Source organism: Triplophysa dalaica, chromosome 4, assembly GCF_015846415.1.
Source record: "Triplophysa dalaica isolate WHDGS20190420 chromosome 4, ASM1584641v1, whole genome shotgun sequence".
Lineage (NCBI taxonomy): Eukaryota > Metazoa > Chordata > Actinopteri > Cypriniformes > Nemacheilidae > Triplophysa > Triplophysa dalaica.
Genome location: NC_079545.1, coordinates 23,405,007 through 23,465,954, shown reverse-complemented (window position 1 = coordinate 23,465,954; position 60,948 = coordinate 23,405,007). Strand labels below are relative to the sequence as shown.

The following is a 60,948-nucleotide window of genomic DNA, read 5'->3' as shown; positions in this document are numbered from 1 at the left end:
AGTTTGAAAGGATTTCCAAAACAAAATGAATTGTTTTAAAAAAAATTATTTTTCTTCTCAGCATTAAAAAAGTACTTTATAAAGTATTAATTAATCACTTAGTAAAATGTCTTAAGTACTTAATATTACATTTGCTAGTGATGCTAAGTAGCCATCTAGCAAATATGAAACATTTGTATTGATTTGAATTGATCATTTCCATGTCATTAGATTTACATAGTAAAATGAAGATCCTTTAATTAAATAACTGAGAGATTGAAGAATGCAAATTACAGGACGTCCTTTATCAGCCTCTAACTTTTCAGCCTGTAAATTTAACAGTGATTTGATCTTTAATCACAGGATCACATTAACAAGAAACAACACTGTAGGTCCAAGAATTCGAAATTCCAATAACTCAAGAATCCTTTCAGTTTACATGCAGTTTGTCAAGTGATGTGTCTATTATTTGACACCACAGACAGATCACCACAGGAATAGTGCAAAACCGGCAGGTCTCGTGCAATCTTCCGTAATCCTGATTTGTGTCAGCATTGGTCTAATAAGCAGAGTAAAAGACATCTAGAGAGGGGCGGAGAGAGAGTTACAATAGAATTCTATACAGGGAAGACATGGATTAGAGGATGCAGAATAAAGAGGGCCATAGAGAGGTCAAAAGATACAGAGTGATGATTTTATAAAGAGATAAGGTAAACTAAGAATAAGGTTGGTTAAACCTCACGTTATTTGGCAGTTACTGTGGTCTGGCTAATGAAGGTAGAGCTCTTTTATTGTAATCTGCATGCTGAGCAATGAAGAGAGAGAGAGAGAGAGAGGAATGGGCAGACAGCCTTATAAGAGTCGTGTAATTGTTCACCCTCGCTCCACCTTTAAACCTGACAGACAGATGGCACATGAGTCAGGTGAGGAACTAACTGGTCACCTGATTAGAACAAAAGCCTGATTTGGTTAGATTAGATCTTTAGGATCACGATGAGAGGACAGTATCATAAGAGGGTTGAAGAACATTGCTTCTCAATGTCACTCTGGTCACCACAAGACTCTTAATAGCAAACATGATTTGAAGTTTGATCTACTGTTAATGGTGCTAAGGAATAATATAACCTTCGGTTTCAAAGTTTGAGCCACAATTTCACTCTCACAATTGTAATAGAGAAACATGAACATACTCAAGTTTACAATTCACATCATACAATTTCATATGGATTAGCCACATTGTAAAACATTATAAGGTCCCATAATATCAGGTTGGTATGTTTTAATTATGAAAAAACTAACTTGTCTTTTTCTGTTTTCATCCCTCATTTTACCCCCTTGCCTCTGTGCCACCAATACGGTCTCTCAAGCAGACACTGATGGCCTGGTATTGTGTAGTAGTTTTGGGCTAGGGCCCCTAAGTGGGTAGAACCTAAAACGAGAGCCGGGTGTTTTTGGTCCACTGAGTCATCAGCTGTCATCATCAGCAAAATAAACGTTCCCCATCATTTCAGTTAAAGTAAAGTAATAAACAAACAACAAAATGGCCGACCACAGAAACTCTAGTTTTCTTCGCCAGTCCCACCACCCACGATGGCAGCCACAATCCTCCAAAAACAGACGACAAAAACAAACTTCAAAGCACAAAGTTAAAAACACTGGTAGCTCAGTGAGTCATGTGTCTTTTACCCCAGTCCTAGGCACTTTCCACTGGTGGGGTAACTGGTTTCTCCTTCCACTAGTCATCATTTCATATCTGCCATGTGAGGCCTGGGGCACCACCTTCAAAATCGCCATTGTGGGACCATGGGTGTGTGACCCCATGTTCTCCAAAGCCCTGCCAGACCTGGCAGCCCGACTAGCCACAAGCCGCATCAACAAAGACCCTGAGCTTAATAAAGGTTACTGGTATGACTACACACTTATCAATGAGGACTGCACAGGCTCCAGAGGACTGGCTCGCTTTGCCGAGCTGGAGGGTTACGGTTCGGCTTTTCTTGGTCCAGCAAACCCTGGGTACTGCACTTCTGCTGCGCTTCTAACGAAAAATTGGAACAAGGGAATCCTGTCCTGGGCTTGCCTGAAGGCTGACATGAATGATGGAATGTATCCCACGTTTCTCCGGCCGCTTCCGCTCTCCTCCCGCGTGCTCTTTTCCGTGTTGCGCTTTTTCCGCTGGGCGCATGTTGGGATTATAACTGCAGAGAGCGACATGTGGGAAGCGACAGGTCATGAACTTGCAGCATCCTTGCGTGCTCTTGGCCTGCCAGTTGGTGCTGTTGTCACCATGGCATTGAACAAGGAGGGGCCACGGCGAGCCTTGAAAGTAATACGGGAAACAGATCGCGTGAGAGGTGAGTTCAATTAATTATGTTTATGTTTTATTTTCACCATATTTTCTTACTATAAATAGAATTAAAATCACTGAATGCCACTAAACATTTGTTTCACAATGTACAACTCTGATATGATGGGATATAAAAAAATCTCTGACTGCTGGTATGCAATGTTATCCATAATCACCTACATTGGTGATGTATGATTATCCATATAATCATTTATAATCTATAATTGAGAAATGCTTATTAGAGGTTGTTGATGAAACATGCTATGATTTAAAAATATGAAAGTTAATATTAAAAAAGTTTGCTCATTTTGGACAGATCATTGACTCAAATTTAATCTTTATTCAAAAATCTTTTTCCTTTCTTTTCTGCAGTTGTCATCATGTGCATGCACTCCGTTCTGATTGGTGGAGAGGAACAATACCGGTTGCTAACCACAGCAATGGACATGAGAATGATTGACCGAGGCTATGTCTTCATTCCTTATGACACACTTCTGTATTCACTGCCCCATAAAGATGTAAACTATCCAATTCTGGCCAATGACACCAAACTGCGACGGGCGTATGATGGGGTCTTAACAGTAACTATGGACCAAGGGGAACAGAACTTTTATGAAGCCTTTAATAAAGCACGGGAATCCTATGACATCCGAACCAACACGCCGGCTGAAGAGGTAATAAGTCTGAACTCGTATTTTTGTTATGTTAAGATTTCTACTAGAGACCATTATAGTTTGCATTAAAACCAATACAATTCCCTTTATAACCATTGAAACATTTTCTCAAGTTGTAAGCAGGGCTCTATTGTTTTCAGCAGGAAAAATAAAGAGGTTTAATTTTGTGTTTATTTTCAGATTTAGGAAATTGTTAATTAAAGATTTTTTTTATATTAAGAAGCTTCTGTAGACTGTAGACTGTTATGCCTGACATGTATTTAGTGATCTAGTTTTTTACAGCCACTTCATTTATGTACACATGAAGTACTTACACATAAAGATCTCACAAAAAAATATTTGGAGTCAACAAATGACACAGCGTTCTTTATCATATAGCCTAATTCATGTAGTTAAAAATATAATATTTATATATATATATATATATATATATAATTATAATAATAATTTTGAATAATGATAGTTTTAATGTTGTTTTTTCTGCAGGTTTCTCCATTTTTTGGGACCATCTATAACATGCTCTATTATATAGCCATGGCTGCAGAGCAGAGTCGAGCTGCGAGTGGAGGGCGCTGGGTGTCAGGCGAAGTTCTAGCTCAGAATGAGGGTGGATTCGAATTTAATGGCTTTAACCAGTGGATATCATCAGGTACCAACGGAGAAGGGATGCAGGCACGCTACGTCGTCCTGGACACAGATGGCTCTGGGTCAAGCCTGCACCGTACACATGCCCTGGAAGCGCCTCACACTTTCGGAAAATACGGAGCGCTGAAGTACCTGGGGAAATCAATTCATTTTGCGGGAGCTTCTCCAAGCAGGGACTCAAACTGTTGGTTCAGCCCTTATATTGCCTGTAGTGGAGGTGAGCGAGCACATTTTGACTGAAGTTGAAGAATTTCAATAAATTAGATTTTGAAAATTTGTTAAATTGCACGATGATGACATTATTATCATCACTGATCAACGTAATAACTGTTGCAGGTATAGATGGTGTAACCCTCTTCTTAGTCTTCCTCTTCTGTGTATTGGTTTGTGGAGCGGGTGCCTGTATTCTGCACGTCAGGTATGAGTTTATTCTCACTTAGGATATCAGATAACCATTGTGGATTAAACAAGATTAACATGTTACTGATAAACAAATGAGCATGTTGCTGTGTGTGCAGAAAATACGGGCAGTTGGGAATATCAGGAGTGTTTGGTGGAGGAGAAATTGGAAATGCTACTAAAATAATTCTGACACTGGATGACTTGGTCTTTATTAACACCACACTCAGCAGGAGGGTCAGTCACTATCTCGCTGACTCTCTCTCACTCTCTCGCTTTGTTGTTCAAAGACATTGACACTCTACTTTTTTGTTGTCTCCCCCCGTAGAAGCTGAACGAGGAAAGTATGTTAAAAAGTCAACCTGATGTTAAAACCCCACGTCACTCAGTTTCAGCTCGCAGTTACATTACATCAACTCCCGAAACCTCAAACGTTGCTGTATTTGAGGTGTGGGAGATGTGTATGTGTGTGTGCTATAGACATTTTACAAATTGTCAGAATTGTATTTCATCTATATTGATTATAAGTTCTTAGTCTTGTTTGTAAATCAAGTCTGATTATGATTTGACTATTATGATTAACTTAACGTTGTGTCAATATTTTTCTGTTTTGTCAGGGTGACTGGGTTTGGCTGAAGAAATGCCCCTGTGAAGCAAATGTGTCAGACATCAGTGACAGCACACAGGCTATTTTTATCAAGGTAATAGAAATATAAGTAAGGATGAGTAATACGAACAGAATTTATATTCTGAAAGGGGTCATAATGCGCGAATACGTGTTTTTGTGTGTCTTTTGTGTTTTATAAGTTGCCCATGCATGTATTAGACCAGCCCATTCGCACCAATTGCGTATAAATAACACGCGCTGTGCATTATCGTATAATACAGACGGCAAATTACGATTTTGCGTCCATAAATACGCCTTTTTTTGCGTGCATATGATACGCCAATTAGCGTGTTTGCATATTAAACAGCAATTTGTCTCATTACCCTGTCCCCTAACCCAAACCCTAAACCTAATGTTAGCGTCCGTGCATATTATAACCTCTACCCTAACCCAAACCCTAAACCTAACATTATTATTTTAATTGTTTCAGTGTTTCCTCTTCATGTACGTTTTAAAATGGCTGCTCTCCACCCAGGTACAAGCAAACATTGGCGTATCATATGCACGCAAAATCGCAATTTGGCGTACATATTAGACCATAATGCATAATGCAACGGGGTGTTATTTATACGCAATTGGAGCGACCAGGTTGATTGGACACATACAAATGCAGAAACTAAAGTGTCGGAACAAAAGATGCATTCGATCTAAAAGCGAATGGTCACCCAGACCTGCCTGAAACGCCTCTTGTAACCACACCCCACAAATCTACATTAGTTTGTGGTATAATTGGACTGAGACCGCCCAAATGTATAAGCAAGTAAGGTTGGCGTACCTGTCAGTACAATTGCTTTGGAACATGATGGTCCAAATATGGTATGGCGTTACATTTACATCACACGCTTGCAGTATTTGACCAATCACTACGCACTGGTTAACTGGCCAATCATAGCACACTTCACTTTTCAGAGCGATGAGCTTTTTAAACAATCCACTAATTTCAGAGAGGCGGGGCAAAGAGGAGATACAAACATACATGGTATGTGAAAAATAAAGTGTTTTTGAACCTCAAATCGAGTATACACATTGCATTACATCTAAAACAAACGATATCCGTGTCATATGACCCATATGAACATTCCTCTATGTCAACTTCTGTAATATCTCAGCTTCAATGTGTTTCCCTCTCTTACTCTACAGCTCAGAGATATGCGCCATGAGAATCTGAACCTGTTTCTGGGCCTGTTCTTGGATTCTGGCATATTTGGCATTGTCACAGAGCACTGTACCAGAGGCAGCCTGGAAGACCTGCTCAACAATGAGGAAATGAGACTGGACTGGATGTTTAAATCTTCTCTCCTCCTTGACCTGATCAGGGTGAGACATTAAGGAGACGAAATTGTCAGATAAGAGATGCTGAAAGGTTGCCAGTTAAAACATGGTGGACAGTGTCAAAAATGTCTCCTGGTCTTGATTTGTCAGTTGTCTGTTTTCTGTAATAGTCTTCTCAGTGTCCTCTCTATCTTTTACTTTGTCAGGGCATGAAGTACTTGCATAATCGTGGAATTATTCATGGGCGTTTGAAGTCAAAGAACTGTGTGGTTGATGGACGGTTTGTTCTGAAGGTTACAGATTATGGCTTTAATGAAATCATCAACTCTCAAAACATCTTCATGGTGGACACCAAACCTGAGGGTATGCATTACGAGTATGCATTATAAGGTTAAAATCATGAGAACCATGAGCCAGCTATTCTTTTTAGTTGTCTGTAAAGGATATTGGTCTGTAGCCACAAGACTTTACTAGGTGTCCACTTTTATAATACGATTCTCAGGCTCCAAGCACAATAACATTTCAAAGATCTTCAATCAATAACCATATTTTGCTGATCCTCAAGATGTTCAGCTGTACAATCTGGACCATGTTTCATCATGCTGCAGTGGAGATTAGATTTTTCCTTTTTTTAGATTTTACTCTTATTTCTACAGATTTGTTATGGACAGCTCCAGAGATCTTACGAGATCCTCAGCTACAGAAGAAGGGAACATATGCAGCAGATGTATACAGCTTTTCCATTATCATGCAGGAGGTGATCTCACGCTGCGCACCTTTCTGCATGCTAGACATGCCCCCTGAAGGTTAGACATCCACACCCTCAAACACATTTTTAGAGCAGAATATTTTTCCATGATTGATTTTTTACATGTGTCTACATCCTTTAAAACTGGGAAGATCTATATTTGAGTTCAACCTGGTTTAGATCTGAATGCAGATGTGTGTGTCTGTGTGCAGAGATTATAGATAAGGTGCGCTCTCCTCCTCCATTGTGTCGACCTACTGTGTCTATGGATGAAGCTCCACTAGAGGTGATTCAGGTTATGAAGCAGGCCTGGAGTGAAGAGCCTGACAAGAGACCTACGTTTGAAGAGATTTTCAGACAGGTATTTTCTCTCTATCTCTCTCTCTCTCTCTCTCTATATATATATACATATCATGCTTAGACACACATGCTCATAAATGTTTAGCAGACATATGTCAAAACACAGAAATGTATCTGTATTCCTAAATCTATAAGAGGTAGATGAGTAGTTTATTCTTCCTTACCTTATTATTTTTCATCTGCAGTTTAAGAATGTAAACAAGGGAAAAAAGACAAATATAATTGACTCAATGTTGCGGATGCTGGAGCAGTACTCCTCAAACCTGGAGGATCTGATTAGAGAAAGGACAGAAGAACTAGAGGTAGAGCGTCAAAAAACAGATGCTCTCTTAGCTCAAATGCTGCCCAAGTGAGTCTCACCCAGAAATCTTCATATCTGTTCATCTTTCAATATTAGTTTTTTCTATAATGCCATTCTCTCATTTCCAGGTCTGTGGCCCTGGCATTAAAGACAGGAAAGCCAGTCAAACCAGAGCACTTTTCAGAAGCAACACTGTATTTTAGTGATATTGTGGGTTTTACCACCATCTCTGCTCTGAGTGAACCTATCGAGGTGGTCGATCTCCTCAACGACCTTTATATTCTCTTCGATGGAATCATTGCTATCCATGATGTCTACAAGGTTTGCATGATCTTTATGTTTTATGTTTTACTGGTGCACTCATGAAACTTTTAGTTAAAGAAAGAAATAAAGGAGTTCAGATACTTATAGTTTTATATCTCTTAATATAAGAAATTGAGTTGCATTTTTTGCAGATCAGTTACCAAATAATTTCACCTAAACACAGAAAACAACCTTAATGTGTGCTGTATGCAAATGCATCACAGTTTGTTTCACCAGAAACATTATATGTGCCATTTGTCAATAGGTAGAAACTATTGGTGATGCATACATGGTGGCATCAGGGGTTCCCAACCGGAACGGTAACCGGCACGCAGCAGAGATGTCTAACATGTCTCTGGACATTCTGCATTGCATCGGGACCTTTAAAATGAGGCATATGCCTGATGTCAAAGTCAAAATCCGCATTGGACTCCACACTGGTGAGACTGATACAAACAACGTTTAAAAAGCTCATAATAAAAGACATACTGTAACAAATTAGAAATTCACTGCATGGCTTTTCCGTTGTTCATCTTCTGATATACATTAAATGTACTGAATAATAACCTGATTACGTGATTTTTTGTTTAAAATTGGTACCTATCTTTTATCTGTGGTTTGGCTGTCCAGCAGATTTATCTCCCTTGTGGTCATTGTAGCAGCTCTTTAATCCACGGCTAAAAAGAAGTGCCAGAAAATTCAGACTGGGTTAAGGGTGGAGTTAACACAGTTACTCCAATCACTTCACTCCTATATATTAAATGCATTGTCTAATGAGGTTATTTATCAAAAACAGTCCATATTTGATCTCATTTTCATTAAGATGATGGTCTAGTAGTCTTATATCACCAAACTGAACATAGTGCTAAACGTAAAAACGTATTTACTCTTCTGATCTGATGCATGTGTATTTCAAGAACAAGTGAAATGTAAATCTCGCCGTCATCCAATTAACAGATTCATCCAATTTAAGTACCACAGCGTCGGCTCTCTCCTCTGCCTCACAACTCAACTTGTTATAGAGATCACGTTGTGCCCATACTCTCCATTCCTGAAATTCTGTGGTTGTGACAGATAACTCAACCCGACCAAATGGCATTTATTCACTTTAGATATATTTGTGTGTGTCTCAGGTCCAGTAGTTGCAGGTGTTGTTGGGTTAAAGATGCCTCGATACTGTCTGTTTGGGGACACAGTAAACACAGCCTCCCGAATGGAATCCACAGGGTTGCGTGAGTACATCAAACTATGTATATGTGTGTGATAATAACAATGTAAGCATTTTGAAGCTGATTCTTGGAATCCGTTATGTGTGTGTAAGGATCAGTTTGAGGTCTTGGTAGTTTGTACGGTGTACTGATCAGCAAGTGCATGTCAGTGAGTAGCTCAGAGAGCTTAAGGTACAGAGTGCTCTGTAATCTCTTAAGAGTTTAAGCCAAATTAGAAAGAAAATTCTGCTTTAAAGCTAATGTCCTCTTAGAACTCAGCCTCTGCTATCACCCTGAACTGTCTCACCTTTAATCAGACCTTCTGCCACATTAATCCCAAAGCGCTTGCCTCACCTGAAAAACATTTTGTGCTATTGAGCATGGGAAATGTGTGAAACGTGATTAAAGATTTACTAGTGTATTCAGAGTATGTCCCAGATTATTTATTGACCTTTGTGTGTTACATTATCATAGTACAACAATGATAATGTTTGTCTACAGTTTATTTGTAGATTTCACATCTACTAGTATGGGTCTGGATGTTCTCACTCTTGCAAAAAAACTTTGAAATCGTATTAGGTTTGGTTAGATCAGGGTTTTTCAAACTCCGATGCCAGGGTCCCCCAAATATGGAAAACCCTTTTGTGAGGACTCATTTCCTTAAATAGCCTATATCCATCCATACTGTAAAAATGATTTGTTGTTTTAACTTAAAAAAATTAAGTTACCCATCTGCCTAGTTAATTCCATTTCGCATAAAATTCACATAATAAGTAATATTTTACGTTTTATTAACTCAAAATGTTAAGGCAGTCAGGTTACTTACTTTTTTAAGTTGAAACAACAAATCATATTTTACAGTGTATATTTTTTGCATAAGGAAATGCTTAAACTATCAATTGTAGGTGTGATATTATAAAGACAATATATGAAACAATTGGCTATACGTAATGTTGGATGTATAAACAAATCCTAAGAAATATTAGGGATAGTTCACCCAAAAATGAAAAATGTGTCATTATTTACTTGTGTTGTTCCAAACCTGTATACATTTCTTTGTTCTGCTTAACACAAAGGAAGATATTTGGAAAAATGTCAGAAACCAAACAGATCTCATCCCTCATTGGCTCCCATTATTTTCCCTACCATGGCCGTAAATGGGGGATAATATGTTTGGTTACTGACATTCTTCCAAAGATCTTTCTAAGTGTTCAGCAAAACAATGAAATTTATCAGGTTTGGAACAACACGAGTAAATAATGACTAATGACTCATTTTTGGTTGAACTATCCCTTTAAGGTCCCTTTGGAAGTTCGTTGAGGCCCCCTAGTGGGTATACTGTGATTTATACAGCAACCTATCAAAGCATTTTAAAGGGTTAGGGACATACTTCTATCTAGTGGTTGAGTATCAGACTCAAATCTATTGACATTCCTGAGTACAGTATGTACATTAAAACAACAAGCATAAGCACTTTTTGCCTGTGGCTATTCTGAACAAATATTTAACATTGTTATCTTGGATGGATAAACTGTCTACAGCTGAGACATCATCTGTATTGATGTTATATACTGAATGTGTGTTGTTTGAATACAACAAGAATCTTAAAACAAGTTCTTATACTTCAATAGAGTATAAAGTATAACGGTATAGCCTACATTTTAGGTAAGAGTGATTTTGTTTTCATGTCACCATTTTATTTATTTATTTATTCAATCAAATTTTTATTTACATGCCTCGTTTCCGCAGCTTACAGAATTCATGTCAACCAGAGTACTGTTGAAGTCCTGAATTCCCTCAAACTTGGCTACAAAATAAATACTAGGGGCAGGACAGAGTTGAAGGTACACACATTCACAATCATGTGTTCACTCACAGGAACATGCAATATGTACCAAATGTCCAAACTTCATAAATGCTTTGAAGCTTGGAGGACATTTATTACAATCACATGGGCATATCTGTTTTTCTATCACTGTCTAATAGGGTAAAGGTGTAGAGGAAACGTTTTGGTTGGTTGGGAGGGAAGGTTTCGACAAGGCGCTGCCTGTACCGCCGGACCTCACTCCAGGGTAAGAACGTAATCTCTAACATCTTTGCTGCATTACATGAAAATGTTGTGGAGTTCATTGAACAGTATGGCAAAGCACTTTAAACCAAATTATGGTGTTATTTTCTTTGTTGTCACAAAGGGCAAGCAACCATGGTATTAGCTTAGATGAGATTCCGGTAGACAGGCGACAGAAATTCCTGGATCGGCAGAAGAACATGGGAAATTGAGGTAAGAAACCCACATTTCGAATGTATACCAAACAGCTCTGTTTGAATTGAGGACAGCGCTTAAATTCTGCTTCTTTGACCTTTGATAGGATGTGATGCTTCTGCACCAGACTGAAGTCAAGAAATCTCAGCGAGTGGGAGGGGTGCCAAGGGTAAATTGAGGTGTTACTGTTTTTCCACATGGGTCATTTCACATTGAGAGAAAGAGACACCTGGACATCAGATATACTCCGCCTGCTGAAAACATTCACTGAACCAACTGCTATGGATTGTCACTGAGGACGGTTTAAAAACCAGAAGGATTGTACTGAAGTTCATTTAATACTAAATAATAATGCTAAAGACAATGTTGAGATAACAGCTCATCAAGACAAATGAGAACAACAGCACATCCATCATCCATCTCTGCAGTTATGTTTTCTTCAATTAATCCACAAGAGATTTTATTCTTTGTTTGTTTGTTTGTTTCTTAATTGCTAAAAACAAAAAAAATGGTGCTTGTTTATAATGCACTAGCACCTGGCAATTTAGTTATAACAGTGGAATAACACCTGTTATATATCCATGTATTGAAATTATTTAAACTAGGACATTTTTTACTAGAATGCCACGTGTTAAAATTGGACATTCTGCACATTCTTTTTTTGTGAAAATGCTTTTTATTCATTTTCAGCAATGCGGTACAATTTCAATGAGCAAATGTCCTACAAATACTTTAAACCCAGGATTTTATGGCAGACGATCACATGGACTCATTTGAGTGGCTTAAATGCAGTTCAAAGCAACAGATATAATAAAAAGGAAACTCAAATGAGCATATTAAACTCAAATTGTCAGATTTCGAACATGACACATTATTCAAGTCATTCTGTGTGTAATATCCTGATGTCAAACCCTGTGGAGCCATGATGTGCAGTTCATTATCAACGACGAAGAAAATGTAACCAAGTTATCCAAAGATTTTCTCTGCACTATTTTGCCTGAGTATAGAGTCCTCTACATATACTACATACAGTATATGTTACAAAAGTCACATTGTGTAAAGTCATTGCAAGAAGGGGATTTCAATTTTGGCTTAGGCTAAAGTGTGAACCTCTGTCTACTGATACCTCAACCACGATTTGTATGTTATAAAATGAAGCAAACAGGGAGCTACAGTCAAAGTAGAATGTATAGAAGCTGAATCTCAATTGTAAATCACCATTTTATCTTGTCAGTGATTGTGTAAATAAAAGCTGGTTTAGTGGTTGTGCAATATCGTCATTTGAAAAGTAAATCTTACATATGATGTTTAGCTCAATATTAATGAAGAACCACATTTCCAGAATATTTTTAAGTACTTAATATATTATTTCATATTTAATGTATCCTCATATTTTAAGGCCTTATAAGGGTAGTTGACAGACTTATGTTGACAGGCTTATGTAATTGACCTGTGGTGTCAAAAATATTGACGAATAAAACTATTAAGATAAATCTCTCTTATGCTATTTTATATTATAAATATGAATCTCATTAATATAAAACAATGTAATATTATTAGTTTGTTTTAAACATTTTGCTATGTCACACCATAGGACACGTTTAAACCCACACCCATTAACTTCTTTTATATGGAAGCATATGTGGTGCAAAATTCAATTTGCAATGTAATATGCAAAATGGCAATGCAGTATGTAAATTGACAATACAATTGTGTATCTAAATATACAAATAGCGAATGTGAAACATAAATAAATTCAATTATATAAATTACATTTGTCAGTTCCTACACTAGTTTTAATAAGTTATTTAAATGGATATTTTTAACGCTCTTTAAGTTGCAAAATTAAAATGCCTTTACGCAATGACGCTGTACCGGGGTGGGGGCGTGGTCATCTCGAAATGCATTTTCAAGTCCACATTGAATTTTGCACCACTCAATGCACTGTGTGTAAATGAAAATGCCATCTCAAATGTTCAACCTGTTAATGTTAACGCATTAAGGGAAAATGACATTAGAATTTTCTTTTTGCTACAGTTTTGCTTAAACATATATAATCAATCCGGGGAATGCATTTTCATTTTGCAACTTAAATAGAGTTAAAAATATCAATTTAAATAACATTAAAACTAGTGTAGGAACTTACAAATGTAATTGATATAACTGAATTTTTATTTTATTTTGCACCTAATGTTGCACATACGTGATTTGAAATGTATATTTAGATACACAATTGCATTGTCAATTTACACACTGCATTGCCATTTTGCATAACACATTGCAAATTCAATTTTGCACCACATATGCTTCCATACTTTTAACCACTCTGGTAAGTCAACAGGTAATCTCTGTAATCATTTGTTTTCTCGTTTTCATGTAAACACTTAGGCTATTTCTTAACGTTCGCCATGGTGTAGTAAACGTCGTTTAGCTTTGTTAATGAGCGATGGTTTCATGTATATAGCCTACTGAAGAAAATGTGGGCAAAAGAAACAAGAGCTTTATCCACATATATTAATTCTACATTTTTATGCATGCTATAAACATTACCGCATGTTGTGTATTCGTGTCATCATCAAAGAAGGAAATCTTTGTTTTGTGCTCATATGTCAGAGCTGATACGACTGATTGATAAAGACGCTCGAAGGATTGGGTGTCAACTCGCGCTCGGGTGACTCGAGTAAACGGAGTCTGAGCTGAATTATAATTCGCCGAGATCTAGGGCAAGTTGTCTCCGCCCTCTTATCGAAACACGATGTACCGATTGGTCACAGATACACGACTGAGGCGGAGTCCATGGGTGTGTCGAGAATCTCGACCAAACTGTGACTGGCTTTCGCCTCCATCTATCAGAATCTGAATAGCGGCACCTAGAGCCAAAGCACATTTACCACATTAGGTAACTGTCTCTGGTAAAGTGTTGCTGATTTAAAGACAGGATACATTATAGTGTGGCCATTGTTTTTACATCTCATGTAAAGGAACTAAACGAAATGATGTCCTCGTGTTTTATTTTGTCCAGTGCGTCAGAGGGCAGACTAAAGTGTAGATAATAAAGTCCTTCTCGTTTCAATAACGACGAACACAATGCTGATCAAATCGACGGAGAACTCACTTGACATGCATTACACGGACATCCACGGACTACTACAGCAATAAGGTAACACTCTAAAAACATGAAATGTGTAAATAATATCTCATGCGTTCAAATATTTATTCGAACCGGATATTTGCTCGTTGTTCAATTGTTTGCACTTTAAGCATGTTTTAAAACAGCGTTCCACTCATAATAGTTGCCTTATATCTATTGAGCTATGGCAGGTGTACTATTTAGAGGGAAATTATTTTAATCAGCATAATTCAATTTTCAGTTTACTGACTATTCTGCGTTAGCTCGTTGTGCCTGCACGCGCAGGTTCTCGTTCTCTTCGTTCTGTCACGCGCATGTGAATACAGCGTTTGTCTACAAGTAGCAGGCGCGCTCTCGATCTTCGCTTCAAAAGTGTGCGAAAGAACCGCCTCTCCTTCCCAACCCCCGTTTCACTGCTTAGGCAGCGAGGGAGGGGCCAGCCTAAATAAGCGTGGGGAGGGAAAAACGAAGACAACAAACCTTAAAAATGTAGGCCACGGCGCGTGACCCAGTTCCCTTCTGCAAAACACAGCGAGTGTGAATGTGGAGCACGATGATTATTCCCCGCATCCTGTACGGGTTTTTATTTTTGAGTCGGTTAGCAGAAATAAAAAAGATGAAGCAATATGTGAAACATGTTTATTGCTGAAGAAGTACAGTATTAAAGTCCAGTGTTTGTTAAATTTCAACAAATTCAAACTTCAGAAGGTGACAAAAAGTCACCCAAAAGACTGGCAGCATGACAAGACGCATGAAAACTGTGAAAAAAATTGAGGTTATCACATATATTTTTTACTTTTCCTAAATACACACATGTTACTGTGGGATTGCTTGAAAGGGAATATAAACTTGTTTTCTTTGCAGCATTTGAGGTCTGACAAAATGCATAGCATATTTCTCTGTTGTTTTAAACTGTTTTATTTGAAATTAGGTAAAAAATGTTGTTAGTAACAGAGCGAGAATAAAAACGTATTAATAGTCCATTTTAAAATAAGAAAAGTTGTCTCTAAATGTTTTCCGTGGCTGCCTGTATATATAGAACATTTGTCTTTTGAAACACATTATTTACACAGATATATCAATAAATTACATATAAATTATAAAACTTTTTTTTAACATTTTACATAAATTATACAATTTCATAATTCACGATTTTATTTTAACTTTGTTTAATTCTTTATATATTTATTTACCCTCAATCAACAGGAAATGTTTACTTTAAAGATTACAGCCAAACATTGAGGGGCATATTTCTCCCTGACCCCTGGTCAGTTTTGTGGTTTTAGTACAATAAGTCTGGTTTTATGATGCTGATCCTATATCAGAAAAAATAAAGCTTTTTTGACGCACAGTGTGTGGGTAGACCAGGTGGGAAACCGCATCTCTACACCTGTTGACTGCACATGGGGAGTATGCCAGTGTCAGTTTCAATAGGTGTGTGTAATGATCTTAAGTCAGGGTGGGCTTGGCTGCTCCTACGCTTTTGTGAAGGAGTATTGGGTGTTCTTGGAATTGGACATAATGAATACGGAGAGAAGAATGTAGTGTAGTGTTGTGTGTGTGACAGTTATGTTGTTTTGGGCCCCCTGGAGAAGGCGATCAGTCTGAAGCTGACCTACTTTTCCTGTACTCCATACCTGCAGAGCTATTTATACCGATGGCACAGGGCTACAGGAGCAACTCAGACCATCTCCCCCATTTACAATGCATGCATGCACAAATACACACTTTCACTAGCACTCACATTCACTGTCTTTCCTTCTTACTCTTTTTCTTTGTTTGTCTTTATGATTTTGCCAGCCTGGCCAGTGGAGACCAAACCCGCCCAGCCAATCCACCCACTGTGAAATCCACAACCCCTCAGAGGTGCACTGAGGGTGAGTTTTTAAAGAAGCTGGCGTCAGTCCGGCGTGTAGGTCTGCTGTAAGGTACTGTCTCACATATCAAAGCATTCATGCTTGCTTTTCCTTTAGGCCATGTAATATGAAACAACCCACATGTGTAAATTTGTCATTTGTTCCAAAATTTTTGAAAAGTGAATTACCCTGTTGTTGAGCCATAACTGGGTCATTACAAAATACAAAGTTAACATTACAGCTTTGCTGAATCTCTCATTAAGCAAATGATATTGAGCATAATAAACACTTTTTACAGAACAAATTAGGTTAAATTTCATTATAAAAAAAACACTGTCACTTTCAACTCTTCTTTATGGTCACAGGCGAGTGAGACATCATTTTCCAGTACCAGGAATGGAGGAAAGGAGGTACCTGCTTCCAGATGGGGGTGGCAATTCCAAACTCTCCTCCAAAGCCATCAAAATGGAGCGTGACACAGCCGTTAGAGCTGTCAGGAAACAGCCGGGTGACCCAGAGACGTCCACACAAATACGCGGGAGAAAAGATGATCTCTGTGATGTGCCTTGCAAGGTGCCTCGTTTCCAATATGTTGATTTCCCTTCTCTGCACCAGTGCATCCAACAGCTTTCTGTGCCTCCCCTGAATAGTTGGGTGGGATCTTGCTCACTGACAAAGGCACCAAACCGTAGGCCCATCAGTCCTAAAGAAAATGTGCCCAAATTTAAGTACGTGGACTACCCTTCTCTCCACCACTGCATTCAGCAGCTGTCTGTGCCTCCGTTAGAAAGCTGGAGTACTGGGCTGGTCAGGCATAATGCAGAGGAAAGACCTGTTGGGTCTGAAGTGCAGAAGATGCCCTCTCAGTCTGGGACTGTGAGAAACAACCAAACGGCAAAGGGGAATGAAGCAGAGGTTCAGAACAAGGAGGACAGTAGTAAAGTGACCGCGTGTTCTTTTTCAGATCCTGCGAAACTGAGATACACACACACAAAATCAATCATAGGGCCTGTGGGAGGACTAAAGAAAGACTGCACCTCAGATGGAAAGAGACTGACAGAGAAAGTTGACTTAAGGTTTTCCGCTGTAAAATCAGAGTTTGATTCGGGATCAGATTATGATTCCAGGTTAGAATCTGGTTCTGGATCTCAGACGGACACAATGGTGGTAAGAAATCACAGACCTTCAGTAATAAGCATGGTGCACACAAACAAAAAGAAGCACCGGACACCGGAGGAACATTGGAACCCACCCAATCCTGTAGACTGGCTACAATGGAATATTCTCCCAGAGCCAGTTTGCCCATTTTGCCAACAGATGTTCACAAATCCAGAGCAGTTTAGGGCTCACCAGCGGAGCCATAGAGATAAGGTGAGTAATATACAGTGTTAGTAATTGTTCAATGTATACAGTTATTCATAAAAACAAAGATCAAATCTGGCACAAATTTGCACATGAAACTTTTTGGCTTTTTAAGTAATAGTATGTTAAAAGGGACATCGGATACATTTTTCACTTTTTTGCATTTAGTTAGATTTCTGCCAGCTCCAAAATTAGTTAAAAAAAACATGCAGCAGCCTTTCTGTTATTGGGTTTCTGTCATCCAGTGACCTGTTTTAATTTGCAGCTGCTTTACGTAGACTGATGTGCTAGTTTTTCAATAAGAACACATTCGGGCAGTATATGGATTCTCCCATTTTGTACACATTTTATTTTAGTAAGCAAGTCAATGAAGCGACTCGGAACCAGCCACCCTAGTAGCTCATTATAATTTAAAGAAACATGCACTAAAAGCAGTCTTGACAAGGCAAGAAACTGTTGAAGGAAAAAAAATTGTGTTTCATTTAATGAAGACCCCAAAGAATCATACAAACTTGTGGAAAATTGGTATCCGATCATGTCTCCTTTACATACTGTGATACCTACCATTTTTATATTATTTGATTTTATTCTATTTCCATAGAGACCAAACTGATGGGCAAAACTGAAAGGCCACCTGCTGAGTGAACGCTGCCTTTTGAAAAACAAATGATGCCGCATTATGGAATCTCATTATCAGAGGCCTTCTTGTGTTTATAGTACCTAAAGTGGTGGTTGCTGAAAAACATTAGTTTTTGGTTCAGACCTATGAGAAAAGACAAGTATTTGTATTCATTAATAACTTGAACTATGACAGACAGAACTGGACAGACAGAAAAAAATTAATCTAGTTTGTGTATGGGTCCAGACAATCACATTATTACTATTCATAAGAGGTCATTCATTAATCATTTACTGCCCCATTTAAGGACTATCGGACATGATGGGGTTTTAACTTGCAGCGAATATAAACCAGAGTTATATTCTCTTCCACATATATCAATGTGCTGCATACAACTATGATGTGGGCAAAGCACTGGTGCAAATAAGATACTTTAATATATGTATTACTCCATACTGGTGACTAAATATTTAGCTCTGGGTGCCTAAAAAATAATGGCTATTGTGTTTTGCTGCAGAAACAACCAGGCTTGTTAATAACGATTTGTTACCTTAACCTTTTTTGTATTTTTTATGTTTTTGACTGTAGTGACTTTACGCTGGTAGATATATAAATCTTTAAAAAATGTTTGGTTGGTTTTCAAGTGTTAAATTGTGTGAGTAAAGATTTTTCATACAAAAATGTATTATTGGTTTTTCAGTTTGCTATAGGCTTAGTCCCAGATCTGTGTAGTTGAGTCTGTTCTTTAAATTGACATGTCTACAACAAAGTTATAATAGCTTTGATTTTAGTTTTATTCATATATATATTTAAATTAGCTTGATTTTAAGACTTTTTTATTTTAGAAACTTTGTTATATGCTTTTGTCATTTAGTAATTTATTTGTTTATTTTTTATGTTGCTATTTAAGATAAATTTTAGTTTTGTTTATTATTATAATTTTAGTGTTTTAAACTGAACCATTTTAGTTCAAACATTGCGTTTTCAAAGGGCTGTGCCGGGTAACAAACTCATGATTGCTTTGGAGTACAGTCGTATGTTTGGTCACATTTGAAAGAAGACACTTGGAAGATTATTTCTGGTTATTATTTTATTTTTTTATAAAAAAAGTTATTCTAGTTTAATGCTTACTTGCTATAACAAACCATAAAAATAGCATGTTTAAAAAAAAATGTAAACAAAAAATCGATATGTTTCGGCCTAAAAATGTCAAAAGGTCAAAGTCTCAAGTACCACCCTTTTTAATGAACTTTGAGCATGATAGACCAAATGATGTTTCTTCTGTGAGTGTTTTAGCTGCAGTACCACAATAATCCAATAGGCGCATGTTTGCTTTTGATCTGACTTTGGAAACCATAACAGCTTTTGAGAATCTTTTTCAATTTTTTTTATTCTTCACATGAAGAAACGATGAAAAATGTTTCGGCCCAAAAATGTCTAAAGGTCAAAGTCACAATTATCAGCAGTTTGTGCATTTTTTCCAATACTTTTTAGGCTATTATTTCATTTTTTCAATAAAAAAAAAACGCTTTCAAGGTTTTAATTTGACTAAACTAAAAATTAATAACCTTGGTCTACATGAACAAGTAATGGTACAACACTCTGTTTTAAAGTTTTACAACTTAAGTTAAATATAATACAATTTGCTTTTTGGTGTTTTGTTTATTATCTTGAATGTGTTCTAATGACTCGAAATAGATCAGTCAAAAAGACTCAAATCACAAATATTCTGATTATCATGTGTTTACCCACAACAAAACCTTCCAGGACTTTCCAAAAGTCAGCTGTGGGTTGTGCCTCTAAACAGACACACTTTCATTCCTGCAAAGACAACAGACGACACAGCTATTCAAGGCTCAGTAGCTTTTAATACGCATTTTATAATTCGCATTTAACTCAGATTAATGGATCAGATGAAACCTTCTAAAAACAGGAAATGTGAAGAGAAAACCACAAGTCTGAAAACTCAGGTGGAATCGCAAATATGGAGAAACAGACTGAGACAGACGGTTCGAAAGTATTACGGAAGTGGAAAGACAACAATGGAAGCTGGTATTTGTTCAGTTTATTCATTTATTTATTTATTGGTTTAAATAACTACATTTTAACAATTCATACAGCTTATTTCTCTTTATATCGTACAACTAAATAGTTGCTTTCACTTTCACTTACGCCTGACAATTATGACAAAACACGCCGAATCAAAGCTTAACTTTCTTATTGCATATTTTAGATGTTGTAATGGCCATTTAAAGCTGCTCTTCATTGTTTGTAGGTAATTCAAATGATTTGACGCATTTCCCCAGCCAAGAGGGAAATGCTCTATCAAAGGTAGGAACATATTTTTCTTAACAATAAAGATATTGTAATGTGATTTTGTAATGCTTTTGTAGGTTTAGTCACTAGACTAAACTAATTAGAATGGTCATTGTGTGGTAATCTGGTCTAAAAACATTGTTAATATTCTCACAGACAATAATGGATATAATAATGAATACAGCTGGATCTCTGAAAGATAGCATATAGCCAGATCCCCAAAACACAGTGAACACAGCCCATTGTCATTTGGTTGTCATTGTACCTATGAATCAACAAGTTGAGTTTATGAATGGGCATCTGTCTTACTTTTTACCACAGTGTCCAGTTTGTTTCTCCTCACTGAAACTCTGCCATACTAGTGAATTGCTTCAGTGTACTCAATGCCCTACCGCTCCATTCCTGTGTGGCTCCTGCCTCTACCCATGCACTACTGATTCTGCTACCTGTACAAACAACATGTGCCCACTGGTATCTACCCTACTAACCTGTGGACTGGTGTCAGACCCAAAGAGTAAGGTGTTTGAATGCCCTGAGTTCCGAGCCTGTCCCAAGTGTCGCAGTTTAATTATTCATGTATCTGGGTGTAAGTTTGTGAGGTGCCACTCATGCAAACACCGCTTCTGTTTCATCTGCTTACAAGATGACTGTTGTAATGATGTGGAGAAGTACTGGTCACTCACTTGCAAAAAGCCAAGAGCACAAAGACAAAGATTTATACTAACATCCTGAACATTCTTGGGTTGCATATTGTATTTATCGCCAGGTCTGTCACTCCAGAATAAATTAATTGATTGATTTAAATCACTAAAGGAATGTATTGGCATTGACGACAACATTTGAACGGTTTAGGTATATATGTATATATCAATAAAATAGAGTTGAGTATCTTCCTTTGTGTTTAGCAGAACTAATTAATTTGTACAGGGTTGGAACAACTTGAGTGCGAGTAAAGGATGACAGAATTTTCATTTCCGGGTGAACTATCCCTTTAAAACAGATGGTTAAAGTAGATACTGACTGACTTTTAACAGAAATTCAATATCTGCTTCTTAAATGTCTGTGAAATCAGTTTAGTTTATATCTTAATATGAATCTGATCCTTAAATCAACCATTTTATGTAAAAACAAATATTTACAAACATTTAGTGTAAATAAAAGCAGGACGTTTTTTGAGCTGTGTTACAGTAAATCTTTTGAGTTTACAGTTCATTTTAAATATCTAAAAGCTTTAACAACAGAGTCCTGTTGAGAGTCTTGCTGTCAGGCACTTGACAAATGAAAGGCATTACGGTAAAATGGGCACGTATTTGGCAGATTTGTTTCATACCAAAGCAACCTTAAGTTGCACAAACTATCTCAAAACGCCATTAGAGAAACTTCTGGTGAAAGCAGGAAGATCATCTTGGTACCCCTACAGCTCCTGGGGTTACTGAACATTAGATTGGGCCTGCAACCTAAACTAACAGTAGCAATACTGGATTCATACAGATGTTGTGATAGAACACTGATGGAACTTTAGTCCACCACCGTTTCTAAAAGTTTTTCCACACTGTCCACAAGCATAAGGTTTTTCACCTGTGTGGATGCGGAAGTGGCGTGTGAGTGTCAACGCGTGACGGAAACGCGCACTGCAGACAGAACAGGCGTACGGTCTCTCTCCTGTATGGATCCTCTGGTGGATTTTAAGATGGTGCTTACGGTTGAAACCTCGACCGCATAAGCCACAATGATACAAGCCTCGGTCTGATGGATATTGACGGCTTTCGGGGTTCCTGCGGCGTTTAGGGAAGTGATCATGTTGGCTTGTGGTCGAGGATGACAAAAAATCTTGGTCTGTGTGACAGAAAAAACAGGTAAATATCTTAATCTCCTGCTAATGAATGTAATTGGGACATATGTTGGGACATCAGTATCTAAGCACTCAGATGCAATATATGTAATGATATTTCAGTCTTACCCAGAGGAAGGCTGGTGGACTGGCAGGGCTGGTTTGACTGGCAGTCCTCTAGATACAATGGCTGAGGTCTCCAGTCTTGAAGCAGTTGAGACTGAGCCAGAGAGAGGCTGTCAGAGTTAGGCTCCTCCCCTCCAGGGACAGACACAGGGATTGGGTCACCATAGCCTTCTTCTTTCTCCATCTTTACAGCCACTTCGAAGGATGGACGATCAGTGAGCTCACCTGTACTTGTCCCAGGACAGGCCTGGAAATCTTTGGACATGCTGGGATCCAACATTTTTCGATATACTTCATTCTTGTCTAAAAAAAGGGAGTATGAAATTTACAAAACAGTCACTCCATATGTTTATCCGACGTGTCAAAACCACACACAGTTGCAATATTGTGAAAGGTAATGTAAAATCGAAAGCAGATGTAATTTGAACGCAGTCATATAGTTTATAGAGGTACCAGCACTGAGACAGTATGACTCATAACAACCCACATTCTAAAACATATTGGGTTGTTTTAATCCAGTGCTGGGTAAAATATGAACAAATCAACCGTTGGGTTATAAATGAACCTTAACTGTTTTGTTTTAACAAGGGATGTGCGAGACAAAAGTCGACATTGAAAACACGAGTCGATTACACAAATATATTACACATAATGTAATAATTTAAATGACTTTCATTTTAATGTCTGGTTTTAAAACCTTTTCAAGTACATACTAAAACAATATGTTTGAAAAATAATTATTTATAGTTTTAAAAGTGTATCAGGAATTTTAGGTCAGATGTAGCATGCGTTTCACATGATCAAGAAAAACGCTTTCAAAGTTTTCATTTGAGTAAACTAAAATAACCTTGGTCTACATGAACAAGTAATGGTACAACACTCTGTTTTAAAGTTTTACAACTTAAGTTAAATATAATACAATTTGCTTTTTGGTGTTTTATTTATTATCTTGAATGTGTTCTAATGACTCGAAACAGACTTTCCAGGACTTTCCATAAGTCAGCTGTGGGTTGTCCCTTTAAACAGACACACTTTCATTCCTGCAAAGACAACAGACGCCACAGCTATTAAAGTACAGTAGCATTTAATAGGCATTTAATAATACGTATTTAACTCAGATTAATGGATCAGATGAAACCTTCTAAAAACAGGAAATGTGAAGAGAAAACCACAAGTCTGAAAACTCAGGTGGAATCGCAAATATGGAGAAACAGACTGAGACAGACGGTTCGAAAGTATTACGGAAGTGGAAAGACAACAATGGGAGCTGGTATTTGTTCAGTTTATTCATTTATTTATTTATTGGTTTAAATAACTACATTTTAACAATTCATACAGCTTATTTCTCTTTATATCGTACAACTAAATAGTTGCTTTCACTTTCACTTACGCCTGACAATTATGACAAAACACGCCGAATCAAAGCTTAACTTTCTTATTGCATATTTTAGATGTTGTAATGGCCATTTAAAGCTGCTCTTCATTGTTTGTAGGTAATTCAAATGATTTGACGCATTTCCCCAGCCAAGAGGGAAATGCTCTATCAAAGGTAGGAACATATTTTTCTTAACAATAAAGATATTGTAATGTGATTTTGTAATGCTTTTGTAGGTTTAGTCACTAGACTAAACTAATTAGAATGGTCATTGTGTGATAATCTGGTCTAAAAACATTGTTAATATTCTCAAAGACAATAATGGATATAATAATGAATACAGCTGGATCTCTGAAAGATAGCACATAGCCAGATCCCCAAAACACAGTGAACACAGCCCATTGTCATTTGGTTGTCTTTGTACCTATGAATCAACAAGTTGAGTTTATGAATGGCCATCTGTCTTACTTTTTACCACAGTGTCCAGTTTGTTTCTCCTCACTGAAACTCTGCCATACTAGTGAATTGCTTCAGTGTACTCAATGCCCTACCGCTCCATTCCTGTGTGGCTCCTGCCTCTACCCATGCACTACTGATTCTGCTACCTGTACAAACAACATGTGCCCACTGGTATCTACCCTACTAACCTGTGGACTGGTGTCAGACCCAAAGAGTAAGGTGTTTGAATGCCCTGAGTTCCGAGCCTGTCCCAAGTGTCGCAGTTTAATTATTCATGTATCTGGGTGTAAGTTTGTGAGGTGCCACTCATGCAAACACCGCTTCTGTTTCATCTGCTTACAAGATGACTGTTGTAATGATGTGGAGAAGTACTGGTCACTCACTTGCAAAAAGCCAAGAGCACAAAGACAAAGATTTATACTAACATCCTGAACATTCTTGGGTTGCATATTGTATTTATCGCCAGGTCTGTCACTCCAGAATAAATTAATTGATTGATTTAAATCACTAAAGGAATGTATTGGCATTGACGACAACATTTGAACGGTTTAGGTATATATGTATATATCAATAAAATAGAGTTGAGTATCTTCCTTTGTGTTTAGCAGAACTAATTAATTTGTACAGGGTTGGAACAACTTGAGTGCGAGTAAAGGATGACAGAATTTTCATTTCCGGGTGAACTATCCATTTAAAACAGATGGTTAAAGTAGATACTGACTGACTTTTAACAGAAATTCAATATCTGCTTCTTAAATGTCTGTGAAATCAGTTTAGTTTATATCTTAATATGAATCTGATCCTTAAATCAACCATTTTATGTAAAAACAAATATTTACAAAAATTTAGTCTAAATAAAAGCAGGACGTTTTTTGAGCTGTGTTACAGTAAATATTTTGAGTTTACAGTTCATTTTAAATATCTAAAAGCTTTAACAACAGAGTCCTGTTGAGAGTCTTGCTGTCAGGCACTTGACAAATGAAAGGCATTACGGTAAAATGGGCACGTATTTGGCAGATTTGTTTCATACCAAAGCAACCTTAAGTTGCACAAACTATCTCAAAACGCCATTAGAGAAACTTCTGGTGAAAGCAGGAAGATCATCTTGGTACCCCTACAGCTCCTGGGGTTACTGAACATTAGATTGGGCCTGCAACCTAAACTAACAGTAGCAATACTGGATTCATACAGATGTTGTGATAGAACACTGATGGAACTTTAGTCCACCACCGTTTCTAAAAGTTTTTCCACACTGTCCACAAGCATAAGGTTTTTCACCTGTGTGGATGCGGAAGTGGCGTGTGAGTGTCAACGCGTGACGGAAACGCGCACTGCAGACAGAACAGGCGTACGGTCTCTCTCCTGTATGGATCCTCTGGTGGATTTTAAGATGGTGCTTACGAGCGAAACCTCGACCGCATAAGCCACAATGATACAAGCCTCGGTCTGATGGATATTGACGGCTTTCGGGGTTCCTGCGGCGTTTAGGGAAGTGATCATGTTGGCTTGTGGTCGAGGATGACAAAAAATCTTGGTCTGTGTGACAGAAAAAACAGGTAAATATCTTAATCTCCTGCTAAAGAATGTAATTGGGACATATGTTGGGACATCAGTATCTAAGCACTCAGATGCAATATATGTAATGATATTTCAGTCTTACCCAGAGGAAGGCTGGTGGACTGGCAGGGCTGGTTTGACTGGCAGTCCTCTAGATACAATGGCTGAGGTCTCCAGTCTTGAAGCAGTTGAGACTGAGCCAGAGAGAGGCTGTCAGAGTTAGGCTCCTCCTCTCCAGGGACAGACACAGGGATTGAGTCACCATAGCCTTCTTCTTTCTCCATCTTTACAGCCACTTCGAAGGATGGACAATCAGTGAGCTCACCTGTACTTGTCCCAGGACAGGCCTGGAAATCTTTGGACATGCTGGGATCCAACATTTTTGGATATACTTCATTCTTGTCTAAAAAAAGGGAGTATGAAATTTACAAAACAGTCACTCCATATGTTTATCCGACGTGTCAAAACCACACACAGTTGCAATATTGTGAAAGGTAATGTAAAATCGAAAGCAGATGTAATTTGAACGCAGTCATATAGTTTATAGAGGTACCAGCACTGAGACAGTATATGACTCATAACAACCCACATTCTAAAACATATTGGGTTGTTTTAATCCAGTGCTGGGTAAAATATGAACAAAATCAACCGTTGGGTTATAAATGAACCTAAACTGTTTTGTTTTAACAAGGGATGTGCGAGACAAAAGTCGACATTGAAAACACGAGTCGATTACACAAATATATTACACATAATGTAATAATTTAAATGACTTTCATTTTAATGTCTGGTTTTAAAACCTTTTCAAGTACATACTAAAACAATATGTTTGAAAAATAATTATTAATAGTTTTAAAAGTGTATCAGGAATTTTAGGTCAGATATAGCATGCGTTTCACATGATCAAGAAAAACGCTTTCAAAGTTTTCATTTGAGTAAACTAAAATAACCTTGGTCTACATGAACAAGTAATGGTACAACACTCTGTATTAAAGTTTTACAACTTAAGTTAAATATAATACAATTTGCTTTTTGGTGTTTTATTTATTATCTTGAATGTGTTCTAATGACTCGAAACAGACTTTCCAGGACTTTCCATAAGTCAGCTGTGGGTTGTCCCTTTAAACAGACACACTTTCATTCCTGCAAAGACAACAGACGCCACAGCTATTAAAGTACAGTAGCATTTAATACGCATTTAATAATACGTATTTAACTCAGATTAATGGATCAGATGAAACCTTCTAAAAACAGGAAATGTGAAGAGAAAACCACAAGTCTGAAAACTCAGGTGGAATCGCAAATATGGAGAAACAGACTGAGACAGACGGTTCGAAAGTATTACGGAAGTGGAAAGACAACAATGGGAGCTGGTATTTGTTCAGTTTATTCATTTATTTATTTATTGGTTTAAATAACTACATTTTAACAATTCATACAGCTTATTTCTCTTTATATCGTACAACTAAATAGTTGCTTTCACTTTCACTTACGCCTGACAATTATGACAAAACACGCCGAATCAAAGCTTAACTTTCTTATTGCATATTTTAGATGTTGTAATGGCCATTTAAAGCTGCTCTTCATTGTTTGTAGGTAATTCAAATGATTTGACGCATTTCCCCAGCCAAGAGGGAAATGCTCTATCAAAGGTAGGAACATATTTTTCTTAACAATAAAGATATTGTAATGTGATTTTGTAATGCTTTTGTAGGTTTAGTCACTAGACTAAACTAATTAGAATGGTCATTGTGTGGTAATCTGGTCTAAAAACATTGTTAATATTCTCACAGACAATAATGGATATAATAATGAATACAGCTGGATCTCTGAAAGATAGCACACAGCCAGATCCCCAAAACACAGTGAACACAGCCCATTGTCATTTGGTTGTCTTTGTACCTATGAATCAACAAGTTGAGTTTATGAATGGCCATCTGTCTTACTTTTTACCACAGTGTCCAGTTTGTTTCTCCTCACTGAAACTCTGCCATACTAGTGAATTGCTTCAGTGTACTCAATGCCCTACCGCTCCATTCCTGTGTGGCTCCTGCCTCTACCCATGCACTACTGATTCTGCTACCTGTACAAACAACATGTGCCCACTGGTATCTACCCTACTAACCTGTGGACTGGTGTCAGACCCAAAGAGTAAGGTGTTTGAATGCCCTGAGTTCCGAGCCTGTCCCAAGTGTCGCAGTTTAATTATTCATGTATCTGGGTGTAAGTTTGTGAGGTGCCACTCATGCAAACACCGCTTCTGTTTCATCTGCTTACAAGATGACTGTTGTAATGATGTGGAGAAGTACTGGTCACTCACTTGCAAAAAGCCAAGAGCACAAAGACAAAGATTTATACTAACATCCTGAACATTCTTGGGTTGCATATTGTATTTATCGCCAGATCTGTCACTCCAGAATAAATTAATTGATTGATTTAAATCACTAAAGGAATGTATTGGCATTGACGACAACATTTGAACGGTTTAGGTATATATGTATATATCAATAAAATAGAGTTGAGTATCTTCCTTTGTGTTTAGCAGAACTAATTAATTTGTACAGGGTTGGAACAACTTGAGTGCGAGTAAAGTATGACAGAATTTTCATTTCCGGGTGAACTATCCCTTTAAAACAGATGGTTAAAGTAGATACTGACTGACTTTTAACAGAAATTCAATATCTGCTTCTTAATTGTCTGTGAAATCAGTTTAGTTTATATCTTAATATGAATCTGATCCTTAAATCAACCATTTTATGTAAAAACAAATATTTACAAACATTTAGTGTAAATAAAAGCAGGACGTTTTTTGAGCTGTGTTACAGTAAATCTTTTGAGTTTACAGTTCATTTTAAATATCTAAAAGCTTTAACAACAGAGTCCTGTTGAGAGTCTTGCTGTCAGGCACTTGACAAATGAAAGGCATTACGGTAAAATGGGCACGTATTTGGCAGATTTGTTTCATACCAAAGCAACCTTAAGTTGCACAAACTATCTCAAAACGCCATTAGAGAAACTTCTGGTGAAAGCAGGAAGATCATCTTGGTACCCCTACAGCTCCTGGGGTTACTGAACATTAGATTGGGCCTGCAACCTAAACTAACAGTAGCAATACTGGATTCATACAGATGTTGTGATAGAACACTGATGGAACTTTAGTCCACCACCGTTTCTAAAAGTTTTTCCACACTGTCCACAAGCATAAGGTTTTTCACCTGTGTGGATGCGGAAGTGGCGTGTGAGTGTCAACGCGTGACGGAAACGCGCACTGCAGACAGAACAGGCGTACGGTCTCTCTCCTGTATGGATCCTCTGGTGGATTTTAAGATGGTGCTTACGGTTGAAACCTCGACCGCATAAGCCACAATGATACAAGCCTCGGTCTGATGGATATTGACGGCTTTCGGGGTTCCTGCGGCGTTTAGGGACGTGACCATGTTGGCTTGTGGTCGAGGATGACAAAAAATCTTGGTCTGTGTGACAGAAAAAACAGGTAAATATCTTAATCTCCTGCTAATGAATGTAATTGGGACATATGTTGGGACATCAGTATCTAAGCACTCAGATGCAATATATGTAATGATATTTCAGTCTTACCCAGAGGAAGGCTGGTGGACTGGCAGGGCTGGTTTGACTGGCAGTCCTCTAGATACAATGGCTGAGGTCTCCAGTCTTGAAGCAATTGAGACTGAGCCAGAGAGAGGCTGTCAGAGTTAGGCTCCTCCTCTCCGGGGACAGACACAGGGATTGAGTCACCATAGCCTTCTTCTTTCTCCATCTTTACAGCCACTTCGAAGGATGGACAATCAGTGAGCTCACCTGTACTTGTCCCAGGAAAGGCCTGGAAATCTTTGGACATGCTGGAATCCAACATTTTTGGATATACTTCATTCTTGTCTAAAAAAAAAAGGGAGTATGAAATTTACAAAACAGTCACTCAGTATGTTTATCCGACGTGTCAAAACCACACACAGTTGAAATATTGTGAAAGGTAATGTAAAATCGAAAGCAGATGTAATTTGAACGCAGTCATATAGTTTATAGAGGTACCAGCACTGAGACAGTATGACTCATAACAACCCACATTCTAAAACATATTGGGTTGTTTTAATCCACTGCTGGGTAAAATATGGTCAAAATCAACCGTTGGGTTATAAATGAACCTTAACTGTTTTGTTTTAAAAAGGGATGTGCGAGACAAAAGTCAAAATGTTAAAATTTAAATGACTTTCATTTTAGTATTTCGTATAAAAACCTTTTCAAGTACATACTAAAACAATATGTTTGAAAAATAATTATTAATAGTCTTTAAAAGTGTATCAATTGTAGCATGCGTTTCCTTCGTGCCAATTGCAGCACGCTCAGAAATGACCACTTGAAAGACGAGTTTCGAGGGTGTTTTGAAGGAGGAAAACAGGTAAACTACGTCATATCAAATTGGCATCATTATAATTTTACTGGAGCCACACGTAACTGTACTGTATGCGGACGGAAGGGCGGAATGCCGGCATAAAACAGTAGATTACGAAAAAGTAGTTTATGATCTAAAGCTACATTTATGTTAACAATTACTTGATAAGAAATATCAATATTTCATTATTCAAAACGCATGCAAGGCGGATTGACGTTATTTGATGGCAGAATGAGGTGTTCATGCAGTGAATGTAGCTCAGTGGTAAGAGCATTGTGTTAACAACGCAAGGTTGTGGTTTCGATCCCAGGGGATTGCACATACCTATGTATAAATGTATAGGATAATAAAATGTAAGTCGCTTTGGATAAAAGCGTCTGCCAAATGCATAAGTGTAAATGCATCTTGAGCACACTCAATAAAACGGAGATGAGAATGTCTCTGCTTTTAGATTCACAGAACTTTGAAATGAACTTAAGTATAATGTTTATCACAAAAAAAGCGCTTGAATAAACCTGATCGTTTTCACTGTAACCTGTGTGCCCTTGCAGATTCCTCAGACGGAGTTATTGTCACAAACATTGAGCCGACTTTCATCCGAGCATAATGCTGGCAATTCCTAAACAAGAACGTAAAATAATTTTAACATCATAGTCACTTTTTCTGACCTTTTTGTCCATTGCTTTCTATTCGCTTTTTTGTTTACACACATTGCTTTGCTTCTCAAATAATAAAAACATAGTATAGGCTATCTTGTTTGTTGATTAGCCATAGGCCTATACATAATTACGACAATGTTTTTTCATTCAACATCATTTAAATAAACGGATAGTTAAACATTAGTTTTTAAGCTTTTAATGAATTGTTAAGCATTTTAGATTTCATGTTCTCAGTGTAATAGACACACTAAAATTTAGTTTGATTCCTAAAATTTTGTTGATCTTTTAGAGTCTGAAAAACAGACTTAAAGGAGAAAAGATGGATTTCATGAGGTTGTAGGCTACATATTTTAAGTCCAGCCAAAGCCAACAAATACTCATCGCTTCACTACTTGTAGCCGATAAAACTAGTCAGGGTTTGGCGCATCAGCAAATGCAGGAATATTAATGATTAAAACGTAAGGGAAGTACGACACAAATGCTGTTTAGCTACATTAAATATTGGATATGAACAGTTGCAGCTGTCTTTAAAATCCATTACATAGGCCCTACGCAAAGTTTTTGACCGACGATCTAGACTAACATTAGTCAACATACGGTTACAAAACTTGTCAAATTAGTCGTGGCACACATCCCTAGTTTTAACCAATGCTCTGTTGAAAAAAACAACCGTATATGATGGATTAGGTATGTTTCGAAACCAGCTATGGACCAGCACATGACCAGCTAAGAACCAGCACATGACCAGCTTAAACCAGCATCAGAACATACCTGTTACATGGGTAACGAAAACAACTACTAACCACATGTTCATTTATAACCCAACGGCAACGAATGTCTGCAAATACATTTTATGTGAACTACTTGTAAAGCTTTTGGAAACCACAACTTTGCGTAACTTACCAGTTGTCTCATCTAATCTATGTTGGGTGCTGTCTTCTTGTGTGTTTGAGTTTAACGTCTGTGCTCCCAAACCTCCATGTGTGATCGCACAGTCTGATTCTTTCTTTAATAAACGTGTTTCCTTTGATCCACATACCTCGTAATTGTGTTCAGAGTCCAGACCGAGTTCAGTTTCATGCAACGTTATTGGGCTCGAACGCACGACATGAAGGGTTTTAAACGGTCGATGCCCCCGCTCAGCCCTGGGTAAATATTTCGCTGGCTGGCTGGTATTACCGTTTGTAAAATCTTCAAGACCCTGTGGTTGTTGATCCAGACGCGCTCGCACAGTAGACAGTTGGATCTCGGCTGTTTCTAGCCTATATTTGAGCGCATGGTTGTCTCGTAGAGCTTCTTGAATCTTCTCCTGAACGTCCCTGAGCGCTCTGTCGAGGAGTTTGGAGATTTCAACAACTGCGATATCCACAGCAACACCGAGCGCGTTTTGTAGGGTTGATGTCAGTTCATCTCGAAACGACAACGATACCTCAGTGATCAGAGCGGGGTTGCATTGCACCTCCATTTTTGTAGAGGGTATTCTGTCCGTTTTGTATTTTTTTGTTAGGATTCCGGGAACCCAGGAGATCTGCTGTTCTGCTGGCTGTACTCTCACGCCAAAGCATCGACTCGCTTAGAAGTTGGCCAACTAAACCATTCCCTTGGTTAAATTTAGTTAAAACTACACGAATAGTTTACTAACTTCCTGGTTTAGCTAAGCCCTAAACTAAAGCCTTTTAAAACTTAACAGCATTTCGGAAAACATCCATATCCATTCGCAACTCTATTGTGAACATTTCCCATGGACACCTATATTTTTACAATATACATTATAAAACCCCCGTATACAACATAGTTGTCCTAGGGTCAATGGTTGAAAAAATACAGAAAATGTGTTTTGTTTAAACGATATTTTAGTTAATTAGGTTTTAAAGACTGTATTTATTTTTTATAATATTTGTATTAATTAAAAGATAAGTATCACCATCCTTGTAATCACGTCATCCATTGCCCAAGCCTCTGATCAGGGTATAAATGTTCAATCACAAGAAACCAAAAATCACAATTTGTTTTAAAATAATTCATTTTGGTTTTCCTTTTTACTAAATATATTTTCTTAATTACTATATTTATTTATACAGGTAGGAACTGTCAAAAATACATTCAGGGGCAGTTTCCCGAACAGGGATTAGATTAAACCAGGACTAGGCGAGTTAAATTGGGACCCCTTTAAGAAATTTTAAGTGTTCATTATGAGACAAATTGGTATTTTAAGATATTACAGTGCAAGCTGTTTTTAGTTTGGACACCTCGGATATTAAGTCGAAACCACCCCTTTATTTCTAACATTTGCAACAGACGACCAACAGATGTCGCAAATGGCACACTTTGATGGATGCATTAGCGCAGGAGATTTACCAATGACCGAGAAGGGGATTCCGCATTTAATAATAAAAAAAATTATAGTCTGCGAAAACAGAATTGTATTTGTTTTTGTATATAAAATAAAAAAAATATCCTTAAAAAGCATAATTTGGCATACTGCTCTGTTCAATGACAAAATACAAATCCCAAAAAACAGACAATTTAATGAATACAAATCTGTATTTATTCAACCAAGAGGATGCTAACTCACATCTGACGATTCCTCCAGACAACACCGAAAGCAATGCAGTCTGCGTCTCCACGCATGTTGACACCATGTACTCCATATTATATTAATGGGTTCGTCAGTTCTATAGAGGTGGGCAGAGGGGGGCATCTGAGTATGCGGGGTAGAGTCTGTACAGTAAACAATTCTGGTAAGCTTGCAATGATATACACCAGCATGCTAGTGTAGACGTCGCATGCCGCATGTGCACGCCTGTCAGTGGAACCCGGGTGCACACCACATCCACACAAGCTGGACCGAGAGGAAAACAACACACATCGCCTATTTTGGCTCTCCTCGAGGGACTGTGATTGCATGATGAGAGAAAGGGAATTGCTGGTATCATGAACGAATGTGAAGCACGCCACTGATTCTGGTAAGATAGGCATTGGTGGGAATAAACAAGCAAAACGCGCAGCAATGGAGAACCAGGCGGCGATGGAGCAGCAGAGCTACGAGGACGTTCGGAAGAGCGGTTATCTCCGCAAGCAGAAATCTATGCACCGGCGCTTTTTCGTTCTCAGGGCTGCATCGGAGCAGGGCCCGGCCAGACTCGAATATTATGAAAACGAGAAGAAATTTCGAAGCAAGTCACCGGTCCCAAAGAAAGCGGTGAACCTGGACTCCTGCTTCAACATCAACAAGCGGGCAGATTCAAAGAACAAGTACATGATAGTGTTGTATACCCGCGGGGAGAGCTTTACCATAGCCGCAGACACCGAGGACGTCCAAAACGAATGGTACCAGGCCATGCTGGATCTACAATGTAAATGTAAGTCAGAAAAGTCTCATTTTATCCTCGGATGAAATGCATTCACACATCTGTCACGCATCTGTCTTTCACATATATGCTGCAGCATAAACCTCGGTGGCTGTAGTTGCTTAACCTGCCCATCAACGTCCGTGTTGATGGGAGCCCCCTTGGCTTTGGGCTGATTTGCAAACGTCGAGTCAAATGCACGGTCTACCCCACCCGTCTGTTTAATGTGCCCACCACCACACCTGGAAATGTGAATGCACACGTTTTTAAAAAGGCACAGTCAGTGACTGTGTATACCTCGCAGGGCTATTCAAGGTCTTTCCTATGGATTCATTGTATTTTAACAGGGCTGAATATGGAAAGGTGCAGCCTAAATTCATAACACTGCGAAATGTTTAAATGCTCGTATCACTATAGCGTAGTGTGTCAGTGGCGCATTGTGCAGCGGGTGCTGCTGCAGCGGCGCGTACGACTGTTTTTGTTTTTCTACACATTTGTGCGTGTAACCTACATTTCTGTCATAGCGCTTCTGCCAGGGAGGGGAGCGAGCGGGAGCAGCAGCGGCTGCAGCGCGTTTTTGGGAATACGGCGCCTTCCCTTGCACTAGTCATCGTGTTTTGATAGAACATGATCCCCCACCCCACCGCCTAATGAACCGATCATAGGGTTGAACAGCAGGCCATCAGTGATTTGATGATATGGAGACGTTATGTTGCCGAGCAAATAAATCGGTAACCAGTCCTCCATTCTGATTCGCTGCGCATCTGTAAATCCTCATGCTGTAATAGATTCACGCTACTACGGTGAAAGCGTCGCACTGGCTCTTAAATTTACAAGCGCACTACAAAATACCAATAAACCCCGCAAAAAGTCACGTAAGCAGCAATGACATTCGTTGTAATAACTTATTATTAAAATGTGGAAAAATATAAAAATATATGGAAGTCTGTTTTAAAGATTGTATGCGATTAAGAATGTTTATTTAAAACATGATTGTGAACAATAGCCTGTAATATATACACTGTTTGCAGAGTTAGTTTTATGTATATTAGCCTAACAACAATTATACGGATTTATTTACTCCATCTGAAAGATTTCTTTAGCTAGCCTATATCTCGTTCATCCAAAAATATACATTTTGTCATGATTCACTCACACCCGTGTGATTTCACACCCGTATGATTTTCTTTCATCTTTAGACAAGAGGAATGTTTGAAAGGATGTTTACACTGCTCTTTTCCACGAAACAGACATGTTTTTTGTATCAACTTTAATAGTGAGGCAAATAACTTTGTTATTCATGTGTTGTTTTGTAGAGTACTTTTATAGCGTGAAGAATTAATTTATTGATTCTTATTTGAACCATTTTTAAAAATTCATTTTGGGGGTGCATCACGAATGAGATGCCCATGATACATTGTGACAGACAGACTAATGAGATTTGGAGCAATTATCCTTTTCCATTTTGTAGAAATGTAAATCACTGAAATGATGGTAAAAGTCAAGTTTGTTACTTTTTCTTAACATCTGTTTTTTTCATTTATTATTATTCAGTTACCTATATCTTTTTTTCTATTGTACCTATAGGTAAAACTCCTGATGACTGTGGAAGTGGAGGAGACTGTGGACTGCCTTCCCCAGGCCCTGCTTTTAAGGAGGTCTGGCAGGTTAAAGTGTGGCCTAAAGGTTTGGGCCAAGCTAGAAATCTAGTTGGCATCTATCGACTTTGCTTGACAGACAAAACAGTCAACTTTGTCAAGCTGAACTCGGATGTTGCAGCTGTGGTCCTCCAGCTAATGAATGTGCGACGCTGCGGCCACTCAGAGAACTTCTTTTTCATTGAAGTGGGTCGTTCGGCCATGACGGGTCCTGGAGAATTCTGGATGCAAGTTGAGGACTCAGTGGTAGCACAGAACATGCATGAGACCCTGCTTGAGGCTATGAAGGCTCTGAGTGAAGAGTTCCGTCAAAGAAGCAAATCCCAAACTGTTGGTGTTAGTTGTGGTGGAGGAACTGCCTCTAACCCTATCAGTGTACCATCTAGGCGGCACCACCCAAATCTGCCGCCCTCCCAGGTTGGTTTTTCCAGACGTGCTAGAACAGAAACCCCTGGCGTACCTCATAGCACCAACACTTCTCCAACTCCGCGGCAAGGATTTTCCAGGTCACGGACAGCCAGTATTGGGGCTCGAACAGAGAATGGAGGCGGCAGAATAACAGCACTTAGCACAAGCCCGAGTCTCAATGGGTCCTCCTGCTCAACTACCCCAACCCTGAGACCTAAACCCACACGAGCACCCACTCCAGCCAAAATAACCCTAAGCCTTGCACGGTACACGCCTAACCCTGCCCCTTCTCCTGCCCCCAGCCTGTCTTCTAGCTCTGGCCATGGATCAGAATGTGGGTTGAGTGGAGCTCCCTTTGGAACAGTTCCAATCTGCACGTATGCTAGAATCCCTCAGAGAGTGTCCATGTCGGGATCACCCAGTGATTATGGTTCTTCTGATGAATATGGCTCCAGTCCTGGTGAACACTCCTTACTGACTGCTGGGATTCCTGCAGCCCTTGTTGAAGGTGGAGCTAGTTATATCCTGATGGGACATCGAGAAGGTTCTCACAAACGTGCTCATGGACGCAGAGTTTTTCGTCGATCATCTAATCGTGAATGTGAGGCTGAGCGCAGGCTTCTTAGCAAGCGAGCTTCCTTACCACCTACTATTGCCCAGGAGCACTTGGTCCCTTGCGGTCAAGAAGAGGAGGATGAAGAAGACTATGCAGTGATGTCACGCAGTGCAAGTAGAGAGTCTTTCACGTCACGCCGGGGCTCAGGGGGTTTAGCTACAACATCTTTAGTGCAGGAAACTTCAGCAGATAAAGGTGTTAGTACTAAAGGCGGTCCTGTGGACTCCTCAATTGACTGTGGCTACATGTCTATGTTACCAGGTGTTTCGGCTCCTCCTGCTTCATTGTCATTTTCTGTCTCGGGTTTAGATGCAGCGTCAAAGGGTGGAGATGAATACATGGCCATGACCCCCAACAACAGTGTTTCACCCCCTCAGCACATCCGCCTACCCATCAGTGAAGGGTATATGATGATGTCTCCTAACAGTAGTTGTTCACCTGATTTACACGGCATGAGTGGGTGCATTTGGAGTAGCAGGGGGAGCATGGAGAGTCGGGCGGGCAGTGACTATATGAACATGTCACCTATAAGTGCCAGGTCAGCTTGCAGTACACCTCCATCACACCCAGAGCAGCAACCACTGCAGCCAAAGATGGTCTATTCTTATTTTTCTCTGCCACGTTCATACAAACACACCACCCTTTCGACCCGGTTTGAAGAAGATTTGGACAAGGCTTGTATTGGTAGAGGTGAAGCTAGAAGAAAGACTGTACATAGTGGTTACCCTTGCGGAGGGGACATGCCTGTGGGCTCAGGTGGTGGTTGCCAACTTTCTCTGTCCTCATCTTCATTCTCCTCTAGTTCAGCTAGCAGCGAAAGCCTTGAAGACAGGTCTTTATCTGTGTCTGTAGGTGGCATAGGACGAGCAAGTAGGTTGGTCACAGGACACAGGGTAGGAGGACCTCATCCTAAGGTCCCAACCCAGCACCATCACCAACAGAGATGTGGACCAGGTATTCAGAAACAGGGTCACTTGCCAAAAAGAAAAGACAAGTCCTTTTTCGTGGATATGTCCAAAGCTAACACGCTGCCCAGAGTCAGGGAAACTTTGCTGCCAACAGCATCCCAGAGCCCTGGAGAGTATGTAAGCATTGTTTACCAGGGTGAGCGAGGAGGCCATAACAATGAAAGAAGTACAGCTGACCCAGGAAACTCCATTGCACAAGGAAATCAAGCTTTTCACCGATCACAGTCATGTAAGGGTGCAACTGCCAACCTTCCTCGAAGCTTTTCAGCACCCATTTCCACCTCCATTTCTCTATCTTCTGAATATGTGAACATGGACTTAGGTAACTCCTATTCTTCTCTCACTCCCCTCTCTTCATTCAAACCGGCCCAAAAAGTCAGAGAGGATCTCACAAGAGCTTCTAAAATGGAACAAAAAGTAGAAACAGGACTCAGGAAGAGCAATGTTACCTCATCTGCAGATGTGGCTGCTAATCCTTTCACAGACTATACAGAGATGAAATTTGGATTGGCTACAGATAACGCATCGAAGTCTCCGAAACACGGCCAAACGCCTCAGCCCTCCTCCATGGAACAGGAACATAACATGAATTTCTCTTCACCCAAGGCTTTTTCAAATGTGGATCAGGGAGCTCGAGTTGTCAGGCCAGAATCATCAGCAAGAAGACGTCACCGCTCAGAGACATTTATGGCCCCTTCAACTCTACCCCTCTCGCCCTCTGCTTCCCCTTCTTTTCCTGAAACACAACATGGTGCTCCCCCTCGACAACAGGGACTAGACAATAACCTCCGAGCCAGTGGTCGGTCAACCTCTCCACAGTGTCCCAGCCCCGGAGCAGCAGCTCTACCTGGTACCCAGAGTTCGCCCGTATCCCCGGAGCAAGGCCTAAACTACATTGATTTAGACTTGGTCAGTAGGGAGAACTCTCAAACCACTGGAGATGGACCCTCTGGCCCTCTCTCATTTTTCTCTTCTGTGGGAGGAGGAGGGTTGTCCGGGGGATTGGGTGGAGCAGGTGGAAACACCACCTCCAGTATTAACACATATGCCAGCATTGATTTTATCAAGTCAGAAGAAATGAGAGTCCACCAAAACAGCAGGAAGGATAGTAAAGGTAAGAGATTAGCATAAACACAGTTTAATTCTTTTGCTGTTGCCATTTGACTGTTTGGTTGAACATAAATTTCTGATTTTTTTTAAAGCAATACCACGCAAACTTGTTTTGAGTCCTCAACTACTAAACAATTATAACCCTTATCCCAGAAACAATAACCCATATCCACATATCATTTTTTAATCAAGAGCATGATGTTTTGCTAATAGCAAAATTCATGTTGAACTTCAACATGAGTCTGCTTTACAGTGGCTCACAATAATGATAATATATTATTTTAAGAGGTTATTTGGGGCCTCACCTACCTCTTTCTTTTATTACAGATCAGTTTTTTTAAAGATGTGGAATATATTGATTCCATTATTAACCACAATTCATTTTAGTTGTTGGACGGCCCTGTGTGTTGTGTTTTCTACATGGTACTGTAAAGAGAATGAGTGTCTGTGATGTGTGGGGATAGAGTATAGCATACTTGTGGTCTCTCTAAGTGTTTATAAGGGATACCTCTGAGGAGCCCTGTATCCACATATATATTTAACCCGCTGTGATTGTAGATAATTATGGCTATTCAACTTCAGTCTTGCTGAAAACGTTCCTGAATGTGGCTTTGGTAGGACACATCTCTCGCCTGCTTTCTCTTTCATTTTCTCCTTGATTTCCTGTGCGTCTTTCATAGTGACCTTCTATAATTCATTTTACTGAACACACTGTGGCATGCAAGTGGCCATAGAGCTGATGCACATAGTGTATAGTCTTAAAACGGGTGAGTTGCTCAGTTTGCTCCTAGCTATGGCAAATTTAAGGATAAGTGTTTTCCAAAAAGCTAACATTTGAGATGTTCAGAATGCAGCTGATCTGTATTTCTTCAAAAATGTTATATATTGAACAACCAAGTTATTCATAGGTTTATTTTCCTAAAATTGTAAACGGCCTCCCTCTCTGCAGTTTGTCCAACATTGCTCTGATTAAATGTGACAGTAACATTGGCTGTCTGACTCTGGAGCGGAATTATCTGGTTTTTTTTAACAGTGACAGGTGAAGGAGGTGTATTTGCAACACAGTAGCAGTTTGTTTTTTGAGGGTGGTTGTCAAGGTACTGTTTATAATTTATTTGAGGTGTTTTAAGTAGTATTAGCTTTTTTCAAGGGATAGTTCACCCAAAACTGACAATCATTTCATAATTTGCTCACCCTCTTGTCATTTCATAGCTGTATAGATTTCTTTAAGACATTTTGTATGCACAGTATGTTTGTTACAGAACAATGGCGGTACCCATTCAATTCTTGTATGCAAGTTTATACTGTAGGTACCATCGTTGTTCGGTTACCAACATTCTTCAAAATATCTTATTTTGTACTCTGCAGAAGAGGGTGAGCAAATTTCGACCGTTTTTTTTTTGATTTAGCGATCACATTTTTTTTTTTTTTTAATTTCTGATTTTGCATAACTTGCATGGGTTACAGGTATTGAAAAAAAATTTGGCCTCATCCAAAATTGTAAAAAGAAGGTCAAGGTATAATGACTGTACAATGAATTTCTGTGCTACACTTGATAGGCATCCCAGAAACTTTCTTTTAAAGCAACACTATGGAACATTTGCTCACGGGTTCCCCCATGTGTCACGAACACAGAACTTGCAGCGTGTGGTTGTATCCGCTCTGAGGCTGCTCAGGTAGCAGCGGCAGTAGTATTCTACCACTAAAATAATTTTAGGGACATTATTGTAAGGACGAAAAACTACAATATGTTGCTTTAAACTGCTTGCCATCAAGAGAGAAAGAGAGTACGTGTGTTAAAAAACGAGGGCTGTAACTTGTACAAGACATTGCATGAAAGACAAAGAAATTATTTAGTGTTTGAAAGATAAATGACACCAGAGGGAAAAAAAGATGGACTAGAGAGTATTTGGCTTCTGAAAGACAGTAAAGCTCAGACTAGATGGAGGAGGAAAGATAGATTAAAAGAGATAGACCAGGAATTAAACGTCAATGCAGGTATTGTGTGACTCAAAGTGACGCTCTGACGGCTTTACCTCAGCAGTCACCACAGTGATGCTAAGGAGGGAATCTGCTCCGACCCAGAGCTGTCTAGACGTGCAGGTTGCAGTGGGTCATAGGAGCTGTAATCTAGCCGACCCATCAGCAGCCCAGAGGAGAATACCTTCCTTTATAGTGGACCTGAAAGAGGGTCCTTTCTCACACCATTGTGCGTGTGTGTTTTTTGAGGTGATTCCTTACATTCCCATTTGAGATTAATATTAATAAAAAATGGAGAAAACTTAAATCAAAGTCATCCTTTGTGTAATTCATCCCAGTAAGACACCTCATAGGATTTAGTTTTAGTTTAGGATTGTCCACCATATAAAAATGTATGATTAGGAAAAGGCTACACCGACGCCCTTCCCCTAAACCTAATGTTACTTGGATGAAAGAAAAGTATAAATAAGATCGTATGAATTCATACAAATGGTTCACCTTTATAGTGAACTATTTATACTAAATAGTGACGAATTCCCATGAGACTGTGTTTGCATAGTGTCAGTTAATTTGTACCACATGGAAAATCAAAAGCATCTGTTTTAAAAACATGTAATATGAGTTTCACTTGAAACCAGCCTGTTTTTTGTCTGTGGAACGTGTTAAAATCACAATTAAAGTCGTTCAGAATGAATTATTTACTTAAAATGTCCTATTTACCTTTTACCCTGTCTCTCCTTTTGTGTTTAAAATAAATGTGGGAATGTTTTGTATGCATACAAAGGAAGCAAAACATTATTTAGTAAAAATATACTGATAGTTTTACACACAATCATATTACTTTAGAAGATTTGAAATATAACACAAATCGACTACATTATGGTACTTTGTTGAAAGCTATATTATCAACATTTTATAGAAAAGAGCTTTTAATGACAGTTAAAAATGTTTCTATGGCAGAAAAACCTGTATCACTCCTGCTTTTGTACTTGAAGTGAAAAGGTTCAATGTTTTGATGCTTATTTTTGGACTTTTGATTTTCCCTACGTCAAAGGAAGACTTCGTTTCGTTTCCTTAGTGATACTAATGAGAGTGTTGTTCCTTTTCAGCCCCCTGCTTGTCCTTCTTTCTCTCTCTCTGACTCTTTCAGCGAAATATTCACTTCCCGTCCTCTTCATGTCGTTGACAGTATGACACAAACACAATGTTATTAGGGTCGAGGTCAGAAAAGGTGTAAAATTCTGAGTGACGGTCGAGAAGATTTTAACCACCTTCTCCTTTGTAGTTTTATTCGCTACCGCCTTCCCAAGTGTTTTGATTAAAATGTCTAAATATTTATCATATGTATATGTTATTATTTGTATAAAATTTAAATATTTGAACCAGCAAATCAAAGACTGCATCACATAACACTGTGTCTACACCATAACACACAAGGCTTGCACAAGGCGCATCCAGTCTGGACAGAATTTAAGATTATAATGGGTTCTAATGCATTCTATTGTATTTTGTGGCAGACATGGTGTAAGCTTTCCATTTAGTCATATCACATACAATTTTTTTTTCAAAAACTTGCCACAACTTGGTAGACAGAACGTGACCCAAACGTTGTGCTTTGATGACTTCTTACCCGAGACAATTTTCAGCTTTTGGACTGGTCAAAGTCTTCAGGCTCATTTGACGATGTATTACATCCAGGTAGGAACTCAACTGTGAAGGCAAGGTAGTTGTCTGCCAGAACTGTACGACTCTTTGTTGAGAGAAGCGCATAAACACATTTTTACAGTGACAGGTGAATGAGGACCTCATAATTTGTCCCAGATCTTATGAATTCTGGTAATGGCCTTGACCACACTCTTGATGGTTAGTTCTGTGCCATTTACAAAAACCACTAAACTCACATTTTTTGTTCATTCATTGTAAGCTAATCACAAAGTCTAAATATTTGTTTCTAAAGTTGTTTAGGGAAGGCCAACACTAGGATTTATAACTATCTCAACTATATCTTTATTGTTTATTTACAATTTATCTCAATTTACTATTTAATATTTGCTAAATGTATTATATACAGCATGCTAATATATATATATATATATATATATATATATATATATATATATATATATATATGCATAAGTCCCAATGGTTTTAAACCAGTTATTTACATATTTTGCTGTAGTGTGTTAGTAGTAAATATCCGTTTCCTTTGTCAAACATCCTTTTTGCCATTTTTTGTAATAATACAGTGAGAATGTAACAAAAGCCGGTGCTCCACACAGAGATCTGGTCTCACCATCATAAAATCTATCTATTATTACATGAAGAAAGAAATAAACGAAATCTTAAAAAACTGTGGCAGTGTCTCGTAGACACTTAAATTAAATAATCATCAAGTTTATCTGTAGAAAAGCTGCTTTTAATGCAAAGTGAGGTCACACTTAATATTAATTTGATTTAGTTAATAGAAGTTGATTGATAAATAAAATTGATTCAAAATTGAAGCAAGCCCAAAACTTTTCACAGGACTGTAGCTTTGCAGGTAAGGTTTACCTAACGCCTTGGAGACATTGACACAGTTCCTTTGGATAGTTTGTCTCAGTTTTTCTCTTTCTTTATGTAATAATAGATAGAAAAATATTATTATTACAAATATAGGCAAAAGGAATATTTAAAAATGTAAACTGATATTTAATACTGACACGCTTTGGAAATACTAATCTGCCTAGGACTTTTGCATAGCACTGTATATTTCAAATATATATACGGGCCATTCTACAGAATTCGTGCAAACTGCTGTCCCACATCAACAAAACACCTTTAAAAAGCATTCAAGTATTCAAATCTTGGTTGTTTACTAAGATCCTTCTATTATCTATTGTAACCCACAATAATATTTATAATATCAGTAAGCTTAATATATATATACTCATTGTTTATTGGGTACTTTCAATTGGATATAAAAAAATGTTTAGTATTTTTCCATTGTTGTTTAAAAGATATATTTTTGATGTTTTTTATTTGATCTTTTTTAACATCTTTTTTCTGCAATTAAGCAACTTTTTCGACGTTATTCCATAACATTTTGTTTCAATGTGTGTACATATGTTCAGAACTGTGCTCGCTAACCATGTGCTGATAAGCGTCTTTAAGTATTCAAAAGTATTCAAAAATTGTCACTACCAAAACAGTCACGACCAAAACGTACCACCAGGGGCGGACTGACCTTTTAAAACCTAAAACACCACCAACATGGCGGATGTTGTCTTGCTTGTGATGTTCATGTCTTTTCGAGCGTACATCTGCATCCAAACACGTTGAATCACGACGAAACCAGTGTTGCTTTTGTTTCGCGTCCATCATGAATTGAATTGAACTGAATTAAAAAAATGGTGGTCAGGGTTTGTCAGTGGTCACGGTAACCCCGCCCCCAGCACCTGACAAAAGCAGTTCTTACTTCTAGCCCAGCAACGTTTCGGTGCTAGATAAGAACCACTTTTTCTGGTTCGGAGCTGGTGCTTTTGGTGAAAAAACAAATACTGAAAATGTGTGTATCACGACCGACACATGGGATTTTTGGCAAAAATAAAGTATATTAAATTATCAACTAAGATGTTATGATAGTGTTTGGTTCAATGTGTATATAAACTAATGATACCTTAAGTTTGAAACCAGTATGATCAATTTTATGCCTTTTACAAAGAAAGATTGGATTCAAACACAACACATCTCATAAATTACACAGGAAATATTGTTCAAATTGTAACTGTTATAGATATACACGCGATTGGTTATTAAATTATTAAATTATATATTATTGTGTTTCGGTAGTGACAAAATTTGGGGAGAGGAAGAATATTCCAAAACTTTCTGAAATTACAATATGAAAATTAACTCCACAATGACTAGAAACTACCTTTGATAGTATACAATTTACATACATAAAACATTTCTGGGAATATTTTTCAAAATATTTCCAACTCCCATGTATATAAAGTATATATATATATATATATATATATAATACCAAAATATAAATACATATGTATATTTGAAATATTTGGGTGTCTGAGAGAAAGAATAGGTTTTCGAGAGTGTATATATATGGTTGTGTTTGTGTGGGTAGGTGCTTGTCTGCAGAGAGAGTATGTTGAACTCAAGTGGGTGTACGGAGAGCACAGCCAATTGATCTGTCTGCTGTTAACAAACCATTCACACACACATACTGTTACACACACATGTACACACTCAGAGCTGCAGTGGTTAAAGGTGTTGTTTAGTGGATACTGTAGAGGAAGAGAGGGAGAACGTTAAAGGGATAGTTCACCCCAAAATAGTGAAAAGGTGAATGGGGATCAACGTTTTTTGTTAACCATTATTTTTCAAAATATCTTCTTTTTTGTTTTGAAGAAGATAGAAAGTGGTACAGGTTTGAAATGACAAGAGGGTAAATGATGACAGAATTCTCATTTTGGGTTGAACTATCCCTTTAAAATGCATGTGTTTAGATGGCTGCTGTTTGTTTGGGGAGACCAGATTTATAGGGACAGTTTGTACTGTATAAGAGTCATTATATCTATAGAAAGTCCCCACACTGTACAAACCTGCTATGTAAAAATTAAATTAAAGTATTTTAAATTAAATGGTAACATTCCATTTATGTATAGTTAAATGTAGACATGCTTTTCATGTTATTTTAAATCAGACATGTACATTTGTAGTCTATTTAAAATGCATTTTTTTATCACATTTCAATAAGATGTGAAAATTCTGTAAAACATTTTTTACTGCGTGTGTGTGTTGTCGATGAGGATTATTTGATGCAAAGGATGTTAATGGAACATCAGACATACAGTAATGTAAAGACGTGGGCACAGACCTGTGCACATTGGTCTATAGCAAGTCTGTAACCACAGTTTTAAACCTCTGTGTGACATAAATGTCTGTATATAGAGCAGTTAGTTGTGTCTTGAGCCATTGCACACACAAACTCAAAGACCCTTTTTCTCTCACTCGGCCCTTCAAACGTAAGCCACACTCTGTTTGGCAAGCCTTCTCTCACAGATCTGTACAACATTCCCTATCTCAGTTTTTCCCTTCACACACTTACAAAGGCACACAAAAACAAAGACAGTCTCTTTCTTTCCAATAGCACATACTTTAAAATTTGTTTTGCTTTCTGTCTGTTTCTCTGTCACATTCTGTTTCTCTCTATCGTAATGGCGATATTAGTTTGTTATAATGCACATTTCAGGATCGAGAGTAGGAAAGCAGTATTTGTGATTTTCTTTTAGTTATCCATGTCATAGCTCACAAGTATTGTGTTGTCATTGTATGTGCGAAGGTTTAATGTCCAGCATCAGTCCACATAAATCAATCAGCCACCAGTAGCCATCGCAAGATGTTCCGTCGCATTGTTGCAGGGATGTATCGGGGCAATAGAATCAGCCATTGAAAATCCCATATTTCTGAAGTGGTTACAAAACTATAAAACATACATTTTTAACAGGCACAAATGGCTGTTTCCTGAGAATGACCCTGGTATTTCTATCCAGTGGGCGTTCACACACGAACACACACACTCTCACACAGGTTGGAATATTTGCGGTTTGTGTGAGTATACTCGCACTTTCACACATGGTGGAGTGTTTGCAGTGTGTGCACTGTGTGTGGTGCATTTACAGTGTGTGTTAATTGTGTGAGGTGCTTCTGACTAGAGTGGAGGCTGTTCACATACTGCTGAATCTTTGACTGTGACCGCTTCTGGCCTTTATCTGCGTATAGACAGCCATCTTTGTGCGCGTCTGGGATGGCACATGCAATATCACAGCATGTTTGTGTAAACGCACAGACAGCAGTACTGCATTGAAAGGACAAAAATAGAAAACTTTGTATCTTAAACATGTCTGCGAGTAAAAGTGCAAAAAAGCTTCGGTTAAAAGAAGCAGGTCCAGACAGACATGCAATAATCTCATGAAACCTGTTTAGCAATAACACAGGAAAATAAAGACAGACACGCTCTTGAGTAAACTGAGGAAGATCTGGTAAATGATGATTTGTTTTTAATGGCACTCTTATTATTGCTGTCTATTAAGTCTAATTCTTGTGATATTTTGCTGTGTTTGTGTTTCACTGGTTGAGTGTGTGTGTGGCCACGTATGTGTGTGTGTGCATATCTGAATCTTCTCCTGCTGCCTTCTGTCTGTACAGTAGACTAAACTCAAAGTAGTTTGGTGCCTGTTTGACTATGTTATCCTCTGGTATGTTGCTTGTTATAACATTGTGACTGAGCGTATTAGAGTGTGATTGTAGTATGGTAGGCAATAAGCTTTCACCATTGACCTTCAACGTGTCCCCGAACGTAAATTATTGTCATCGTTAGATTATTCAATTTTATGAAAGCTACCTTGAGCTTTTTTACATCAGTTGTGACATCAGCCAAAAAAAACAATGTCTGAAAAAGTGATAAAATAAATTTTCCTTTAATGTTGGAAATTGAAGACTATCCTCCTGGATACTATAATGCAATGTATTAAACGATACATTTCCATGTTTTGGAATAAAGTGCTATTTTAATACATGAAAATTGTATTATTCAATATATTGTAACAATGTATTACTGTGTTTTCAAATATATTAAATGATTTAAAGGAATAGTTCAAACTTTAATTCAAATAAATCAAGATATTTTAAAGAATGTTGGAAACTGAACAATGACGGTACCCATTCACTTCCATTGTATGGACACAAAACCGATGCAAGTCAATAGCTACCGCTCGTTGTTCGTTTACCAACATTCTTCAAAATATCTTCTTTTGTGTTCTGTATAAGAAGGTTTGAAATGACAATGAGAATTTTATTTTGAGTCTGGTTACTGAGCCACTCCATGTTTGATTTATTTGTAATGATTGGATTTGAAATGTGAAATGTGTCCATGATATTTAACATAGACATTGTATTTTTAACATGAAGTGGTTCCTTATATAGCCCTTACCATTGGGGTTTTCTTAAAGATCCTGAACCGTGTGTTGTTCTATGTGTTTTTCCAGATTGATTATGTGTTCCTGCAATCAGAAATAAGATGGAGGACCAGTCAGCGCCTGTCCTTCCTGCGTGAGTGTTGGTCTGTGTGTGCACCTGATGTGTTTTGAAAAATGATGCGATTGCCCAAATCCCTCAGCAGTGGAGACTTACAGTAACTGCTCTTGGCTCATAACAACATTTAGAGTACTCTCATTTGTTTTCATTGGTTCAATAAAAAAAATCATGTAACGTGTGCCAAAAGACAATTCAACATTTTTGCAACAGAACACAGAGACGGTCGTGTCCTTCAGCCAGTCATGAAGGGCCACTGCGACGCTGACTGCCAACCACGAGCCAATGATACTCATTTTTTCCCTCTACCACAAACTTTCAAGTATTGTAAAAGAGATGTTAAATAGTATAATGATAGATAAAAAATATATAGCAGACGTCAATATTATTAAAGTCTATATAAATACAATGTTTTTTAAAAAAGTGCCTAATTTTTGATTGTAGCCATTTGTACACAGGTCTTGACGTGCTCAGTAGAAGAAAAATGCTAACTGTTTTTAGTTTTGCTTTGTCGCTTTTGTGTTCCCGAGTGTTGTGTTTCCTAAACAAAATTGAGAGACGGATTGTAAAGCAAGACTGAGAAAAGAAAGATTATTGATTAGGGAAAAAGAGCTTTATTTGCTATAGTTTGCCTAATCAGTCTGCCTTACTGTGCTATAGTGTATGCGTTTGTGTGCGTGTGTTTGTGTGTGTGTGGTGTGATTGCAGTCATCTAAGCTTCAGCCATGCTGTGCCTCAGTTCATTAAAAGAAAGCTGTACACAAACACACATTCAAACCCAGTCAAAACTGATTGCATATACTTCTGTCTGATGAAACACGAAAAATGTGTCTATTCATCGCACGTATTGATACACACACACTACCTTTCAAAAGTTTAGGGTCACTGGAGTAAAAGGTTTTTCTTGCCCTTTTTAGATCTAAAATTAGTTTTGTAGACAAAACTTGATTAAATTGGATCATTACATATTTGTTCATTTCCTTTTTTTATAAAAATGTATCACTTGGATGGAATAATGAAGAAAACCAGACACAGCATATTGTAGATGGAAATATTCTTCAGTAGTAAAAAGGATCAAAGGACGAGACTTCAAGACGAACATTTAGACAAAATGTTAAATTCTTCCTCAAATGAATGAATGTTAATGCTGATTGATAAAGTGCAGAGACAACGTTTCTGCAAATATTAGGCAAAGATTGACTTAACTAAAGATGCTTAAATCTAACAATTTGGAATAATTTTTGATCGTTCCCAGATAAAAATTTGTGTTCCATAATTTTGATGAGTTTACTATTATTTTAAAATGAACTTTTGAACAGTAGTATGTTTATAAAAATACATCCACTCTTAATATGCAATTGGTTGCTTTAGATGGCTGAGAGCACAAAGTCTGTCAAATACCTGAAAGCTCTTTTATTGGTACAATTGAGATTGCTAGCGTGTATGTGTGTTTTTGAAAGAAAGAAAGAAAGAAAGAAAGAAAGAAAGAGATTGAAAGTGCTGTAAGAATTGTCCTTAGTCGTACAACCAGGGTTTTAAAAAATTCTAGTACATGCCATCTTTCCATCCCCAGTATACTTCAGTCTCACATGCATGTCTAGATATTTAAAAAAGTACATTTAGATTTTAAACTGTGTCTCCCTCAAATGAAATTGCATCTTGGAAATCAGCAGATTGACCTACACTCTATAGACGGTTTGATCTGATGCATGCGCCTGGCCTGAAGATAGCTTCCGGTCTGTGTTTGGTTATCGGTCTGGCTAGTGGCTAGTTATATAACAATTTATTTTACATTTAATTTATATTAATATTTTATTGCAAATTCATTGTTGTAAATTAAATCAAAACTACTCAACATTTATTGATTCTTTGCGGAGTTACGGTTGGGCCACATGACGTTTGTTTATGTTGTTGCTTCTCAAACCGTCTATACACACCTGCTGTAATCAAATTTCTTGTCTGATCTGATGATGTTGTTAATACACTTCTACTGAGTTTTACACAAACTTAACTCACCCTATAATAGCGAATGTGCTTTCAGTGTCCTCTGCTTACAAAAAAATATGTTTTTTTTAAAGGTGCGAATGACAAGGAACAAGGGTCTTTTTATACCATCTAGACTGTGGTGACTGTCTTAAAACATTGTGTTAAGCGTAGCTTTTACTATTAATTTTGATGGCTTTTGCAATTTTCTATTAATGCAGTTTAATTTAGCAAAACTACAGTTTAGTGCCAAAATCTTAAAGGCAGGGTTGTCATTTTCAGCCCGAGTACCAAAACAAAATTGTAGCCAGTCAGCCAGCGTTGCACAGCACGTTTCAGGGCGGAGCAATGAAGGAAAGGGCATGTAGTAGTAGTGTGTTTTGTGGTTGATAAAAAAAAAAAAAAAAACGTTTCAAGAAATCGGTTACCCCGCCTTTAAATCACACACTATCATCAGTCAAGCAATGAAGAAAGAAAATCGCGTAGAGCAAAACATTTCTGCTTTTTAATACCAGATTTTAGTAACAGATATTTTTCTCTTTTGCCTGCACAATCTGCGTATTTTCTATCACTTATATGCTAATGTAAAGTCATATTTCACACAGTAAAACAGCTGCCTTCAGTTTAAAGGAATCTACATTATTAGGCCTTAGTGCTTATATGAATGCCTTTTCTATCATGTCAAATAAAAGCCTCCTTGGTCTAGGTTATGCATATTATATACAAGCTCTGTAATACTGGAGACATGCAAATAAGTTTTTTTTAAGTGTTTAATACAGGTGAAATTTGTATTTATATTCAATATCCACATATACAGTGTTAACATCGATTACAGATTACATTGTCTCATTTAAATTATTCCAAATGTCCACATACCTCTTAATCTGTAGGATTAAACTAGCAGAAGAGCAACAGTTGGTGATTATGATGGTGTACTGTAGGGTGGGCCATCTTGGCCCCTTAAGAGTTTTGCCTCCTTGTTTGTTTTTCCTCTGTAATGGGACATATGCCTTTTTTAATCCACCACGTCACAAAAATCAAAGAATGCTTCTCAAACTCAAAAAAGGTGGTGCCTGTGTGTGTGTGAGAGTGCGTACCTGTTTTTGTCAGTCGAGTCCAACTGTGTTAGGCTATCTTGTTTTTCTTGTTTTTTTCTTAACTATATTTTAATTGCCTTATTGTCTATATTAGCTCTTATTTAATACACGGCAGCTGTAAAATATGCTTTTTATGCTACAGCAGTGGGAATTGTGTTGAAAGATTCTGCATTCTACAGCAGTAAGATTTGTTTTCTTTTCCAGATTTAAGATTTTATAGTCTGGTTTGGTGTAGAAAATTGTATGTAACCAGACTTTCTTTGAAGAAAACATTAACATGGTATTACGTGATGTAGAAATACAGCCAAGGTCATATGTAAACTCTAATTAAGGACTAATATATAGTCCAAAAAAGGGAATATTAATACAAATTAAATCTTTTATTATTGTACCTGCCAATTGTTGGAAAAAGGGTCTGATATGCACAATCAGGGGTTTGTGTAAATTGCTAAGCGGCTCTCTTTTTCTGTATATCTAAAGCTATGAAAAATTCAATGAAAATGTTGTATAAAGGTTTTTAAAAAAGAAAGATATTAAACTGAGGGCTTCTGTATAGTTCTGTGAATAAAGATACATTTTGGGCTAGGGTGGGCACGGGAAACTGTAAGGTATGGATATAGTAGAAATGTCCTTCAATTCTTAAAGTCCTTAATGATTATTGCCTGTGATTAAGACAGTGTCACTCCAATTTATGGACAACGATGAAAAAAGAATGAACGATATAAAACGAGTCTCTTGTGTCTTTTTTACATTGCCTTACACTAAAATGGTGTGTGTGCATGAGTGAGGCTGTGTGTGGGGGGTCCTGGTAAACCATACACAGTGGAGACCATATAGATAGTGGGCTAATGCCACAAAATTTTTCACCTTGTGGGGATTGTATAGGAAAATACCCGGCTTACAATTCAAAATAAATTATGCTTATTTGAAAATGCAGTAATGTTTGTGTGAAGGTTATGTTTAGAGGATGGGTGAGAGGATAGAATATATAGTTTGTACTGTATAAAAATCACCCTGTCTATGAAAATATAAAAAACTTGTGTACTTAGGTCGAGACAATCACCCGCCTCTGAAATTACTTCCTAGGAAAGGCCACCTGCCAGCCAAATGATGATAATAGACATGAATGTGAACGCGTGTGCAAGTGCGTTTGCGCGTGTTTTGCAGCCTGGGGCCCAAGACTCCGCGGCAGCCATTAGCCCTGGATAAAAAAACACATCACATCCCCGCACTAGAAGACATGAACATTCAATGCTTAATGTGTTTGTGTTCCAGAGTAAGCCCTCTGAGGACATCATGTGGTTAGTATGTGGTAAAACATCAACATGGTGTGTCTGAGCAGTGAGCAAAAAGATTCAAACTGCAGAAATAAAACTCTTGTTGCTTGTCACTTTATTTTATTTGATCGATAAAAAGTGTGTAATTGTTACAAAGGTGTCTAATGAGCTAAATGTAGCCTGCAGACCTGCCAACCTTGGAATATTTTTTTGAGTACCATCAGCCAAATAGACAGAAAACAGGTTTTTAACATATAACATATTGGTTGTGAAAAAAGCATCGCAGTCACATTCTTTAAAATTACTTTTATTATTGAACACAGGTATTTAAATGTAAGAAATATTTGTGTATATTGTGTGAGTAAATAATATTCAGTGAGATACCCTCGGTGTGAATCAATCATTTACTTTTTACTTGCAGTGGCACTTGCTCTTGACTGCTTTGTACAATTTAGTAAACTAGTCTCACATATCTCTAATAAATATGCTAAAAAATAATAAAATATTATTTTTAAAAAGTTTTTTCTGACATTCATAATAAGCATTTTTTCGATTTTTAAATTTTCTCCGCTGTTATGCAGTGTTATACATATCATGAAAAGTACAGCTTTTACAGAGCCAAAACAAGTATTTTTGATCTATTTATCTAATAAAGATAGAATTATATGTCTCGTTTTTTGTTTGTTAAAAAGCAAAGGGAATGTTTTCTCATTTAATAAAAGTTCATATATTCCATGGGCTCGTTTAATTTTTTTAGGTGGTCTGCTGCTTTCTCCCTCCCTGTCTATGTCATCGCATGATGTCCTTTTTTGCTGCAAGTCATGCACACACTCACGCACAAACAAACACCTCTCGGTAACTTTCTATGCTGCACACATGCACTTCCTGGCCTGCCATAATCTACTTTAATAATTATAAACTTGAATAAATAAATAATCTCAAAAGTTTGCATAGGACATTTTATTTTATTGACAATTATCGAGAGCTAGATTTTGCAGAGCGCTCCGCTCTCTGAACGCTCTCCGCATTCAATCCGCTCCGCTGTCAGGCGGATCCCATTTTCTGAAAGAGAGCGGTGCCGGTGTTGTACCGAAATCCGACTCCCCGGACAAATCATACTCCCCTCGCGTGCACGCGCTTTATTCACATTTGATAAGCGGAGTTAAGAGTTCTGTTTGCTGCGATTCTATTTCACACTTCTAGCCCCAGGAATGAATGTGTAAATTAGTCGTTGTCAAAGTCCGAAAATCTATGATCACCAAAAGATGTTAAGCAATACTAAGGATTAAAGATGGGTCAAGTAAATAAACACACCACAACATGGTAGATAGATTTAGCTCGCTCGTGGAAGCGATATCTTCAAGACCACACGGACAATTTTACATGAATTATCACAGTTAAGGGATAGTTATGTTTTTTATGCAGACTAATTTGGATGCCTGATGTCATTTATCTGTGCACAACTTTGTTCCAAAAAGAAATCACGATATCTTTGGATTCGTGGATGACGTTTTGCTGTTGCCATGTTACTAATTCACACCGTCTTTCAAATAACTTGTAGGCTGATCCTTTACATGAAGTATAGAAGAAGGTGTTAAAAATGCCAAATTTCTTTCATTTATCTCTTTTTTAAGGATTTTTCCCTTCTGTTACATTTTGTTTGACCAATGAAATCACGATTAAAAGACAAAACAAACAGTTTTCAATTGTCTTCTATTTTGATATCATTGAAAATGCGTTATGACTAATGAAAATACAAAATATGAGTTATTTTGTATCAGGCTATTTAACAGACCATTCCTCTATTTCTTTTCAGGTTTAAATATTCTATTCAATGTATGTTTTTCTAACCTTTGTGTAGTGTTAAAAAGCTGGAACAAGAAGCACTTCATTTCTTTAATATATCTTTGGTTGGTGGCCTCATGACTATTAAGCTTTAGTTTTACTGGAACGAGTTTAATGGGGGAGTAAAATTTCCACAATTTTAAACTTACACCTCCCAAAAATGTACTTCCCTCTTAATCTCACTTTAATATTATCACAGGCACGTCACATATAAGATACTGACACATCTTTATATAGAGATTGTGTCTTTAAAAGCATTTGACTATAGCTTCAACACAGTGGGTTTATTATAGGGGGTATAATTTCCACAACAATAACCAATATATCCGTTAAAAATGTACTCCCCTCTTAATCTCATTTTAATATTATCACAGGCACATCACATATAAGATACTGACACATCTTTATATAGAGATTGTGTCTTTAAAAGCATTTGACTCTAGCTTCAATACAGTGGGTTTATTATAGGGGGTATAATTTCCACAACAATAACCAATATACCCGTTAATAATGTACTCCCCTCTTAATCTCTCTTTAATATTATCACAGGCACATCACATATAAAATACTGACACATCTTTATATAGAGGATGAGTCTTTAAAAGCATTTGACTCTAGCTTCAATTCAGTGGGTTTATTATAGGGGGTATAATTTCCACAACAATAACCAATATACCCGTTAAAAATGTACTCCCCTCTTAATCTCATTTTAATATTATCACAGGCACATCACATATAAGATACTGACACATCTTTATATAGAGGTTGTGTCTTTAAAAGCATTTGACTTTAGCTTCAATACATTGGGTTTATTATAGGGGGTATAATTTCCACAACAATAACCCATATACCCGTTAATAATGTACTCCCCTCTTAATCTCACTTTAATATCATCACAGGCACATCACATATAAAATACTGACACATCTTTATATAGAGATTGTGTCTTTAAAAGCATTTGACTTTAGCTTCAATACAGTGGGTTTATTATAGGGGCTATAATTTCCACAACAATAACCCATATACCCGTTAATAATGTACTCCCCTCTTAATCTCACTTTTATATCATCACAGGCACATCACATATAAGATACTGACACATCTTTATATAGAGGTTGAGTCTTTAAAAGAATTTGACTCTAGCTTCAATACAGTGGGTTTATTATAGGGGGTATAATTTCCACAACAATAACCCATATAGCCGTTAAAAATGTACTCCCCTCTTAATCTCATTTTAATATTATCACAGGCACATCACATATAAGATACTGACACATCTTTATATAGAGGATGAGTCTTTAAAAGAATTTGACTCTAGCTTCAATACAGTGGGTTTATTATAGGGGGTATAATTTCCACAACAATAACCCATATAGCCGTTAAAAATGTACTCCCCTCTTAATCTCATTTTAATATTATCACAGGCACATCACATATAAGATACTGACACATCTTTATATAGAGGATGAGTCTTTAAAAGAATTTGACTCTAGCTTCAATACAGTGGGTTTATTATAGGGGTTATAATTTCCACAACAATAACTAAGATACGCGTTAAAAATGAATTAAAAGTAAATGTTGTGCATTTTACACCCTTATCTACCCGGATGCTATTGTTCATAAGATAACTTAAAGGACTTATGTTACTTCTGTGGGGAACACAATACTGGAAGTGATTGGGTAAGTAAAGACGTGCTTCCGTTTCAAATATAATTTAAAGTTTAATCTGTGTCAAACTAATTTTTTTATAGCAAAAATTGCTCTTAGAATAAGAATAATTTTTAATGTATGCTTGTTTACATTTTAAAATTGATTTAATTGCCAATATGTTTAGATTGGCTGTGATGTGTGCCCACTGTCGTTCCACACTGTCTGTGTAAAAACATCATTGAAGGTGTCAAGCTTCATCTGCACAGCCTGTTGGAAGTAACTTGTAAAAGCAATATGATGATTTTTTTTCTACATTTAAATAAGTCTAAAATGTTTTCAAGACTGAGTTATTTACAGTAAGTGGTGTTCGTTCAGTCTCTCAAAAATTTAGTTTTCTTAAATGTATTTGTTATTTAATGATTATTGTTACACTACAAAAGGGACAAATATTGTTCAGCAATCAATAAATAGTTGTCTTGAAAGCCAATGGAAAACAATGTGTTCAGAATCCATCAGTTCCAGTGTCCCCTTCCGAAACAAAAATATGTTAGAATACAGTTAAAAATACTGTATGATTCTGTTTATATTTGAATTTTACATTTTTCATTTGGATATATTGAAATTATATTATGCTTATATTTTTAAATAAATGAAAAGTAGAAATACTTATTTACTTTGTAATTTAGTAATATTTGGTTGTTTCATTATTATATATTCAATTATATAAAGTAAGATAGGATGATATATATAGTCGTGGCCAAAAGTTTTGAGAATTACATAAATATTGGAATTTGGAAAAGTTGCTGCTTAAGTTTTTATAATAGCAATTTGCATATACTCCAGAATGTTATGAAGAGTGATCAGATGAATTGCATAGTCCTTCTTTGCCATGAAAATTAACTTAATTCCCCCAAAAATTTCCCCTGCATTTCATTGCTGTCATTAAAGGACCTGCTGAGATCATTTCAGTAATCATCTTGTTAACTCAGGTGAGAATGTTGACAAGCACAAGGCTGGAGATCATTATGTCAGGCTGATTGGGTTAGAATGGCAGACTTGACATGTTAAAAGGAGGGTGATGCTTGAAATCATTGTTCTTCCATTGTTAACCATGGTGACCTGCAAAGAAACGCGTGCGGTGATCATTGCGGTGCATACAAATGACTTCACAGGCAAGGATATTGTGGCTACTAAGATTGCACCTAAATCAACAATTTATAGGTTCATCAAGAACTTCAAGGAAAGAGGTTCAATTCTTGTAAAGAAGGCTTCAGGGCGTCCAAGAAAGTCCAGCAAGCACCAGGATCGTCTCCTAAAGAGGATTCAGCTGCGGGATCGGAGTGCCACCGGTGCAGAACTTGGTCAGGAATGGCAGCAGGCAGGTGTGAGCGCATCTGCACGCACGGTGAGGCGAAGACTTTCGGAAGATGGCCTGGTGTCAAGAAGGGCAGCAAAGAAACCACTTCTCTTGTAAAGAAGGCTTCAGGGCGTCCAAGAAAGTCCAGCAAGCACCAGGATCGTCTCCTAAAGAGGATTCAGCTGCGGGATCGGAGTGCCACCGGTGCAGAACTTGCTCAGGAATGGCAGCAGGCAGGTGTGAGCGCATCTGCACGCACAGTGAGGCGAAGACTTTTGGAAGATGGCCTGGTGTCAAGAAGGGCAGCAAAGAAACCACTTCTCTCCAAAAAAACATCAGGGACAGATTGATCTTCTGCAGAAAGTATAGTGAATGGACTGCTGAGGACTGGGGCAAAGTCATATTCTCCGATGAAGCCCCTTTCCGATTGTTTTGGGCATCTGGAAAAAGGCTTGTCCCGAGAAGAAAAGGTGAGCGCTACCATCAGTCTTGTGTCATGTCAACAGTAAAGCATCCTAACACCATTCATGTGTGGGGTTGCTTCTCATCCAAGGCGTGAATAAAGAATGGTACCAAAACACCCTCCAACAGCAACTTCTTCCGACAATCCAACAACAGTTTGGTGAATGGAGAAATGGAGATGGTGGTCTAGTCGGTTAAACCACTGAACTGGTAAATCAAAGGTGGCTAGTTCGATCCCAGCAGCCACCACCAGTGTGTACTGGAGCAAGACACTTTACTCCATGTTACTCCAGGGGGATAATGTAATATGTCCCTGTAATAAGTGCACTGTAAGTCGCTTTGGATAAAAGCGTCTGCCAAATGACTAAATGTGAAGAACAATGCATTTTCCAGCACGATGGAGCACCGTGCCATAATGCAAAAGTGATAACTAAGTGGCTCGGGGACCAGAACGTTAAAATTTTGGGTCCATGGCCTGGAAACTCCCCAGATCTTAATCCCATTGAGAACTTGTGGTCAATCCTCAAAAGGCGGGTGGACAAACAAAAACCCACTAATTCTGACAAACTCCAAGTAGTTATTATGAAAGAATGGGTTGCTATCAGTCAGGATTTGGCCCAGAAGTTGATTGAGAGCATGCCCAGTCGAATTGCAGAGGTCCTGAAGAAGAAGGGCCAACACTGCAAATACTGACTCTTTGCATAAATGTCATGTAATTGTCGATAAAAGCCTTTGAAACGTATGAAGTGCTTGTAATTATATTTAAGTACATCACAGAAACAACTGAAACAAAGATCTAAAAGCAGTTTAGCAGCAAACTTTTTGAAAACGAATATTTATGTACTTCTCAAAACTTTTGGCCACGACTGTATATTGAAGCTACAGTCAAATGCTTTTAAAGACACAACCTCTATATGAAGATGTGTCAGTATCTTATATGTGATGTGCCTGTAATAATATTAAAATGAGATTAAGAGGGGAGTACATTTTTAACGGGTATATGGGTTATTGTTGTGGAAATTATACCCCCTATAATAAACCCAATGTATTGAAGCTAATGTCAAATGCTTTTAAAGACACAACCTCTATATAAAGATGTGTCAGTATCTTATATGTGATGTGCCTGTGATAATATTAAAATGAGATTAAGAGGGGAGTACATTATTAACGGGTATATGGGTTATTGTTGTGGAAATTATACCCCCTATAATAAACCCACTGTGTTGAAGCTAGAGTCAAATGCTTTTAAAGACTCAACCTCTATATAAAGATGTGTCAGTATCTTATATGTGATGTGCCTGTGATAATATTAAAATGAGATTAAGAGGGGAGTACATTTTTAACGGGTATATGGGTTATTGTTGTGGAAATTATACCCCCTATAATAAACCCAATGTATTGAAGCTAAAGTCAAATGCTTTTAAAGACACAATCTCTATATAAAGATGTGTCAGTATCTTATATGTGATGTGCCTGTGATAATATTAAAATGAGATTAAGAGGGGAGTACATTATTAACGGGTATATTGGTTATTGTTGTGGAAATTATACCCCCTATAATAAACCCAATGTATTGAAGCTAAAGTCAAATGCTTTTAAAGACACAATCTCTATATAAAGATGTGTCAGTATCTTATATGTGATGTGCCTGTGATAATATTAAAATGAGATTAAGAGGGGAGTACATTTTTAACGGGTATATGGGTTATTGTTGTGGAAATTATACCCCCTATAATAAACCCAATGTATTGAAGCTAAAGTCAAATGCTTTTAAAGACACAACCTCTATATAAAGATGTGTCAGTATCTTATATGTGATGTGCCTGTGATAATATTAAAATTAGATTAAGAGGGGAGTACATTATTAACGGGTATATGGGTTATTGTTGTGGAAATTATACCCCCTATAATAAACCCACTGTGTTGAAGCTAGAGTCAAATGCTTTTAAAGACACAATCTCTATATAAAGATGTGTCAGTATCTTATATGTGATGTGCCTGTGATAATATTAAAATGAGATTAAGAGGGGAGTACATTTTTAACGGGTATATGGGTTATTGTTGTGGAAATTATACCCCCTATAATAAACCCAATGTATTGAAGCTAAAGTCAAATGCTTTTAAAGACACAACCTCTATATAAAGATGTGTCAGTATCTTATATGTGATGTGCCTGTGATAATATTAAAATGAGATTAAGAGGGGAGTACATTTTTAACGGGTATATGGGTTATTGTTGTGGAAATTATACCCCCTATAATAAACCCAATGTATTGAAGCTAAAGTCAAATGCTTTTAAAGACACAACCTCTATATAAAGATGTGTCAGTATCTTATATGTGATGTGCCTGTGATAATATTAAAATGAGATTAAGAGGGGAGTACATTATTAACGGGTATATGGGTTATTGTTGTGGAAATTATTCCCCCTATAATAAACCCACTGTGTTGAAGCTAGAGTCAAATGCTTTTAAAGACACAATCTCTATATAAAGATGTGTCAGTATCTTATATGTGATGTGCCTGTGATAATATTAAAATGAGATTAAGAGGGGAGTACATTTTTAACGGGTATATTGGTTATTGTTGTGGAAATTATACCCCCTATAATAAACCCACTGTGTTGAAGCTATAGTCAAATGCTTTTAAAGACACAATCTCTATATAAAGATGTGTCAGTATCTTATATGTGACGTGCCTGTGATAATATTAAGATGAGATAAAGAGGGAAGTACATTTTTGGGAGGTGTAAGTTTAAAATTGTGGAAATTTTACTCCCCCATTAAACTCGTTCCAGTAAAACTAAAGCTTAATAGTCATGAGGCCACCAACCAAAGATATATTAAAGAAATGAAGTGCTTCTTGTTCCAGCTTTTTAACACTACACAAAGGTTAGAAAAACATACATTGAATAGAATATTTAAACCTGAAAAGAAATAGAGGAATGGTCTGTTAAATAGCCTGATACAAAATAACTCATATTTTGTATTTTCATAAGTCATAACGCATTTTCAATGTTATCAAAATAGAAGACAATTGAAAACTGTTTGCTTTGTCTTTTAATCGTGATTTCATTGGTCAAACAAAATGTAACAGAAGGGAAAAATCCTTAAAAAAGAGATAAATGAAAGAAATTTGGCATTTTTAACACCTTCTTCTATACTTCATGTAAAGGATCAGCCTACAAGTTATTTGAAAGACGGTGTGAATTAGTAACATGGCAACAGCAAA

The 60,948-nt window shown here is 37.6% G+C and overlaps 7 protein-coding genes across 10 annotated transcripts; 6 read left to right on the top strand and 1 right to left on the bottom strand.

Annotated features, from left to right (window-relative positions):
- The first annotated feature begins 1,519 nt into the window (after positions 1 to 1,519).
- gucy2d (guanylate cyclase 2D, retinal) lies at positions 1,520 to 12,417 on the top strand. Its single transcript, XM_056746043.1, has 19 exons — positions 1,520 to 2,330; positions 2,696 to 2,997; positions 3,484 to 3,859; positions 3,979 to 4,060; positions 4,161 to 4,278; positions 4,370 to 4,489; positions 4,659 to 4,742; positions 5,849 to 6,025; positions 6,187 to 6,343; positions 6,637 to 6,786; positions 6,941 to 7,089; positions 7,274 to 7,437; positions 7,518 to 7,710; positions 7,958 to 8,132; positions 8,826 to 8,924; positions 10,650 to 10,744; positions 10,887 to 10,972; positions 11,093 to 11,181; positions 11,270 to 12,417. The coding sequence occupies exons 1-18, from the start codon at positions 1,520 to 1,522 to the stop codon at positions 11,178 to 11,180; spliced, it is 3,426 nt and encodes a 1,141-aa protein (XP_056602021.1). The 3' UTR covers position 11,181; positions 11,270 to 12,417.
- A 1,616-nt stretch (positions 12,418 to 14,033) lies between these two features.
- On the top strand, positions 14,034 to 18,757 carry si:ch211-284e13.6 (uncharacterized). 2 transcript variants are annotated; one of them, XM_056746278.1, is made up of 4 exons: positions 14,034 to 14,323; positions 16,094 to 16,170; positions 16,515 to 17,520; positions 18,113 to 18,757. In XM_056746278.1, the coding sequence occupies exons 3-4, from the start codon at positions 16,546 to 16,548 to the stop codon at positions 18,122 to 18,124; spliced, it is 987 nt and encodes a 328-aa protein (XP_056602256.1). In that variant the 5' UTR covers positions 14,034 to 14,323; positions 16,094 to 16,170; positions 16,515 to 16,545; the 3' UTR covers positions 18,125 to 18,757. The 2 variants fall into 2 exon arrangements, with proteins under 2 accessions (XP_056602256.1, XP_056602255.1); XM_056746277.1 differs by having other exon boundaries at positions 16,094 to 16,221.
- A 1,184-nt stretch (positions 18,758 to 19,941) lies between these two features.
- On the top strand, positions 19,942 to 21,336 carry LOC130419235 (uncharacterized). Its single transcript, XM_056745799.1, has 3 exons — positions 19,942 to 20,182; positions 20,406 to 20,461; positions 20,768 to 21,336. Exons 1-3 carry the CDS (start codon positions 20,035 to 20,037, stop codon positions 21,176 to 21,178), a joined length of 615 nt encoding a protein of 204 aa, XP_056601777.1. The 5' UTR covers positions 19,942 to 20,034; the 3' UTR covers positions 21,179 to 21,336.
- Positions 21,337 to 21,549: 213 nt separating this feature from the next.
- Positions 21,550 to 32,419, bottom strand: si:ch211-284e13.5 (uncharacterized protein LOC793850 homolog). 2 transcript variants are annotated; one of them, XM_056745794.1, is made up of 7 exons: positions 31,768 to 32,419; positions 29,392 to 29,691; positions 29,010 to 29,267; positions 25,898 to 26,197; positions 25,516 to 25,773; positions 22,407 to 22,706; positions 21,550 to 22,282 (listed from the first exon to the last, which is right to left on the bottom strand). In XM_056745794.1, exons 1-7 carry the CDS (start codon positions 32,327 to 32,329, stop codon positions 21,930 to 21,932), a joined length of 2,331 nt encoding a protein of 776 aa, XP_056601772.1. In that variant the 5' UTR covers positions 32,330 to 32,419; the 3' UTR covers positions 21,550 to 21,929. The 2 variants fall into 2 exon arrangements, with proteins under 2 accessions (XP_056601772.1, XP_056601773.1); XM_056745795.1 differs by having other exon boundaries at positions 31,904 to 32,024.
- LOC130419234 (uncharacterized) lies at positions 22,663 to 24,827 on the top strand. The gene is made up of 3 exons (XM_056745798.1): positions 22,663 to 23,673; positions 23,897 to 23,952; positions 24,259 to 24,827. The coding sequence occupies exons 1-3, from the start codon at positions 23,526 to 23,528 to the stop codon at positions 24,667 to 24,669; spliced, it is 615 nt and encodes a 204-aa protein (XP_056601776.1). The 5' UTR covers positions 22,663 to 23,525; the 3' UTR covers positions 24,670 to 24,827.
- Positions 26,204 to 28,324, top strand: LOC130419233 (uncharacterized). 2 transcript variants are annotated; one of them, XR_008906474.1, is made up of 4 exons: positions 26,204 to 26,969; positions 27,049 to 27,167; positions 27,391 to 27,446; positions 27,753 to 28,324. XR_008906474.1 is itself a non-coding variant. In XM_056745796.1 (3 exons), the coding sequence occupies exons 1-3, from the start codon at positions 27,020 to 27,022 to the stop codon at positions 28,161 to 28,163; spliced, it is 615 nt and encodes a 204-aa protein (XP_056601774.1). In that variant the 5' UTR covers positions 26,981 to 27,019; the 3' UTR covers positions 28,164 to 28,324. The 2 variants fall into 2 exon arrangements, 1 of the variants encoding a protein (XP_056601774.1); XM_056745796.1 differs by lacking the exon at positions 26,204 to 26,969 and having other exon boundaries at positions 26,981 to 27,167.
- A 1,181-nt stretch (positions 32,420 to 33,600) lies between the features above and the next one.
- Positions 33,601 to 52,010, top strand: si:ch211-284e13.4 (insulin receptor substrate 1-B). Its single transcript, XM_056747347.1, has 3 exons — positions 33,601 to 34,226; positions 35,802 to 38,978; positions 48,001 to 52,010. Exons 1-3 carry the CDS (start codon positions 33,875 to 33,877, stop codon positions 48,003 to 48,005), a joined length of 3,534 nt encoding a protein of 1,177 aa, XP_056603325.1. The 5' UTR covers positions 33,601 to 33,874; the 3' UTR covers positions 48,006 to 52,010.
- Positions 52,011 to 60,948: the final 8,938 nt, after the last annotated feature.

Bases quoted from the DNA above. Each gene is read 5' to 3' on its own strand.
- si:ch211-284e13.6 (XM_056746278.1), top strand. From the start codon at position 16,546: ATGGAGGAAAGGAGGTACCTGCTTCCAGATGGGGGTGGCAATTCCAAA.
- gucy2d (XM_056746043.1), top strand. From the start codon at position 1,520: ATGGCCGACCACAGAAACTCTAGTTTTCTTCGCCAGTCCCACCACCCA. The intron at 3,860-3,978 runs GTGAGCGAGCAC...TAACTGTTGCAG, and splicing joins TTATATTGCCTGTAGTGGAG to GTATAGATGGTGTAACCCTC. The intron at 10,745-10,886 runs GTACACACATTC...ACTGTCTAATAG, and splicing joins GGGGCAGGACAGAGTTGAAG to GGTAAAGGTGTAGAGGAAAC.
- LOC130419235 (XM_056745799.1), top strand. From the start codon at position 20,035: ATGGATCAGATGAAACCTTCTAAAAACAGGAAATGTGAAGAGAAAACC. The intron at 20,183-20,405 runs GTATTTGTTCAG...CATTGTTTGTAG, and splicing joins AAAGACAACAATGGAAGCTG to GTAATTCAAATGATTTGACG. The intron at 20,462-20,767 runs GTAGGAACATAT...TTTTTACCACAG, and splicing joins AGGGAAATGCTCTATCAAAG to TGTCCAGTTTGTTTCTCCTC.
- LOC130419234 (XM_056745798.1), top strand. From the start codon at position 23,526: ATGGATCAGATGAAACCTTCTAAAAACAGGAAATGTGAAGAGAAAACC. The intron at 23,674-23,896 runs GTATTTGTTCAG...CATTGTTTGTAG, and splicing joins AAAGACAACAATGGGAGCTG to GTAATTCAAATGATTTGACG. The intron at 23,953-24,258 runs GTAGGAACATAT...TTTTTACCACAG, and splicing joins AGGGAAATGCTCTATCAAAG to TGTCCAGTTTGTTTCTCCTC.
- si:ch211-284e13.4 (XM_056747347.1), top strand. From the start codon at position 33,875: ATGGAGAACCAGGCGGCGATGGAGCAGCAGAGCTACGAGGACGTTCGG. The intron at 34,227-35,801 runs GTAAGTCAGAAA...TTGTACCTATAG, and splicing joins GCTGGATCTACAATGTAAAT to GTAAAACTCCTGATGACTGT.
- LOC130419233 (XM_056745796.1), top strand. From the start codon at position 27,020: ATGGATCAGATGAAACCTTCTAAAAACAGGAAATGTGAAGAGAAAACC. The intron at 27,168-27,390 runs GTATTTGTTCAG...CATTGTTTGTAG, and splicing joins AAAGACAACAATGGGAGCTG to GTAATTCAAATGATTTGACG. The intron at 27,447-27,752 runs GTAGGAACATAT...TTTTTACCACAG, and splicing joins AGGGAAATGCTCTATCAAAG to TGTCCAGTTTGTTTCTCCTC.
- si:ch211-284e13.5 (XM_056745794.1), bottom strand. From the start codon at position 32,329: ATGGAGGTGCAATGCAACCCCGCTCTGATCACTGAGGTATCGTTGTCG. The intron at 25,774-25,897 runs GTAAGACTGAAA...TCTGTCACACAG, and splicing joins GTCCACCAGCCTTCCTCTGG to ACCAAGATTTTTTGTCATCC. The intron at 22,707-25,515 runs GTGAAAAACCTT...CCCTTTTTTTAG, and splicing joins CCACTTCCGCATCCACACAG to ACAAGAATGAAGTATATCGA.